General features: G+C 44.1%; 1 protein-coding gene across 1 annotated transcript; it reads left to right on the plus strand.

Annotated features, from left to right (window-relative positions):
* The first annotated feature begins 11,232 nt into the window (after window positions 1-11,232).
* DAZL (deleted in azoospermia like) lies at window positions 11,233-47,558 on the plus strand. Its single transcript, XM_073329526.1, has 11 exons — window positions 11,233-11,275; window positions 22,673-22,816; window positions 23,178-23,269; window positions 24,213-24,264; window positions 24,988-25,054; window positions 25,491-25,627; window positions 28,473-28,550; window positions 36,329-36,379; window positions 45,355-45,462; window positions 46,435-46,533; window positions 47,505-47,558. Exons 1-11 carry the CDS (start codon window positions 11,273-11,275, stop codon window positions 47,556-47,558), a joined length of 885 nt encoding a protein of 294 aa, XP_073185627.1. The 5' UTR covers window positions 11,233-11,272.
* The last annotated feature ends 20,808 nt before the right edge of the window (window positions 47,559-68,366 follow it).

Consider the following 68,366-nt stretch of genomic DNA (forward strand, 5'->3'; position numbering starts at 1 on the left):
GAGGTCTAATCCTACTCCCATAAAGTTAAAATAATCTTATTACCAGTGGTACAAGATTAGACCCTAGTATTGTACATTGTTTAAAAGTTAGTGAAAAAAATGAAATACTGTAGATATAGAGAATGCAATTTTCTAAAACTTATAGCTTGAATTTTTAAAAACTAAATTTCCTCAGACATGTCAAAGGCACTTTATACACTGAGAACACTCAGACCTGAACTGAACAGACGAGAGAATAGACAATCCAGGGCAAACTTCAAGTTTTGGACGAGGCCACTTAAATTTTCAGCCTATCTTGCTGTGGCACCATACACACAGACACACAGTTGTAAGCAAGGAACAAAGCTCGGACCTTTTAAGCACAAGCCTTTACTATTTAAGATAAAAGAGGGTTTCTTAAGTTATGAGGAAAATAGGCAGCTATAGTCGGAGGCGTCAGAGATTGACATGATGACACGTACTACTTGAGCACAAAAGATATACATCTGAAAAGTTGAGTAGATGATGGAAAACAAAGTCTAAAGAGAAATTTACCAAATGTTTAAAACATTACCTTTGGGCTGTAAGCTTGAGAAAATTTCAGCCCAGAGAGTAAGTATTTTTGGAATGTGATTAGCATCTGAAATAATGGGAAGGCCTTCTCAACCAGAAGTACAATGTCAGTAGCACAGCACTATACCAGAACTGCGGTTAGGTACTCTCCCCAAAGCAGGCAACCAAATGAACTTGCATACACTGGGCACTAAGGATTGGACAGAAATCACATTTTGAAAACTACAGGATTTATTTCAGTGTTAAGAGTGCAAAAAATCATGCAAAATCAGAAAATAATATAATATAATTTTTACTCCCTTGTAACTTGATGATGATGGTGATGAAGATCCATGTAGGGTTTTTATACTTCAGGGTTTCAATTCAAATGGAAGTCAAGTATCGGAGGGGTAGCCGTGTTAGTCTGGATCTGTAAAAGTGGCAAAGAGTCCTGGGGCACCTTATAGACTAGCAGACGTATTGGAGCATAAGCTTTCGTGGGTGAATACCCACTTCATCAGATGTATGTGGAAATTCAAATGGAAATTTTACAGCTGTGAAAATATTGGTTTATAATGAAGAGGCTGACTCATGACAAAAGCAGAGTAAAAGGGGCAGCTACAGCATAATCAGTGATTATTTATTTATTTAGCAAAACCCTGTCTGTAATTGCCTGATCAGCAGCACTATCATCATAGCATTATATGTGCATTATGAGCAAGATTTTCAGCTCATTTTAAGGCTAGGCCACAAGTGTAGCAGACTATCTAAGGACAGTGATGGATGGAATTACTATGAAAATGCTGGCTCTGTAGGCAAATATCTAGGATACTCTTAGAAATGAAAGCAATAAAGAACAAAAAATTCCCTTTAAATCATGTATCAATTTTTATTTTAAAATTTTTTATACATGGAGTGGTCCATATGCCTTTCCCTTTCCTTCTTCCCCACACTGAGAAGGACTTTCCTATCTCTGACTTATATGATTATTATACAGTGATTCTGGTGCTTTGGTAGGGAGTGCACAAGATCAAAGTGAAGTAATGTCAGGATCAAGAATGATTAGTACTAGCAGTCCACTCGCTATAGCTTTGCCCTCTGGACTTGAACACTAAACTCAAGTGTGAGTATTTGCCTATTCTAATAAATTAATTTTAGGCATTTCTAGAACACTCACACTATAGTATCTAAGTCTTCTTGTAGTATCTAAGTCTTAATGTAGTATCTAAGTCTTCTTGATTTCTGCATTTGAAACTCTTTTTACAAGACAGATGTGTGTGAACAACAGGCTTCTCCGCCAAACGTTGCTATCTTAAATTAGCTAGCTGTAGAAAATTGAATGCCACTGAGGTTAAGAGAGATGTGTAGATTTTTAGATTCCCTCTGGGTGTGCCTTCCTGAGAGGTAGATAGGCCAGATACATGGGCAGATACATAATGAAATGGTAGGAGGGGAGGTTAATAAAGGCAGTGATTCCAGTATTGCCAGCTTGCACAATTTTATCATGAGTCTAGTGATCTGGGAGAAGGTTTTTTACCTGTCTTAGGAAAACAGGATGAAAGGCTGCCAACTCATATTTTTCCCTTATTCCACCATCTCCTATTATTGTCAATGGGACTGAAGCCAAATAGCTGCCATTTCCCTACAGTTTATCTGCATATGGAAGTGAGGCTACCCTTAATAAAGTTGGCTGTCATCACTGATTGTTTTCAATGAGATTGAAGCCACATTCACAGGCAAAATGGGAGCAGTGAGAGGTGCATGCAGAGAGTGAGGGCAGCAGGGCACTGAGGGGAGCAGGCAGCAGATTTAGGGGTACAGGAGAGTGGATGAGGGGAGTGAGAGATGGTGGAGATAGAATGGCAGCTCTTCTGGCCTGGGGGTAGTCAGAAAGGGGGAGTTTCCCCTCCTAACAGTCAGGGGCAGGGAGCAGCGTGGTCAACTCTTGCAAGTTGCAGGATTTTCTTGCCTCCAAGAGGAGCTGTCCCGATGATGTGAGAAGCTCCTCTGATCCTGCAATTTTCAGGGATTGGCATGTGGGCAGCGTTCTGTGTGAGAGCCTTGTGGTGGGCACATGGACCTGCTCTGACACTGAGCCCTGCCTTCATGTCTGGCCTTAGAGCAGAGAGAAGAGCCCAGGGCAGCGAAAGGCAGGCAAGGGGGAATCGTGGCAGCCAGAGAGGGCATCTGGGGAAGTGGTGCTGGTGGGACCTGGGCAGAGGAGAGGCGCCAGAAGAGCAGGAGGCAGGGGAACTGGGAAGTGGTATCATTGGGATTCCCCCAGGAAAGCGGGAGATGAGGGGGGGAATTGTGGAAATGGTGCCACTGGGCTCAAAGAGAGAAGCCCTGGGCAGAGGGAGGCAGAGAAGTGTTGCTGTTGGATCAAGACTGTAATAGGAAATTGATGGCAATTTCCGTATATCGGGGTGAGGAGACAGTAAGTGAAGTCTACATCTGAGCAGCCAGGAAAAGGTGTGCTTTTGTGTGCGCGTTAAAGGTTGACTTTTCAACCTGAACTTATTGGCAGAGGAATAGAAGGCTGTTAAAAAGTCCAGTAAGAAACACGATTTAATTTAAAACAACAAAAACCCCTCATGAATTTTTCAGGCATTCTCAAGATTTTTGATCTCTGAGCACGTCTGACTCATGATTTTTGATCTCTTCAGATTGGCAATACTGTATTTCCAACTTCCATGATTTTATCATGAGTCTTATAATTGTTTTTCTTGAAGCCTTAGCTTCTGGAATCATATGAATACATGAGAATGTCAGCTTTTATTTTAAAAATAGTAAATTTCCAGCCTATATGGTTGTGGAGAAAAGACTGAAAATGTGAACCAAGTGTACACTAAAGGCTCAAAAACCAGAAGGCAAATAAAAAAACTCATAAACCGTATTACTTTAAAAAAAACTCAATAGTGTTAAAGCCAATTTTCAGAATGGAGGGAGGTAAATAGAAGTGTCCCCCAGGGGTCTGTACTGTAACCAGTACTATTCAACATATTCATAAATGATTTGGAAAAAGGGGTAAATAGTGAGGTGGCAAAATTTGCAGATGATCAAACCTACTCAAGATAGTTAAGTCTAAAGCAGACTGCAAAGAGTTACAAAGGGAGCTTGCAAAACTGGGTAACTGGGCAACAAAATGGCAGATGAAATTCAAAGCTGATAAATGAAAGTAATGTACATTGGAAAACATAATCCCAATTATACATATAAAATGATGGCATCTAAATTAGCTGTTACTACTCACAAAAGAGATCTTAGAGTCATTGTGGATCAGTGGTGGGTGCAGCCTGTCAGGGTAATCCGCTGGAGGGCCGTGAGACAGTTTGTTTACATTGACCATCCGCAAGCACGGCTTCCCGCAGCTCCCAGTGGCTGCAGTTCACCGTTCCCTGCAGGAAGTGGCATGGACTGCAGGCACATGCTGGCTGCTGCTTCCCACAGCTTTCATCGGCCGCGAATGGCAAACCACGGCCACTGGGAGCTACAGGCGGCCATGCCTGTGGACGGTCAATGTAAACAAACTGTCTCGTGGCCCGCCAGCAGATTACCCTGATGGGCTGCGTGTGGCCCATGGGCCGCAGGTTGCCCACCATTGTTGTGGATAGTTCTCTGAAATATCCACTCAATGTGCAGCAGTAGGCAAAAAAGCTAACAGAGTGTTGGGAATCATTATGAAAGGTATATATAATACAATGGAAAATATCATATTGCCTCTCTATAAATCCATGGTACGCCCACATCTTGAATACTGTGTGCAGATCTGGTCGCCCTATTTCAAAAAAAGAGATAGTGGAATTGGAAAAGGTACAGAAAAGGGCAACAAAAATTATTACGGGTATTGAACAGCTTCCATATAAGAAGAGATTAATAAGACTGAGACTTTTCAGCTTGGAAAAGAGATGACTAAAGGAGGGTATGAGAAAGGTATATATTAATCATGACTGGTGTGGAGAAGGTAAATAAGGAAGTGTTATTTACTCCTTCTGATAACACAAGAACTAGGGTCACCAAATGAAATTAATAGGCAGCAGGTTTAAAACAAACAAATGGAAGTATTTCTTCACACAGAGCACAGTCAACCCGTGGAACTCTTTGCCAGAGGTTGTTGTGAAGGCCGGAGTTCAAAAAAGAACTAGATAAGTTCATGGAGGATAGGTCCATCAATGGCTATTAGCCAGGATGGACAGGGATGCATAACCATGCTCTGAAGTGTCCCTAGCTACTGTTTGCCAGAAACTGGGAAAAGGCGATAGGGGATGGATCACTTGATAATTACCTGTTCTGTTCATTCCCTCTGAAGCACCTGACATTGGCCACTGTCGGAAGATACTGGGCTAGATGGACCCTTAATAGAACCCTGAAAATCTGCTGAGATCCGTGGACCATTTTTGCAGATAGTGGATCAGATGCAGATACAACCATGCAGGGCTCTACTTTCCGGCGGTTCCTGGCCCGTGACTTCTGGCTCGGGCGGCCTGGGGGGCGCAGCACACTCGGGGCTGGCAGCTAGAAGTTGGGGCTGGGTGGCAGGTCGGAGTTGGGGCTGTCCAGTACCTGCTCGCCATGCCACTTCCTGTCCAGCAGCTCAGGCCCCTCAGGCAGCACCAGCATCCCCTTCATGGACCATTGGGCATGCGGATTGGAGGCCCCGGCACCCCACCCCTCCATCCCACTGTGATGCAATTCGCACTGTTGCTGCCGTGTGCTGTTGCTCGCAAGCCCCCAGGAGCAGCATGTGATGCAACGTCCCTTCCCCCCAGCCTCGCCCCCTCCATGCCATCCCTTCTCCTCAAAACTCCCCCCTGTTTTGCCCCTTACCCCCAGTTCCCACCCTCGCACAGCCTCTTCCCTGCAAGGCCCCGCCCCCCACTCGCTCCCTTCTCTCCGCCCACGCCACACACACACATTGCTAGCCCTTTTGGACGGCTTGCTGCTGCAGGTGCAGATGCCGGTAAAGATGGCTAGCAGATCATGGGTCGGATTGCGAGTTGATACTAGTGGATGCGGATCGGATGCAGATCCACATTTTTGTATCCATGCAGGGCTCTAACCGTTAGTCTGACCCATTATGGCCATTCTTATGTTCAATCTCATTTTTTAAGGCCTGACTCATGATTTTTAAATTTTTGGTGTTGGCAGTCTGGTTTCTAACCCCATGATGGTGGAGGAGAACTTAAAAACATGAACCCTAAATGCTCTAATACCAGAAGACAAAGAAAAAGAATCTAAAATATGTTATTTTAAAAATCTCATTATTTTTAGGCAAATGTTTGGGGCCTTATTTACGATTTTTTAATGCTTGGAGATGGCAATGCTGTAAAAGTATGAGATAGAAGACTACTGGTAAAGTGCTGAAAGTTATTTCCTTGACCCAGTCAGCTGGCATGAGCCAGAGCCCTAAGACAGTAATACCCTTCTCACGTGACAGGGGTCATTATCCATTGACTAGAACTACAGAAGGAATCCTGCACCCCTGGTTGCAGAGTAGCTGTGAACCTTATCCACAGATTCTGCTTATAAGTGCCAAGTTTTGTGCCACTCTGTGTGTGACATTTTACACAAAACATTGAATTAGCTGATTTATATATAACCACAAACTTCAGCTGATGGTCAGTGTGCCCTCCCCCAAGTAGGGTAGGACACAGAGATGAATAAAATTTGGGAGCTGAACCTGGGATTGGCAGGCGCTGGGTAGATGGGTAGGTACTGGAGGGTATTAGGGTATCTGGGTTCAGTGGCTGCTGGCTTTCTGGGGTCAATGATGATACTTCCTGATGAGGATGCTGGGAACAAAGCTAGGGCCAGTACTAGGCCCCTTACTGTTTCTGCTGCTGCCACATGCCCCATTTGTTCTTGCTGAAACTAATGACATTTCCTTTCAGCAGCTTCCTTTCATGCTTGGACCCAGCACAGGGAGCAGTGACACTGCCTGTTCAGTAGGTACCATAGTGGCCCCTGGTCACTGGCATCAAATATCACAGGCTATTTTTGTAGTCCAACTGAATGTGTGTTATTTCAGATGCGCTGCAGGAATGTGCGACAGGCTGTCAAATGTGTGTCACACAGGATGTGTGGCACTTTGCAGCCCTCAGCCCTGTGGATTCTTATGTGACCCTCTGGCCAAGACAGAGAAGGAAGAAGGTCTGAACAGTGTCAGATCCCTATTGCTTGCCCCTTACTGTCCCTGTGTGATTCCCCACTTAAGGACCCTGAAAAACTCAGCTTTGTGCAAGGAGTGTACCACCTTTGAGCAGTCCTCCTGGATCCCAAATCTAGCTTCCTCCCCACTTTGTTGAGTGGAACTGGACTCCACCACTGTCTGTTGAGTCTCTGCACCTGTAAAGCTAGTGATGTGTTAGAGCTCAGAAACTATGGAACTGGCTTCTGTAGCTATGCCAACAACAATATTAATTTTGTATCAGTGTGTGTGCTTGGATTTACCTTCCAAAGGAGAGTACACCCATGAGAATAACTCTCTCCTTGTGTGAGATCTCTTGGCCAATAAGTCTTAAGTCATCAATTACATGTAAAATCATGTTAAACTTAAAAATAATCATTCCATAAACAAGTAACAAATATATTAATTAATCATTATTGCAGCAGTCATTGACTCAACCTCAAACTGCCCTGTATCCAGACCAGACTAGTGCTGACTATTGAGATATCCTGGAAATGTATTGAACAATAACCTGCACTACATGTGCCTTTCTATGTTATAACTTCTTAAAAGATAAAAAGGGTTACAAAAAGAACTGGATAATTGGGTAGTATTCTTTGCAAGGTGTTCACTAAGTGTATTGGAATCAGATTCAAAAGAAATTAGTGACAAGGTACAAAACAAATGAGAGCTTTTAAGCAGGGGTTGCTGGTCACAAATATAAAAATGGCTAATAAATTTCATTTCGAAGTGAATAGGAAAAAAGTTCTTGAACTTGGAACTCATAATCTGGGATCTCTTGAAGTCTGATCCCACATGAAGCCAGACAGTGAAGAAAGAGGAATAAATTTGCTTTTGAATAGAATAAAAAACATTATCTTAAATGAATCATTGCCATGTCTTTGAATTCTGATTTTCACCTTAATCAGAGGTGAAGAAACACTTATACATGCATAAAAAGTATCAGCAAAAACAATACACATTCCTTCAATGCTTGAAAGGAAAACTTTGCAGCAGACTTAGTGGGTCAAGTAGAAATATGTGCCTGAATACACACACATACTTTAGTCATAGTTTCCTGGCAGTGTGGACATAAAATTTGGAACTTGTAATTTTTATAAACGTCATCAGGGGTTGCCTGGTCTCACAATATGCTTCTGTTGTTAGCCCTTTTTTTTTTTTTACATGGCATTTGGAGTCTGAATGTAAACTCAGTAGGCTGCCTGCAGACTTCATTTCCTTCTATGCCAATAAGTAATTCTTAACTTTTTACAATGAAGTAGGTTATACCATACAGGCAGGTCAAAAACTTGGTAAATGGCAAAAATCATTGAATCAATCTATTCAGGAATGAGGAAAAATACTCAGATTGGAAAAAGAAATGGAATCTAGTTTCTTATAAAGGAGTCTGATTGGTGTCATTATAGAAATATATTGCAGACAAATGCAGTATATTCCATTTAAAAAAAGACTGAAAGTAAAAAAAATCTAGTTTGCTTTGCAGTATCCCATCCAGTCATATATATGTACAACAACAAACACAAAGTTATTTGATACATCTGAGGAGGCACCTGATTTTCTATATCACATCAAGGAATCTTATGTGCCTAATATATATATATATAAACATTACCCCCCCCCCTCATAATTTCAGCTGAACACATCAAAAGGATGCTGTATATTGATCTTTTAACTGGGCTCTAACAAGAAAAATTGTTAATATTCAAGGAAAGAGAGCAAGGAAAAAGACATGGATACTCTCAGAAAAGCTAGCTAAACTACAGCTTGCGGATATTTGGAGAGAAATGCATAAGAGAAATTACTCTGAGATGCATCTCTTACTCTAGAATTGATTTAATTTGCACTGATAGAAGTAATCTTCACACGGTACAACAAAGTGAGATAAATTATATCATTATTTCAGATTATGCCTCTGTGTGGGCTTTAATGAGCAGTTCATTGGGACCAAAACAGATAAAGCACTGGGTTTTTATGATAATTTATTGCAAAATGATAACACAGTTAAATAGCACAGGGCAGACATCAAAGAGTCTATGTGTAACTGCACATCTGTGAGTCCACCTTCACAGAATAATTTCCTGTCTGTGGCAATAAAAATAAGTGGCATGAAGGTAAACTGCAGTATATTTTAAATTACTTAGAAATAAATTTGGGAATTTATGGGGATAAACAGTTTAAACAAGTTTTACTCAGTGGGAATGATCAAGAATTTTTACAACTATAAAAGAAAAAAAAAGAAAAGAAAAAAGGAGCAGCACAGAGTAAGAAATAAAGATCAGAAAATATCCAGATCTTGATGGGTTTTCACTTATATAAATTTTTAGGGGAAAAAATCCTCATTATTAAGAAGGGTTTTGTTGAAACTCTGAAAATTGTCCCTAAATTGAGACAAATTTATACCGGTAGGTTTAAAACATAGAGTAAACCTTTTATCCACTACATACATCCTTTTATCCAATGTCAAATATAGATTTAAAAATCCTTGCAAATAAATTAGTAATGAGAACCATTGGAAAGTTGATTAGTTGGGAACAAACAGGATTCAAAGCTACCAAGCAGTCTCTGCACACAGTCTGACGGGAACATTAGGATCTGATCCTTCAAAAAGATCCTCATGCACAGACCTTTGTGCCGTCATGGATCTCTTTGTAGAAGTAGGTCCTTAAACCGTTGGCCGCTGCCTGGTCATAAGTACCAAAGCCTTTTACTTCTTTCCTTTGATAAAAGGTGTTTGACTGAGGCCTGGTCTACACTACAGCATTAGGTCAACGTAAGGCAGCTTAGAAAGCCAGCTCCCAGAGTCCTGGCTCCCTGCTACCAGTGGGCTGCTGCCCAGGCTCTTGGCTCTCTGCTCTGACCCAGGCTGCTGCCCAGGCTCTCAGCTCCCCGCTGGGAGCCCAGCTGCTGTCCCTGGGCTCTCCAGTTCCCACTGGGAACAGGGCAGCCGCACCACACTTCTTGGCTCCCTGCTGCGAACAAGGCAGCTGCACTGGGCTTCTTGACTCTCCACTGGGAGCACGGCAGCAGCACAGATTCCAGGTACAGATCTCCCTGCCAGGAGCCTGGCTGCCCTTCCCCCGCAACCCCTGCAAGGGTCTCAGCTCCCTGCTCCACACTGAGAGCACAAGTGTGCCCGGCGGGGAGCTCTACACTTGGAGCCTGGTCAGCTGCCATGCTCCGGGGGGGGGGGGGGGGGGCTTAAAAGCCCGGGGAGTGGTGGGGAGGGGGGAAGGGCAGCCCAGCTCCCAGCAGGGAGCCAAGAAGCCCAGTGTGGCTATCCCATTCCCGGTGGCGAGAGGAGCCGAAGGGAGGATGCAGCCCAGCTCCTGGCAGGCAGCTGTGAGCCCTGGCTCTCAGTCCCCCCGCCCCCCTTATGTTACTGGAAGTGCTCCTGGTGAGGATGCGTACCACTGACAGAAGAAGGGCGGTATGGACATGAATGTCTGCACTGGTATTTTTAGCCCTGCAGCCTGAGCCCTGTGCGAGTGAATCAGTTGACCCAGGCTGTGAGATTCGGTGCAGCAGGTTTTTCTTGGCAGTGTGGATGTCTACACTGTCCAATTAAAAACTTTTGGCTGGCCTATGCTAGCTGATTTGGGCTCATGGGGCTCAGGTTTAAGGGGCCGTTTATTTGGCACATGGCTCTAGGACCCGCTGTGGTGGGAGGGTCCCAGAGTTTGAGTCTGCGCCCAGACATCTACACCTCAATTAAACATCCCCTTAGTCCAAGCCAGTGTAGACATACCCTTAGAGACTAGCACAGATACCAAACATTGGTCCCCATCCAGGTGTCACTGAAGTCAATAAAAGAACTCCCATTGGCTTTGATTGGAACAAGTGCCTCACATTAAACAGATGCTTAGACACAGGGTGTGTAGAGAAGCCTCAAAAGAAAGGATGAAAGTCCCAAGAGGCACAAACATCCTCAGAAGTACATGTAGTAAGGCAATAAGAATTCTCTTATGGAAATAATCTATATTACAAAACCCTTCAGTTTGAAGGTGATTGTTAAAATGAGGAAATCAAACTGAAACCTCTTCTCCAGGGCCATGTCTTAAGTGAGGACCGATTAAATGAAGTAAGATTCTCAAAGAATGGGTGCCTCATTAAAATTAACACATCCTGAGCAAAGTCCTCCCATTTGATGAAAAGAGATCATGCTACACTGCAAAATGTTACCCTTTTCACTGGCGGGCAGGGGGAAGCTACAGGACACACAGTAAAATACCTTTCCCGACTCCAGAGGGGTGAGAGCAAAATCCACCCCAATCCTGTACCACATTAAAGGCAGGGTGGGAACACCTAGAAGAAGCCAGTCTTCGAGCAAAGACGGCCTCCCTCCCTCCGTCTAGTGACCAGCAGTACCCCGCTGGGTGTGGCCTCTCCCCGCCCCCTTCCCCTCACTGACTATTTAGAGAGGCGGCTGGCCCAGCGGGAGGAGCGGCTGTTTTTAGGGGGGTAGGCGGGAGGGAGGGAGGGAGTTGGTGGGGTTAGTGTTTAGCTTCCCCCTCTGTTTTTAGCGGGGAACGGGCACTGTCCCGCGCGTGGGGAACGATGGTGAGTGAGGCTGGCGGCGGGGCACGTGCTCGGGGGGGGTTAGCGATGTGGTTTGGGGGCAGAAAGGCCGTGCTCTAGGTCCCCGGGGGGACGAAGCCGTGGATCGCGGGGGGCGGATGTGGCTGGAGCGGTGAGGCAGGGGTCCAAAGCCGCTGCCCAGTCGTGGGTTAGGGTCGCTGGGAACGGGGTGCAGGGCTGGCTGGCCTGCCTATGGGGAAGGGCTCACCACGGCCTAGGGCTCAATGGGACGGAGGCTGGGGGGGGGACGGGACTGAGGTCCATGTGGGGTGGAAGAGGCGGGGCTGGAGGGCGAGCGGTCGCCGCGGGGTGCAATGGGCCGGCTCTGCTAAGGGCAGGCGGGAGGAAGCCGCGGCCGCTGAGACTGGTCTTCAGGCGGTCGAGGGCGGCGAGAAGACTGGGCCATGCCCCGCAACCGCCGCCATTTTGTTGCAGCCTGGCTTGCGACGCCTGGCCTGTTCCGCTCGCTCCCCCCTCCCCGGACCCGCGCCGCGCACGCTTACTGCGCCACATGGCGCCTGCAGCTCGCCGCCGCCGGGGACTCACACGGGGCGGGTTCTGTCCCGGTCGGTCTCCTGCTGGGGTGGGGCCGGTCCCGGGCATTTCCACCCTCAGGGCAGACTAGAGTGTGACTCCGGTGGAGCCCCGGCCCGTTCCCTCGGGGTACTGCCGGACGGAGCAGCAGCCCCCAAGCTTGGGGGAGTTGGGCTTCTTCCCCTTGTGCCTCGCCTCGCCTTGTGGGGCTGGGTTTAGCCGCTCTGTGGCGACGTTTCCCTGCTCTGATGCCCCTTGGGGTGGAGGCTTCAGCGCGAGGTTACTGATGGCTCAGATCAGCCTGTCTGTAGGAAGCCTTTTCAGGAGAGGCGTCAAACCTCCTCTTCCCTCCTGCCTCTCTCCTGGGCTGTAAGGTGTAGTGCCCCATATGAGGTCAGATCTTGCAGACTGTTTGAAACCCATGCTTTCTTTGGCCTCATGGCAGGTTCTCTACTAGCAGTAGTAGGTGCAGGCACTGCCTGGAAATGTTAACTTCCACTGGCTTCTATGGAGACTTGCCCAGGTTATACATAACAAAGCAATTCTAATTTATGTACATTAGACGGTTACATATTTCAGCTGAACTAAAGTTGGTTTGAATATTTTCAAAAGCAATTTCATATCATGAGCTTGCTACTAACTGCTCTTAAAAAAGAAAAAAACCAACAACACCCAACAACTGCAGTTCTCAGATGTGCATGTTGAAAGTACACCTCTACCCCAACATAACATGACCCGATATAACACAAATTCAGATATAATGTGGGAAAGCAGCACTCTGGGGGGGGGGGTGGGACTGCACGTTCCGGTGGATCAAAGCAAGTTTGATATAACGCGGTTTCACCTATAACGCAGTAAGATTTTTTTTTTTTGGCTCCTGAGGACAGCGTTATATCGGGGTAGAGGTGTACTAGTAACTAAAGCATGCATTTGTTTTCTGTCAAACTTTTAAAAGTCAAAGTGTACCTTCTTCCTTTTGAGAGTAATTAGTTCACTTCATGTGAGTTCTCTTACTTTCAGGGTGTACTCAACATATTTGGCTCCCACATACAGTTAACTATTTACTAGATAAGAATATGGAGAATTTTTTTCAAGAAAATACTTGATGCTCTTTGCACATCTTTCAGTAAATTATACTATTGTCTGTTTGGGGGGTGGGTGTGGGCGTGTTCTGCATTAAGCTTGATGTGATGCAAACAATAAGACTAAACTGGTAAAACAATTTGAAGATACTAGAAATCAAGAATGTCAGTTGAAAGGTAGCAGTTGTATTGTAGCTCTCGGCATGTGCTGTGCTCTGTACAAATATATAAAAACTGCCTTTCCTGCAGGTGTGCATGGATAGATCTTATAAATTGGCTTTAAAATATTTCAAATGGTGACACTAATTCAGTTGACCTTTTGTATTCTCAAAGCTGGTTGTTTATTAATATTTAAATTTTTTGTGAAATAGCAAATTTTTTTTAGTGACTTGCTTTTCATATTCACATTCTTCCATTTATAGCAGCGCATGACACTGCTATATTTCATAGCTATTATAATGAGGTCCTAAACACACACAATCCAAAAGCCACTTCCTGTCATATTAGCGACTTGATTGTATAACAACTTTCAGTCTGTACGTGTTCTGTTAAGTATTAGTTTTACAAATCTAAGCCAGTGGTCCCCAAGGGGTGGGGGTGTGGTGGAGCAAGGGCCAGCCTCCAGTGGAGGATGGAGAGGGAGCACCCCCCACTATGCTTCCTGCAGCTCTGGCCCCAGCCATAGCTCAGCTGTGGCCCCAACTGCAGTTCTGCTCCACTCACAGGCCAGCTTTGTCTTCAGCCCAAGCTCCTGTGCTGAGCCAACCGCAATAATGGAGCGGGGCCATGGGCAGATTCCATTACTGATAAGGGGTGCGTGTGGTATGACAGGAAATGTTTGGGCACCACTGATCTAAGGTACACTTTCTCCCCATTCCCCTCATGTAAGAGATCTTGTGTTACCAGACTCAATTTATCAGTTAAATTAAATTGAAAAGCAAAGCAGTTAACACTGGAACAGCGGCCTTTTTCACCTTGGGTGTTTGTTCCAAAGCTATTTGCTAGAGAATGTTTGCATGCTTCCAGCCTCTTTATAAGAATAGGTAAAAATAGAGGTTGAATTAATTATAAATAATTGTATTGGTCTGCATCAGTGGTGCTCAAACTTTTCCAGTCGTGCTCCACTCCCTTTATCAATGATGGAATCTGTCTGTGCCCTCCCTTCAATTACTGCACAGCCAAGTTTCAGAGTAACAGCCGTGTTAGTCTGTATTCACAAAAAGAAAAGGAGGACTTGTGGCACCTTAGAGACTAACCAATTTATTTGAGCATAAGCTTTCGTGAGCTACAGCTCACTTCATCGGATGCATACTGTGGCAAGTTTAGTAGCTCATGAAAGCTTGTGCTCAAATAAATTGGTTAGTCTCTAAGGTGCCACAAGTACTCCTTTTCTTTTTTGCATAGCCGAGGCTTCCTCAGCAGCAGAGCTTGGGTTGAAGGCAGAGGTGGGAGTGGAACTGGGGATGAGGGGAAGAGCTGAGCCTACAGGCAGAGGAGGAGTTAGGGTGGAACTGCTCTGGGAGCAGAGGAGGAGTGAGGGTGGAGCTGGGTCTGGAGGTGGAGCAGGACTGGGGGATGACAGGGTTGGAGGTGCAGCTGGTCTGGGAGCAGTGTGGGGCTGGAAACATGGTGATTCCCTCTGTGCCGTGTGCCCCATCGGAATGTTCCTCCATTCCTCCTAGGGGACATGCCCCCACATTTTGAGAACAACTGACGTACATAAAACAGAGCTACAGCTAGGAGTAAGACCCAAGTCCTGAAAAAGTTGACTAGGATATCTGCTAGTTTGCAAAAAGCATGTACAGTGCGTGGCTAATAGCTCCATCTGCTGCTTGATGTGTAAACTATACTATCACTGTTATAGGGAGCCACGTTCCTTTTCCCTTTCAGGTAATATGCTGTCATGATCACTTCAACTCCTGTATGTAGAAGTGCTGCACATGTGGGTGCAATACCAGGAGTGTGAGTAGACATTACATCTCTTTATATTCTGAGCAGGGTGTGGAAGGGGTGGAGAAAGGTAGGACAAACTTCCTGTGTAGGAGAGAAAAAAGGCACAGGCATATTGCTCTGGGGTGGGCTAATTGAAGCTCTAGTGAGGATCCAACAGAACTGTTGGTTAAGTTTGTTGAGGTTTGTTCTTTCTTCTGCATTGCTTTTCATAAATATCAACTCTGCTTTATTATAAATATTGTAGGGTATAACAGAGGCCCTGCCTATGCAGAGGCAGAATAGGACCTAGTGCTGCAGCAACAATACCTAAATTCTTTGGCAACTCTAATTTATGATTGTCATGAAATGTCCTACATTCCCATCTGCCATCTTTCTGTATACACATCTGAGGCTCATCGATTTTTATGTCAGTTAGTACTTTCAACTATTGCTCTTTTTTTTGTTTTGAAGATTTCCCCTGCCCCCCCCCCCCCCCAAACTTTTCTAGGCAACCTAGCTGCACTCCCTAACTTTTGGTCCCTGTGATGTTGGCCAGCCAGCCTGGATCAAAACCTCTTCCTATTCCCCTGTATAATAGAGAAGGGTGGAGCTTGCAGTCATCTGCTGAAGCTGGCTACTCCTAACTGTGATCATGCTCTGTAGGAAGCTCAGCTTGACATCTTACACTCTTGGTTTGCTTGGCTTCCTGGCTGCAAGTTAGATTCCTGTTCTAGTTCCCCAACTTCCTACTACCTGACTCTTGACAGTACAGAGAGAGCATACACTGTAATCTGTTTAACTTCCCATTGTCATGAAATCTGGAGAATAAGAGACAGTTGCAAGAAGAAAACTTACTGCAGCCATGCATCTGACATAATAGCAAATGGTGTGACATAAATGTTGAATTCCTTGGCATTTTGGAATCTGATTTCAGAGGCCCCAGGTTGAGATGAATGAGGCAGGTTACCCCACTACACTTAGACAGCCTGCAACAATAGCTCTGTTAACTAAAGCAGTAATATGAGTATAGTCAGTTAACTGTCTTGAGGTTTTATTTCTAACTACAAGAGTAAGAAAGACTTGAACTTCAGCTCTCATTTTAGAGTGTAATTCTCCAGCAAGATGTAAATTCAGTGGCTATGGAACACACAGGACTCTTGAGGATCAGCCAGCATATATGGTAAAAGACTGTAGAATCTTTGCCTTTTGGGAGCTTAAAATGGTAACTTCTTGCTTTTTCCTCATCTAGCACTTAAGGCAAAACCCTTTTGCTAATGCCTTGTTATCTAAATCATAGTGGCTGGAATAAGGGCCAACAGTTTACATGCTTGCATTTCAATAGATTCCCGTTTGGGATGGGGACAGCGAACAGTTTAGGCCAATTGTCAGGAGGAAAGATTGCCCATCTTGGACAATTTGAACTGGAATATGGCTGAAATGCACTATGACATTAGACCTTGAAAGGTGACATACCAAGGGGGGGAAAAGGCATGTACCCATTCTTTGCTGCTTTATTTTGTAAGAAGACTTTTCTTAAACTTGTCTCAACACTAAAAAATTTATTTGGTCTATTCAGGAACTCATGGATAATTGGAGAACTAGGACAATTACAGGAGTAACAGCTGAGCAGTTAGGAAGTTAAAAGATTTTTAATTGGATTGTTTAAGTCTGTGCTATTAACCTCTTTAATCCCAGTGCCTGATAAACATCTGGGAGAGAGGATATGTCTAGATCCAGAACTCTGAACCTTAAGGTGCAAGAAACTCAAAATTCACACTTGAGTCTTCCAGCAAAACCAGGAAAAGTCATAGGAACATGCTCCTGACACAAAGCTTAAACTTCCTGAAATAAACTAAGGTTGCCTTTTTTGCATCAGAAGCAAAAAGGGCACAAAATGTAACTTTATCTTCCCTGGCAGGTCATTTTGTAGCTGGATTTAAGAAATTGTTAGCAATGAAACTTGTTTAATTTCTCTCTCCTTCAAGATCCAGTTGACAAATCAAAAACCTGTCAGTGGCTCCAAACTAGTTTGTCTAAACAAGTGGAAAAGTGTCTAAAGTATAGCAATATAAGTCACTGGAAGATGTATGTAATAGGCTGTTAGTAGACAACTGATTCATTGAGAGGCAAGCGGCTAAAAATGCCTCCAGCCACGTGAGAAGTACCCCAATCTCCATTGAATTCATGTATAATGGCTGTTGTAGTTTTCTGTATTTTTTCTGAATACAGTAAAACAGACTTCACAGAAGAACAATGAAAGTAAAAAAGCAAGGAAAGATGTAAACATCTGTTCTAAGTCAAATTACACTTTGTAAAGTTACCTTGAACTAAATGGATTACATTTTTTAGCCTTATGGTTCAAGTTAACCTTCTGAATGTAAAGTGATGTAGTGTAGGCCTTCCTGAGATCAAAGAAAAATGGCTCCAGTGCCTCTGCTGCTGCTCATGGTATTGTCAGGCAGCAGTAACAATGTGGGATTTAGTAGACTCTGGGTACTTTAAGTGTTGCGGTTCAGAATCTTGTAGGAACTAGCAAAAATGGCAGTTGTCATTTTCACTGTGCTTACAAAGCCAGGAGCTGTGGCAGATACTGGACACACTCAAAAGGCTGTGGAAGAACAGTGTAACAGACTCGTTTGCAACAGTGAGGAGGCTCTGAAGCTTGGTAGGAAAGAGGAAGAGAAGGTTCCTCTTGGCAGCTGCAATGATAGCTTCATTCCCTTGATAGTATCCCCCGCTGTCAAGCATGTATTCAGGTATAGATCTTGTATGCCTAGAAAGTCAAACTTACTTTTTCAGACCCAGCATGGAGATTCTCTTTTAGAGTAAAGGCCTCTTCTCTGATCACTCCCTGCCACTTCAGATTAGCAGCTCAGGTATTTTATTTGGTTTCAGCTGCTTCCTTATCTTCAAAACACAGTCAAGAGACAACAAGACCACCCCCCCCCAATTGTGTACTTGCTAGCAGAAAGTGGGCAAACACCATCTGAGAGGGGACCAATAACTGGAAATAATTATACTGTTTTTCTTCTCAGCCACTGGCATCTTCTGGTTTGAGTCCTGATTTGGTTAGAGGCTGGCTTAAACAGATTTTGAGTCACCCAGATCCCGTAAAAAACCAAGTCCACTGACAACTAGGTGTTATCTTCTGTATCCCGATGGCAATACAGTCTAAATCTCGGTATTGCCCCAGATGTATTGTCTACACAGGCATCAGGAAGATTGACAGAACAGAACCTTGTGATACCTTTTATATAGGAGAGAGTTGTCATGGCAGGCTGGTGTTTTCCTTCACACTCTGGATCCTGTTGAAGATCTCTGATATAACTTCGGTGCTACATTAATTGAGTATTACTTTGATCCTGTTCCTTCAAATGTTTGGAGCTCATCTTCCAGAGAAATGGAACAAAATAAAGGAAGTAACGTAACATATTATTTACTACATCACTGAGGCTTCATTTACCTTTTTGCTGCTTTTCCCATAGATGCTTGGCATACTTTTCTTTCCCTACTGTCTTTTTCCCCCTCAGTTGAAGATAACTCCTTTTGACAATCCAGAAAAGTATTTTTTTTGTAGTCTCATTTCAGTCCTGTTTCTGTAGCTGTGTAGTTTGAGGTGGGACATAAATCACAGCAGGAGAACCATAAGGGATGTCTATCCCCTCTCTCCAATTATAGCAGAAGGCTGTTATGGAGGGACAAATGGCTTGAAAGAAAAACACAGAAGAATAAAAGGGGGGGGGGGGAGAAGGAAGATCTACCTACACCAGCACCCTTGTCTATAAATCAGATAGATGTGTACCTTGAAGAATCAAGGAAGTTTCTCTTATGAAAAGAGATGAAAGAGGAGTGCCCAGTCCTTTGTGTGTAATACCACTGAGGAGAAATACTTCATCATATACAGTAGCACTTCATTCCTGTGCATATGAAATTAATGGCAGGGATACCTGCAGGAAACAAGCTGGGGTTGCTGGTTTCTACTTTTGCATTTGGTAGCTACCCTGGCTTAAACTATACTAGAAATATATCTAAACTGATGATGAGTTTCCATACAACTACCTCATGTCTGCTAGGTATCCCAAATATGAAAAGTTATCCTTTTAAAGAATGCAAAAGTAATTGCATTTAGTAGTTGTATCTGGATGTTTAAAGGATTGCTGTAGCCTAAAAGGGTTTGGGGGAGCTTTGCAAGTAGAGTAGAAAAACTAACAAAACCCGATCGCTGATTTCCACTAAATTTGACTACCATTCCGTGAGTTTGCTTCGAGAAACTTGAGCTAGTTAATAGCCAGGCACAAAAAGATGAGGATCCTTTGAGATCCTATAGGTATATCCAGTGAAATAGCTAGTCTTGCTGTAGCAGTCTTATGTATATAACATTCTATAAAAGTTGTCTTAGTTCATGCACAAAGATTGCATTCTAATCAGTTTTCTTGATATAGCAATATTTGTTTCTTGGGATGCAAAAATCTGAGTAAAAATGCCATGGGACAAATGTCCTCTCAATCTACAAATGCTTACTTTTATTGAAAATGTTTGAGACCGCATTCATGGGACCATTAGACAGATACACTGACTTTTTTCCAGATGACACTCTACAACTTGGTTCTCGCACTAATTCTTGCTGTGTTTCTACCTATTTCTAACAAATATTCTGTTTTGTACAAAAGGCTCAACCAGTCAAGACTTATTCCTTTTTGAGGGCCTGGAAGTTGTGCTGCTGCTCTCTCAGATCTTAAATTTACCCCTTTGGGGGGCGGGGGGTGAGGCTTATAGGAATAATTAAAGATATTTGCCCAGCAAGTGACTGGTCATTGCATCATTAAGGATTCAGTGTTGAGGATACTGCTTTCTTCCTTGACTCTTGTTGACTGAGGTGAGGAGCCAGAGATGGATGAAGATTTGGAACTCAAATGGCAGAGTCTGAGGGGTGGAGCCTGGATCTAACTAGGCAGGGAGGTTGGGGTGAAGAAGCAGAGAGCACTGGGTTGGGGGTAAAGGGGGAAGCAGGATCTAAAGCAGCAAGAGACTGCTTCCCTCCAGAACCTGGAGTGGAACCTAAGACTCACGTCTGTGGTCTGCTTTTGACAAATGTCTGAAACCCATTGGCAAAGTGTGTGTCAAGTCCCCCTCTAGCGTTGGTCCACATTGAGAATGACATCCTCTACAGTTACCAGTTTCTCCAGTATCTCAAGTGGCAGAGATCTGTCTGGATCTAAAGGTTCCAGTCCTGTAGATGACTCCTGTGGGAGTAAGAGCCACCTGATGGAATTTCTGCTTTTCAGTTAGCTTTATGTTCTCTTTTAATAAAGAACAACCCAGGAAATCACTTGCACACAACTGCACTAAAAGAATATTAAGTTTGAAAAGTGAAACACTCAAAAGTTAGGAAATGCCAGAATTAAGATTGGCTGTACAAACTTAATTTGTGTGCCTTGTGTGTCTGTATTGTGACTGTCCTTGATTACATGATCATTTACTGCTCCTCCCCTCACCCCACCCCTGCACTCCTCCCTCATTCAGTGCGCAGGCTGGACCTGCTCTGAGAATGAATCGGGATTGTGAATGGAAGAAGGCAGTAGGACCCCCTCCCTCATTTGTTGTAGATATTGAGGGTGCATGTACCTACTGCAGATACTGGGATGACTTGCCCAAAACTAAAGGCCCATTTCCTCCTCTGAGGGGACAAAAAGGGGTGGGGGGGGGAAGGAGTGAAGGTCACAGAGCTGAAATAGTGTGTGTGCACTGCTTGTGGATAGTGAGACAGTCTGGTCTAGGCCTGCCCAAAGCTAAAGACCTGCCCTCTCAGCTGAGGGAGATGAGCCATTGGACCTAGGCTGCATGTGAGTAATGGGGATAACAAGTGAAAAAACAGGGAAGGGCGTGAAGGTCAAAGGGCCAAAACTGTGTTCCTGTGGTTCTGGGAGATGGTAGACCTAACCATGCCCAAAACTAAAGACCCTCCCCATCGATTGAAGGAAGAGGCAGGCCAGTGAACCCAGACCACAAGCTGCAGGGAACAAGAAATGATGGGAGTGAAGGTCAGTGGGCTAAAACTATGTAGTAAATGAAGCAGGGGATTGGATGAAGGAAAAAGATGGTCTCATAGTTCAGGCAATTGAAAGCTACCTTGGGCAACGATTCTAACCCTGCCTTTGCCACATGGGTGTTCTTTGTCATGCTAGGCAAGTTACTTAAACCACATGTTAAAAATTTGGTCACTAACTACACGCAAATTTTTTTGTGTGCTCAGCTTGCACCTGTGGGGTCTAATTTGCAAAAGTGCTGGTCACTAAACTGTAGCTGAAGTCCGTGGTGGCTGTGCTTTGAACATATGGTGCTATGTATTCAATTTTATTTGAAAAATCAGGCCCTAGGCACCCAAACTTAGTGGATGCTTTTGACCTTCATTGTGATTCCATTTTCTCTGTGGCTAAAATGAGGATAATTAGATCTGACTAAATAATTTAGTGTAGCGGGAGAACGTAAATAATCCATTAGTTTTGGTTTAAAACTAACAAAAATATTGAGTTGAATCAACACTTCTTTAGGAGAAAATCAGGGTTTTTTTTAGTTGAAACTATTCAAAAAATTGGAGTTAAATTGGCAAATAGTTTTAGTATTCTAAAATGCATTTTTGATGAATTTGCTATTTGTTGAAAATCTTTGTGCAGCTCTTATAATACCATCTCACCTCATGTGGGTGTTGTGAATATAAATTAGATTCACATTTGTGAAGCTCTCTGATACGACAGTGTTGCGTGCCATAGAAAAGCCCATGAGGAAACTAATAATTCATTCTTCAGAGCGTGTGGTTTGAATGGTGTGCAGTAAAAACAAGGGGCCACTCATGGCTATATGCTCTTTGAACAAAATACTGGATAGCTGCTCATTCACTGAGTACCATCCATTCTGTGTGCTAAGTGAAACTGGGGTCCTGTGGAAAAAATAGTATATGATCATGTAATTAAAGACTGTATCATAATGTATAAACATAAATGCATGCAATTAAGGCTGCCTAGGCAGCCTTAATTCTACTATTTAACTTCTGAGTGCTTGACGTAAGATTGTTCTTTTGAATGTTTCTTTCTGTTTAATCGGGGGGGGGGACATGGTGGCCTGTGTGTATACCCTATTACAAATGTAAATGATTTGTAAAAGTCACTTAATCTCAAACTATTCAGACTGTTTAAGACAAAGTTGCAGATCTTGATAGACCTCTGATTTGATATAACTTTAAATTGCGACAGAGTACAAAATCTCTCCTTCAAAGGGATCACAATAATTTGATCATATTAAGAGCTAGTTGTAGTGGCTATAACGGTTTTTTTAAAGATAAATTTCTTCCATGGGTTTTGTTCTGGGATTGCTCATATGAGTGCCGCATTTAATTACTTGTTTAAGGATTTGGGGGGGGGGGGGATTGGATAATGTGGAATTCTGGAACTCTGCAAGCAGATCTGGCAGTCTTCTATGTCTACTAACTCTGTCTTAAATCCCAATTGATAGATATAGAAGTGCATTTTTCAAAAGTTTCATTGTAGAATTAGTCGTATAGGTTTAAAGTGACCCCATGGAGCTTTGAGGAAAAGCAGCTTTAACTATACATATTTAATTATTCTAAATGCAGCTTAGTGCTAGGTAAAAAGAGTAAATACTGAAAAACCAGTCCATGAAGTGGAATTAATTCAGAACATATGTTTTTGGAAAATTATTTGTGGTATTTCTGTTGTAAATAGGGTAAACTGGAAATGGAAAGTATTTTATCCATGGGAACATTTTGAAGTTTTAGTATCCTAAAATGTAGTATATAAATTTATCGAATTTGCAGTCTGCAGCAAATCCAGAGTCCCAATGTGCAAGCATCTCCAGGGAGGAGAACACCCAGTTGTCGTCAACAACCAGTCAAGGATATGTTTTACCAGAAGGAAAAATCATGCCGAACACAGTCTTCGTTGGTGGAATTGATATAAGGGTATTTAAATGTCTTGTCTTTCACATATATTCTGTATATATATAGTGATTGGACTGTTCTTTTTGGGAGTGCAGAGCAGAAAACAGACTTTTACTTTTTGCAGGAATTACCTGATCCCATGGCATCTACCAGTTTTATGGTATTGCACTGCTATGTGAGATCTGAGTTCAGTTCCAGTTTTATCCCTTAGCTAGGTGAGCAGCACTGAATTGTGCAGTAACAGTGGGTGGGTTTGAAAGTGGCTCCTGCTTCTGTAAATCCACTTCAAACAGTTAACTCCTTTTTGCAAACTTGTGCTCAAGGCTTTCTTGTGGTGGCCAGTGATTTTTTTTTTTAAGCTAAACAAATTCTGTTCCTTTAGATGGATGAAACAGAAATTAGAAGCTTCTTTGCCCGATATGGTACAGTGAAAGAAGTGAAGATAATCACTGATAGAACTGGTGTTTCCAAAGGGTAAGTAGAACATGAATGATTTGTCTTGGATCATTAAAGCCTTTTCTAACCTAGTGAAGTTGGTAACTATAAATCACCAGAGGAAGCAGCAACACATGGAGAGTTGGACTAACCCACCCTACAACATGCTATTAAAATGCTTGAGCCCTGTATGCATCACTACTTCCAGAAGTGGTGAATTACAACTAACCAGTTGGCTCATATAGACTCAGTTTAAGTATAGCTGATTTTGTAAAGAATAATATGGTATGCTTTAGCTGACTTAATAAATCTTGTTTTTTCAGGGGGCATATAATTGGTGGAAGCAAAACTTAAAACTTGCCTTGGCTGCCAAATGCAGCCAGCTTTTGATGGGATGAAATTCTTCTGGGTGAACAGTAATGTAAGCAGCTGGGCTAAAAAGATAAGAATCATGGATACACTTTCTAGGTGTGAGCTTTTGGAGCTGGAAAGAACTCTCCTGTCACTCCTCTATACCTGGTGCCCCAGCCTTCCCCCTGCAAGTTGTGATCCACTCTGGGTAGCTGGAAGTCTTGGTTATTGGTAATGTGCTAAACAGAAGACTAATTTTGATTTGAAAATTACTGTTTTGTCCATGCTTAATGTAATAAAATCTTGTTGCTCTAAGTCTCGCATCAACTCTGTGATGGGACCAAATACTATCCCAGTTTCCCAAATTGTGGAAACCAAGACAGAGGTGAAGTGAATTGCACCAGTCGCACCCAGTCTGAAATGAGAATCAAATCACTACCTGGATGCTAGTTGGCACCTTGTAATATATACACCTTTGCATCAGTTTTTGGTTCACAGAATCCAGTGGAATGATACTTACTTGGGCTTGACTATCTTTTGGCATACAGTAACCCAATTTATGCTATTGAGTCTTGTTCAAAACAGGCTTGTAGGTTGTGCAGTAGTCACACTGAACTTTTTTCCTTTGCAGATATGGATTTGTATCCTTTTTGGACAATGTGGATGTTCAGAAAATAGTGGAAGTAAGTTACTTGGCTATTTGAGGATGCTCATATTCATATCTGTATTCTGTAATGAAGAATGCAGTGTGGTGGTTGGTTTATGGAGGTAATAACAAGGAAATTGAGTTGTCTAAAGGTTATATGAGCATCTGGAATAGATTAAGTGATTAGGAAGAGGCAAAGATTAAGACTGTTCAAAACAATCTTTCTAAAATGCCCCGTGCTGTTGAAGTAGGCTTTTTTTACGCAACGTATTTCGCCAGAAATAAGACTAAAACATTTAGTTTTATTGCTTGGAGGTGTCCATTCAAAGTCCATTCCTTCCACTCCTAGCTGCCATTCAAAGCACACTTGGGTAGTTAAGGGCAAGATGCACTGACCAAGTTATGTAAAAATTGCACTATTAACTGATAGAAAAGACCAAGAGTACAACAGAATTGTAGTATGACAGCTGTGGAAAAAAGGCTCTAGCAGTATGCTTGAGCATGTAGAGCGCAAAGCAGGTTAAACACCCTGGGCTTTCGGGTGTGTAGGGCACTCTACTCGTCTAGGTGGTGCCTCACTGTCCACACTACCATTTATATCCATGCTAGCTGTGCATGCAGTCTCTGTACTCTAAAGGTACATCTACATTTACAGCAGCACGTAGATTGACTTAAATAGTTATTGACCTGTCGTTGAATCTGAAAGTATAGTAAGTGGTGAGTGATTTTTGTTGGTTTGTTTTTTTTTTTCCTCCCCCAGTCACAAATAAACTTCCATGGTAAAAAACTGAAACTGGGCCCAGCAATCAGAAAACAACAGAATTTATGTAAGTAGATCTAGACTGGAACCTTAACTTGTAAAGCAGCATCCTTTCATAAGGAGGAACATGTAAGATATTAAAGTCATTTGTTTATCTGTGATATTTACAATCTTGTATTATTAGTATGAAAAGTGTTACAACTAAAGTAAAATCTAAGTAATTATCTCAGTATTGACTGTTAACTTTTTTTACTCGGTTTTGACAAAGAAAGCCAACTGTGATAAATTTTGTACTATCATAATGCCCCAGCATGTAAACTGCAAACACTGCTGAACTGATCTATTATCCTGCACTACTTTTTAATTTAAAATAATAATAATTAATTATTAATGGAAACATACATATCTGAACTCCTACAAACCTTGATTTTTTTTTAGGCCTAAACTACTGATAAAATTACAAAAAAATGTTTTGGATCATCTTTCCTTTGTCTCTAAACTAGGTGCTTACCATGTGCAACCCAGACATCTGGGTTTTAATCCTCCTGTGCCACAGTTTCATAGCGTGTGGAGTAATCAAAACGCAGAAACATACATGCCTCCTCCAGCTATGATGAGTCCAGTAACTCAGTATGTTCAGGTAAGTTTATTTCTTTATGGTCTGATCTTGGATCATAACTGCTTTCTTCAAAGCACTAGAATGTAACACTTCTGAGAGCCACACTTGCATGGCCTCTGAAATATGTACTAGAGGAACTTTAATTTTTGACATTCATACCCCTAAAAATGAAAATCTAGTTGTAACAATAGCAAATAAACCAAGTGTGGACAGAATTGTCTTCTAAAGCAGGCAGAACTGTCAACTTAGAAGTACCACCTCAATATGTCTTTCAAATTAGTCTTCTACTGTATAGAATCTTGATACGTGCAGCCAGTTACTAACCCACTATACCACAAAGTACCTCTGCAATGTGTAAGCTCACTTTGTATTTAGGGAGATTGTTGATTTCTAAATGAAGCTAAACCATAAGAATGGTCATACTGGGTCAGACGAAAGGTCCATCTAGCCCAGTATTCTGTCTTCTGTTCATTTCCTCTGAAGCACCTGGCACTGGGCAGTCAGAACAGGTAATCATGAAGTGGTCCATCCCCGGTTACCCATTTTCCCATCTTCTGGCAAAGCAGAAATCTTCAGCCTGGTAATGCTACAGAATGGAGCAAGAAAAGGGAATGGGGGGAAATAACCTAGCTTATAAGAGATGTTGAGTAGTCTGGAGGTTGCTCCCAAAGCGCACAATTCTTTACATAACACTTGAGCAGAGAAACTTATTTAAAAGATCTTTTTGATTTTGCTTGAGAGTAAGTTAAAGGACTAGTGTACAGCGTCCCTTTTATTAACGGGGTATGGAACAGCAAAGCTGGCTCTGTCAACGCTTTCTCCAGGGAAAACTGTTTGCTTGCTTCGGATTGGTACAGTACCCTTGTATAAAACACAAATATTGCACTCACTTCTGTAAGACATACCATTATTGTGGGCATGATCAATATCCCCATTTAAGTGATATCTTTATACATCTAATGAGGGGAAATGGAATACATGCTCATACATATCTATGCAGTAGTCTCCTAAGCTGTCGTCATGCTTTGTTCCCTTCCAGCACCACATTGGGAGGATCCCCTAATAGCTTTTCTTCTGAACTCCCCCAAACCCCATTGCCTACTAACTATGACCAAATCCTGATATTTATTGTAAACTTGCTTGGATTTGGCTACTTCTTTTTTCTTAAGAAGGCATGCATCCCATGGTGAGTTAAGAAAATAACTTACTAAAAGTAAAATACTTGGTAAATGTGCTCTGGCCCTAAAATTTGAAGGATGAAAAATTTGGGGGGTGGGAATGATTCTAATTCCTCATGTGCTGAAATAGTGTAAGTAGACACCGGAAGGGCTTTACCATTTAGCATCAAACGAGCTGTAACAAACCAAAAATAAACTGTCTGTAAAATCTTACCTCAATTTTCCAGTTGCAAGTCCTCTTTAAACAACTCCAGACCAGGGGTTCTCAAACTTCATTGCACCATGACCCCCTTCTGACAACAAAAATTACTTCATGATCCCAGGAATGGGGACTGAAGCCTGAGCCCCAGGTGGGGGGTCAAAGATGAAGACCAAGCCCCACTGCCTTGGGCAGTGGGCCTTAATCTGAGCTCTGCCACCCAGGGCTGAAGCCCTTGGGCTTTGGTCCCAGAAAGCGGGGCTCAGGCTCTGGCTTTGGCTTCAGCTTCAGCCCCAGCAAGTCTAACACCAGCCCTGGTGACCCTATTAAAACAGGGTTGCGATCTGCTTTGGGCTCCTGACCCACAGTATGAGAACTGCTGTTCGAGATGAACCTTTAGTTTAAGGAAAGTAGGGGGAGGATTTTAAGAAATCAAGTAGTGTAACACTTTTTGGGGACAGTAAATATTTGATTCCAGCTCAACTGCTTGAAACCTTGCATGTCCTGAGAGAACAATCTACTTCAGACTTCTGTTGATGTTCAACTATTGGAAGTGAATTGTTTACTTTGCCTAAACTCAGAATCTGGTTAAAATAAAAAAATCATTGTTAGAAGCAACTACTTCCATTCCTATACAAATGTTTACTGCACAGAAGGCTAAAGTGAGCTAAATTTACACGCCAGCTTGCTGCAAATTCAGTATTTTATAGATAAGCCCTAAAGAATGTTCTGTTAGTCAGTGTATGTTAAAAGCCCCATTTGAGGCTCAGTGAGACTGACTGACTTACTCTGTTGCAAGCCAAGGTGTGGGTCTACAGTGGGGAAGTCCTGCATTGGAGTACTTTCCATTCAGTGAAAGCAGCAGAGTGCAGCTTGGTGGGATATGATAAAACAGTGGTTACACAGGATGTTACTGTACAGCAGATTGGTGTGCTATAAATTCACACCATGGCTTGCCACTCTGTAAGTAGCTGTGTAGACAAGTCTTTAAGCTCCCTTTTGAAAATTGGACACACCCTAAGTGTCTAAGACCTCACTGTGGTCAGAGGTATAACTACTGGCTTTCATACACATACCCGTGTAAGCTGTCGTCAAGCTTCTGTGCTAAAAAAGCATGTAGCTATGACTACGTGGGCTAGCCACCCTGAGCATACCTGACTCCCTGCAATTGTAGTTGGGCAGCTAGCCTATGCCGCTGCCCATGTATCTGTGGCTACATTGCTGTTCTTAAAAAGAAAAGGAGTACTTGTGGCACCTTAGAGACTAACAAATTTTTAGTCTCTAAGGTGCCACCAGTACTCCTTTTCTTTTTGCAAATACAGACTAACACGGCTGCTATTCTGATAGTTACACTAAAAATAGCAATCTCAATCAGCTGGTGCTGGTAGGTTTACCAGAGCTGGAAATTCTACACTGGCTGCAGTGTAGATGTACTTTACCTAATCGCTTTAACCTATGAAATGCAAAACTTCCCCCCCCTCTCCCGCAGGCATACCCTTATGGGTCGCAAGCTGTACTGATACAACAGCAAGTTCCTGTAGGCTACCAGCCTGCCTACAACTATCAGGTATGTATTTTTTAAAATGGCTTAATTGGTTTAAAAAAAAATCGTGAATCAGAATATCTAAACATTCTGATGTCTAAATATTGGACCTCAATTTGTTGGTCCCTCCCCCCACCAAAAAAATCTTTCTCCAGTTGACTTGATAAATTCTTTGTTTTAGGGTTGTTGATTAATCAGTTAACTCACATGATTAACTAAAAATCACAATTAACTTTTTAAAAACGTGATTAATTGCCGTTATAATAGCACTGTTAATAGACTACCAATTGAATGTATTTTTGTATGGTTTTCCTACATTTTTCAAATATATTGATTTCAGTTATAACGCAGAATACAAAGTGTACAGTGCTCACTCTATATTTTTCATTACAAACATTTGCACCGTAAAGAATTGAAAAATACTTTTTTCTTTTGCTTATCACCTCATACAAGTACTGCAGTGTAATCTCTGTTGTGAAAGTGCAATTTACAAATGTAGATTTTATTTATTTTGTTTGTTACATAACTGCACTCAAACAAAACAATCTAAAACTGTAGAGCCTACAAGTCCACTCATTCCTTATCTTGTGTGTCTTTTTGGAATTGGCTGAACAAGTTTGTTTACATGTACAGGAGATAATGCTGCCTGCTTCTTGTTTACAATGTCACCTGAAAGTGAGAGCAGGTGTTTGCAAGGCACTTTTGCAGCTGGTGTTGCAATTATTTACATGCCAGATATGCTAAACATTCATATGCCCCTTCATCCCTTGGAAACCATTCCAGAGGACGTGCTTCTGTGCTGCTGATGCTCATTTAAAAAATAATGCATTAATTACATTTGTGACTGAACTCCATGGGGGAGAATTGTATGTCTCCTGCTCTGTTTTATCCACATTCTGCCATCTATTTAATGTTATAGCAGTCTCAGATGATGACCCAGCACATCTTCATTTTAAGAACACTTTCACTGCAGACTTGAAAAAATGCAAAGAAGCTACCAATTTGAGATTTCTAAAGATAGCTGCAGCACACAACCCAAGGTTTAAGAATCTGAAGTGCCATCCAAAATCTGAGGGGCAAGGTGTGGAGCATGCTTTCAGAAGTCTTAACAGAGCAACACTCTGATGTGGAAACTTCAGGACCCAAACCACCACCAAACATAAAATCCACCTTCTACTGATGGCATCTGACTCGGATGATGAAAATGAACATGCGTCAGTCCACGCTGCTTTGGATCATTATCAAGCAGAATCCATCATCAGCATGGATGCATGTCCTTTAGAATGGTGGTTGAAGCATGAAGGGACATACAAATCTTTAGTGCATCTGGCATGTAAATATCTTGTAAATATCGATGCCATGCAAACAGCCATTCTCACTTTCAGATGTTGTAAACAAGAAGCGGGCAGCATTGTGTCCTGCAGATGTAAACAAACTTGTTTGAGCAATTGGCTCAACAAGAAGTAGGACTGACTGGACGTGTAGACTCTATGTTTTACATTGTTTTATTTTTGAGTGCAGTTATTTTTTAACATAATTCTACATTTGTAAGTTCAACTTCCATTATGAGGAGATTGCACTACAGTACTTGGGTGAATTGAAAAATACTATATTTTTTACAGTGCAAATATTTGTAATATAAAGTGAGCACTGTACACTTTGTATTCTGTTGTAATTGAAATCAATAGATTTGAAAATGTAGAATACATCCAAAAATATTTAAATGGTATTCTGTTAACAGCACAATTAATCGTGATTTTTGTAAATGCTTGACAGCCCTACTTTGTTTAAAAATAGATGAATACTGGCAACAATTTAGACATTCTGGACACTTACTCCTGGGTTGCATGGCTGTTTAGAAATTGTTTGCCAGCAAACAATAGACAACTGATCATGTTGCTAAATGTTCTGATGGGAGAGGGCAGGAATTCTCCAAACCATTATCTGGCTTAACCAGGAGCTCTTCAGTGATCTGAAACTCAAGAGTCCTACAAAAAGTGGAAACTAGGTCAAATATCAAAGGATGAACATAAACAACACAAATATGTAGAGACAAAAAAGAACATGGAAGATGGTGGAGCTGGAGGTAGGAGCTGCTGAAGTGAACGCTCGTTCCCCAGCTCCCCACCCGGCTCCCTGGGCTCCACTGCACCGCGCTGCCTGCTGAAGGGGCCTGCACAGACTCCAGCTAAGGTCTGCTGTTTCAGTTGTAAGGTTGTTGGGGGCAGGTACTCTTTCATACTCTGGTCACTCGATCTGACCTAAAAGTCACAATATTACAACAAAAAGACTTCAAAAACAGACCCCAACAAGAGACTGCTGAATTGGAAGTAATTTGCAAACTGGACACAATTAACTTAGGCTTGAATAGAGACTGGGAGTGGATGAGTCCATTACACAAAGTAAAACTATTTCTCCATGTTTATTCCCCCCCTTCCCCCCCCCACTCTTCCTCAGATGTTCTGCTGGAAATGGCCCACCTTGATTATCACTACAAAAGGTTCCCCCCCCCCCCCCTCAGGCTTCTTCTCAGCAGCTCTCCTGCTGGTAATAGCTCATCTTAAGTGATCACTCTCCTTACAGTGTGTATGATAACACCCATTTTTCATGTTCTGTGTGTGTATCAATCTCCTCACTGTATTTTCCACTGAATGCATCCAATGAAGTGAGCTGTAGCTCACAAAAGCTTATGCTCAAATAAATTGGTTAGTGTCTAAGGTGCCACAAGTACTCCTGTTCCCAGAAAGAAAAGTCAGTGGTTCACGATCAAGCTGAAAGGGCATATCGAGTGGGATCCTGTAGGCATCTGTTCTGGGTCCAGTCCTGGTCAATATCTTAATGACTTAGATAATTACGGAGAGTACAGTTAAAGTTTGTGGATAATATCAAGCTTGGAGGGGTTGCAAGTGCTCTGGAGCATAGGATTAAATTCACAATCAGTTGCATACTTACAAAATGGGAAATGACTGCCTAGGAAGAAGTACTGGGGATCATAGTGGATCACAACCTAAATGAGTCATCAGTTTAAAAAAAAAAACATTATTCTGGGATATATTAGCAGGAGTGTTGTAAGATGTGAGAAGTAATTCTTCTGCTCTATTCTGCGCGGATTAGACCTCAACTGGACTACTGTGTCCAGTTCTGAGCAGTACATTTCAGGAAAGAGGTGGACAAATGAGTGGAAGTCTAGACAAGAGCAACAAAAATGATTTAAAAGTCTAGAAAACATGACCTATGAGGGAAGATTGGAGGCGGGGGAGTGGGTTTGTTTAGTCTAGAAAATGATTATGTCCCCCCACCCCCAGGCTTCTTCTCAAGTACATAAGTTTGTTACAAGAAGGTTTTTATTAAAAAAAAAAAATTACTTTTTGGATAGGACAAGAAACAATGGGCTTAAATTGTAGTGAAGGTGGTTTAGGTTGGACAGTAGGAAAAACTTCCTAACTGTCAGGGTCCGTAAGCACTGGAATAAACTGCCTAGGGGGGCTGTGGAATATCTATCATTGAAGATTTTTAAGAGCAGGTTAGATACGCATACTTGTCAGGGATGGTTTAGTTAATACTTGTTCTGCCATGAGTGCAGGGAACTGGATTAGGAGACCTCTTGGTCCCTTCCCATCCTGTGAGTCTATGATGCAAGCAGTTTGGTGAGGAAGCTTCAGTAACTGCTTGGGAATAAGTAAACATTCTGCACAGCAATGTGGATAAAAATGTCTCTTTTTTTTTAAAAAAACTGATTTAAATGCATATTTTTTAATTTAAAAAAAGGCCTAAACTTATTGTAATCCTATTTAAATAAAAATGTCCAAGCATACATACATGCTGCTGAAATGTCAGACTACTGAACAGCTAAGTCACTGGCTAAACAACTGGAACCGGTTGTTTGGTTTAGCACTTAAATAATTCAGATATCTGCCGCTAATTCTTTCTTTAGTTTTAAATGTTCAGACAAGATTTGATAAGCTTTTATTATGTATCAGCACATCTAATGTAACTTTTGTAGCTATTTTTTTTATATTTATTGAACTCCAGTTGCCACACAAATGCAGTTTTACACACTGCATGAGTAAAAATTAATCCTGTAGTACTTAAAATATTGTTTTCTACCACTGAAAGGAAAAATTGAGAATAAGAATCAGACTTTATTGAGGAAAACTTAAAGTACAAATTCAAAACCAGATTAAAACTGATTGTTTAAATCATGTTCCCTATTTCCTGATTGAAATTGCTTTTGATTTAAATAAAATCATCCTGACCTACAGTAAAGAAGTAGGAAGTGCGACATCGTGGTAAAACTGCTACATACTTAACCAAAATACTAAGGGCTGAATACCTGTTCTCCATAAATACACTGACACATGTTGTTCTTGACGTGCTTAGGTAACACACACTGGGCTACAGGCTTTATCTGTAGGCTTGTTTTTGCACATATAACTGACCTCAAGCACCTCATGCTCCTGCCAAACTGGGGGTGGTATTCTATCTTGCCTATTGCATTATTTTAAAAAGTTTGTAGAGTACTTCAGTTGAACTTGGTACAACTTAAACTGATAAAGTGACTCTCTTAACAACATGAAATCTTCTGCTTGGTGAAGGGATGATATTCTAGTTGTGGGCCTTGGATGCTCTATTCAAGCTAGGCTGTAAATATCTTCACCAAATGCTTTTAAAGGTGACATGCAAAAGAAAAAGAAAAATGGGTTTGAGCCCTCTTTGTATTTTTCAAATATAAAGAATGCCCAAAAGACAATTGAGAAGCCAGGTGATCAAAGTGTGTGTATAATCTTTAAAAAATATTTGGAATGTCAAGTCTGGTTTTCCCTGGGTTTGCTAAAAGATTGGAGATTTCAAATATGTATTCTGAGTTTTTTCACCTCTTAACTGAGAGTCAGGGGTATTCTCTTTTTAAGAGATCTCTTCTAAGAATTTCTCAGCCATTTGAGTTATAGGAAAGTTTTAAAGTCTGATTTTTAAAAAACACCCTCTCTTACTTAGCTTTCAGTCTTAAAATAAATGCTTCCTGTCAAAGAATGCATCTGATACCAGGAAGTGAGCATCCCAGTCCTGAGAGATCTTGAAGTTCAGCTGTGTCTGAGCCACTAATCTGTGGGTGCAATCAAAGATATCTACAGGATGGCCAGAGTTCTGTGTAAAGGCTCTTAATAATCTTGATTAGATTAGTCAAAATGCTGAATTTAATGGTGCAGGCCACTCTAGCTATCCTGAGCTCCATGAATTACTTTGGTCAAGTTGTCAAAACTGATCAGTGATTGGTGGGGCATCCAGTATCACTAGTCACTCAGGCAAAAATTTAGGATGTAGTCTTGTTTTGTAAAGCATTCTTGGTAATTTGGCTACCTTGCAGAGCCTTTCTACCATTTCTGAAAGAAACCACAATGCAGATTCTGATGCAAATACTTGCTTAACAATATATTATGTCAGGGTTGGCCAAACTTACTGAGCCTCTGAGCTGCATACAACAATCTTCAGAAGTTTGAGATCCAGCAGGTACCTGCTGGGGCTTGGGGATTCAGCCGTGCTCCTGCTGGAGCCCCGGCAGGTATGCCCTGCAGGGCTGAAGCCCCAAGACACACACCCCTTCTCTGTAGAAGCTGCTACCTGCAAGGCAAAGGTCCCAAGCTTCCCCCCCCCCTCCCCCGCCCAGTCTGGGAGGTGGAGAATTGGGAAGGGCAGCAAGGGGAGCACCATGACCCACACTTTAACTGTAAAAGATACACCTGGGAGTGTTCTTTGCCAAAAAAAAAAAAAAAAATTCTGTGCACAATATTTTAAAATTCTGCAAATTTTATTTGTCAAAGTAACACTATGGTATCACGCCACTTTCAATTATTTTGCTAATTTGTTTAAAAATACTTATAAGCCACGTATGTCTGTAACCAGATGTGCTCTCTCTCTCCCTCAGGAGTAGAGAGTTAAAGAAACCCCTCTGACACCCCAGTTCCTGTTTCTCTGTCCAGTCCCCCCTTCCCAAGCCCAGCTGGGAGGCTAGACACCCACAATCTCTTCTCCTCCCTAGAAGGCAGCTGCTGTGTGTCCCCCCTCCCCTCCAGCTCCAATATCTGCACCCCTCCCCCCAGAGGCCAGCAGCGGGGCCCCCAGCCCAGATTCCTGAACCCCCTCCCCTGCCAGAGGCTAGCTATGGTCCCCCTAGCCCAGACATTCCCCACCTCCAGAGCCCAGGGATCCAGAGGGAGAAACAGCTTGATGCTCTATCCCAGGCTTGCATGGAATTTCCTGTGTGCCACCCTCTCCTTCCCTCAGGGCATGCTGGGGACTGCAGCTGCCAGGAACGCTCTAACATCCTCTCCATCTCCCCAGCAGTGTCTTCTATATGTGAGCGTGGCTCTGCTGGGCCCAGTGGCTCCTAGTGGGGGCTAGCAGCACTTCAGCCCATTTCTGTGGGGGAAAGGAAATTGTGTGCATACATTAATTTCTGCAAAATTCTGCATTGAACAGTGGCACAGAATACCCTTAGGACTAAAAAGAGCCACAGTTTAGCCACTCCTGTAGTATGTCAACAGGCAAGGGAGTACCTACAACTCCTTTGTCGAGAAACTGTTAAGCCTAACATAGTTCTCATGGACCTTGTAGATCTCTCATTTGATCCCTTATCCAAGGCACTCTACCACTTCACCATTAAAGCAGTCTTCCTGATCGCTATCCCCTCAGCCAGAAGCATAGGTGAAAGCCAAACACTAATGGTATATCTTTCTTAGATGGTATTCCAAAGTGTGGTGCTGAGATCATAGCCTAAATTCCTTACAAGGTGCTGTCTAACTTTAATTTAAACCAAGCCCTCAATCTCCCAGTTTTCTTCTCCAAACCCTATTCAGACATAGAGAAGCCAAATTGCACACCCTGTGTTCAAAGCCTTTCTTTATTGCCTAGCTAGCACAAACCCCTTCAGCTTGCCTAAGGGAGACTCCTGTACAGGAAATCTGCAGAATAGCTACAAGGAGTGCCGTTTCTATAATTACAAAATATGCCCTACATTTGGCATCTAGGTCAGATGCCAAAATTTGGAGAACAGTTTTGCAATCTGTAGTTAGATATAAATAGAACTCCTTGAACCTTCCCTCCCCCCACTTCCTTTGGAACCTGCTAGAACTCATATCCACATGGACAAAGACTGAGAGCACATTTCCTTATCGTTAAGGCTAAGATTTTTGTTATGCATATTTTTAGTAAAAGTCACGCGGGTCACGGGCAATAAAGAAAAATTCACGGAAGGCAATGCTTATCCTGATTTTTACTAAAAATATGTGTGACAAAATGGGGAGCTGTGGGGTCTGGCTGGGAGGTCCTGGGGGTACCCCGCAGTTTCCAGCCACCACAGGTGGTGGGAAGACCCTGCAGCTCCCAGATGCTGTGGACTGAACTCATGCAGATCTCTGGAAGTTAAGGACTCTGACTTCCGTGACCTTCATGACAAACTCGCAACTTTACTTTATAGTTACAGTGGTTCAAGATGTCTAGTCTGTGTAGCGCCCATGACCTATCCTCTATCCCTGTGCTTTTGGAGTCCATATCTGCTGGGATTCTAAATTAGTGAGGGAAGTGAGAAGCAGTAAGGGCTGCACTGCCGTACAGTTCTTCAGCTGGGGCATGCATGAGGAGACAATGCTGAGGGTCAATTTAAGGATTTAGAATGAATGAATTAGAGTGTATGAGCACCACAATTGTAACTCTCACACTTACAATAACTGCAGTTCTTGGAGGTAAGTAATTGTTCTTTGCACAAGACAAGATAAAGGATAATTCTTATTTATTAAATCTTTAAGGTCCCACCACAGTGGCCTCCTGGGGAGCAAAGGAATTATGTTATACCTCCGGTAAGGTGATTAAAACTTAGTGCATGAAATTTCAACCTTCTTGTTTGAGTCATGCTCTGCTATCTTAACACTCGTAATCAAAATCAAACTTTTATTGGTGTAAAATTGCTCTGCAAAGAGTAGTTTCAGAGTAGCAGCCATGTTAGTCTGTATCCACAAAAAGAAAAGGAGTACTTGTGGCACCTTAGAGACCAACAAATTTATTTGAGCATAAGCTTTCGTGAGCATCCGATGCAGTGAGCTGTAGCTCACAGAAGCTTATGCTCAAATAAATTTGTTAGTCTCTAAGGTGCCACAAGTACTCCTTTTCTTTCTGCAAAGAGTAGACATCTCTGGATTAAATGCTGACAGTGGTACTCATGACTGATATTGCTGATTAAGTCTTGGTTTAGGGTTTCGTACTTGCATGGAAGCTCTCTTAAGGAAGGGTTTCTTGGGAGAACAAAAACAAGTTTCATTTCTTCTTTCTTCATATTCTCCCAATTGAGCCCCTGGGAGAGTTCTAAGGTTCTAAAATAACATAGTTTGAACTACTTCTTTTTCATGGAAACTTAGAGGGGATAAAATCATAGTCTTCACTTTTTTCTCCAAGAGCTGTACAACGAGGGCTTTACTGCTGCTTATTGATTGTTCCAATTTTTTTGAAAGGCTCTCTGATAGTGTATAATAAAGCAGACGCTTGTAGTATTTCTGAAAGTGTCTACAAGTTGCTGAATCTGGTTCCTTCCAAACCCTACTGAAGCAAGATAGACTATAGTATGTCTGCCAAATTGAATGAACTGGCAACAGTGATTGGAAACCATCAGCTCCAACTCCCAAAGAAAGGTAACTTTCCGTGGTTTTGCAGAAGTGACAAAACATGTAATTCTTACTCTTATTTTCCCTTTAGAGACTTGTAAGAATTTTATTCTACTTGTATAAAACCTAAAACTCGAATCACTGTCCACATTTAATCCAGATGTCCTTTTTTTTCCATTGGAGGGTCTGACATCACTTTAGGGATAATTTATTTTAGTGCAATGAATTATTTGGCCATGATCTGAAATTGTGCTGTTTGAGTATATGGATAGGATATGTGTACAGTGGAATTGGACACCGGCGGCTGGCCTGTACTAGCTGACTTGAGCTTGTGAGACTTGGGCTAAAGGGCTGTTTAATTGCAGTTGTAGGTACTGGGGCTTGGGCTGGAGCCTGGAGATCGCAGGGCTTGGGTCTGAGCTTGAACGTCTACACCACAATTAAACACATAAGCTCCCTGAGCCAAAGTCAGCTGGCATGGGCCAGTTGCAGGTGTCTTAGACTAGATCTACACTGGAATTATCTCAAAGTTGCTAAACTTCTTTTTTTCTTACTGTGAATGGTATCTCTTCAATGCCATTTCTCACAGTCCCCCTATAGGATGGGTGGGGGATTGGAAATAATGTTCATTGCTTTCCCACTCTGATGTTTTGAGTCTCAGGGATGGACTTCTCTTTCACAAACTATTGCAGGTGTCACCACCCATGCCCATGTTGAACAATTACTCAGTTCAAGTCATAGATAAGAAATGGACTTATATTGTCCTATTTTTGAGTGGGTAGGGGTAGATCATGTGTACCAAGCTTTCTTGGTAGCATACTCTTACATCTAACATAGAGGGAGAAATCCCTGTGCTCAACACATTCTTTGCAGGGAAAGTCTGTAGATACATTCCAGTGTGTCTTCCATTTACTGGAGCTCACCAGAAACAGACTTATCACTGACCACTCACAGCAATCTGGAAGTGGCCATATCCCTGAATCTCCAGCCAGTTTAAGCTACATAACCGTTAATGTTTAAAGGAATTCATTCCAACAGGCTGCTAAACATTCTCCTAAAAGCAACTTCTAGTTCCATTCCAATTACTAGCTGGCAGACAAATAGTGTGCATTAAAGACAGGTGCTGTAGAGTGAGCTGTCTTTCAGAATTATAGTGCTTATACTGGGTTGTATGGATCAGCAGAATTTTTTCTCTAGAAGAAACACAGCTGCTGCTTCGAGTGATTGCTCATGTGTATTCCACAATAGATGTGTGTGCTCGCCACATGCATTGATGTGGGAAGCTTTTCCCCTAACAGTACCTGTAGGGGAATGCCCCAGCGACCCCTGGAGTGGTGCCTCCATGGCACGGTATAAGGGGCGCTGTGCACTCCCCCCCCCCCCCCCTCAAGTTCCTTCTTGCTGCCAGTGAAGGTGCTTCGGAACTGCTCTGCTCCAGCTTTGCTTTAGCTCGTCCCCAGAGCTCTTGTTCATTCAGTGTATGGTACCTGTAGTTAGTAGTTTAGTTAGTGCGCCTGGGCCAGGGCATGCCCTGTGCCCTGGGTTTTAAGTCATGCGACACTTGTAGGCAACCAATGCCAGTGAGTGATCTGCCCACAGACTGCTTACATTGTTTGGGTGAAACCCATCTCTGTGATCGCTGCAAGATTTGCAAGTCGTTTAAGCCTTGGACCGAGAGAGAGAGACATTAGGCTCTGGGCCATCCTGATGGAGTCGGCGTTGACCCCAGCTCCGGCATGCCTCTCCGAGTCGGTACGGAGTACCATGGTGTTGGTACTCGGCGACCCACCAGCGCCATCTACCAGTCGGCGCTTGTCCCCATCCGCAGTGCACGCCAAGATGGCGAAGAGGCCTTCTCTGCTGCGGCACTGGAGCAAGACTGTGGGAGAGGCTAGACCCATGTTGGGCAGTCCTCTGTCCCCATCAGCCTGTAGGCCTCCAACTCAGGTCCAGCCTGGCCCATTTGGAGCAGGCTTCCCCGGATGTTGGGATGCCCTCCATGCCAGAGGCCCTGCAAGCGGCTCGGGACATTATGTCCATGCCAGTACCAGGAGCACCGCCAATGTTGGCCCCGTGGTCCAGAGGCAAGCTGCCACTGGGATCTCCGCAGTCACCTCCAACTTGGTACGATCTTGGTTGAGGGAATGTTCCTGACGCCGTTCGCCACTCAGCGACCGTCGGTGCGTAGTCTATGCAGGTTGTCATCGACCACCCACCCCTCCCTTCCCCCCCCCCTCCCCCCGGTTGTCTGGCTGGGTTCCATCTGACAGAGACTCCAGGCACCGCTCCACCTCGAGGAGCGGATACCGACAGGACTGAGGCAGATAACACTAAATGTCTTCGTTTTAGAAGGGCTATCATAGCCAGTTGCGACACAAACATTGACACCATTCTTGTTCGTCTCGCTCCAGGACCCCACTGCTCCCGTAGTCTTGGTTGTCAATTGTCATCACCTCACCATCGCGGATCAGCCCGCCAGAGCCGACTGCAGAGGAGCTGCTACCCGCGGTATCGTTCCTCTACATCAGGGTCATGGTCTCATGGTCAGCACCACTCCCGGCCCGCTGCTCCTCCTGGTCCAGGGACAGCGGCAGGTTGTACGTCAGCCTGACCTCCCTTCGTAGTCGCCCGTCGGTGGGTCAGGCTGAACAGCCTGCTCCGCTGGTGCTACAGCAGGTGCAATGTCACCGAGCCCCGTGGCCGGCACAGTGGTACCAGTGGGCACCGTGGCCCCTGACGCAACCCCCGGTGGGGGCTTGCTCGGTAGCCCGAGCCTTGGATCGGCCTCCCTCTCCCAGCATCCTAGGAAGGAGTCGGTGGGACATGCATCTTCAGCACTGGGCCCAGAGAGCGACCAGGGGGTGGATCTCCGGTGCCAGTGGACATGCAAAGGACCGTCCCTGTCTCCTCGCCCTCGCCAGTGAGGCAATTATAGCCCTTCCTCCCTCTGTCCCGCAGGAGGACTCTAAAGCCCACCAGGAGCTATTGAAAAGGGTGGCATCAAACCTCCAGGCAGAGGAGGTGGAGGAGTCCTGAGACTCCCTTTTTAACATCCTGTCTGCCTCGGTACCAGACAGGGTGGCCTTGCCACTCCATGAAGGGGTGGTGAAAATTTCAAATTCACATTTGCCAAATGTCTTACGGCAAACCCCTGCCTCATTGGCCCCCCTCTCTGAGAGCAGAACGCAAGTAATTTGTGCCCACCAAAGGACATGAATACCTTTACACCCATCCTGCTCCTAACTCCCTGGTGGTTGAGTTGGTCAACCACAGGGAACGGCAGGGCCAGCCAGTCCCTACTCAGAAAAATAAAGATTCAAGGAGGCTGGATTGATCTGGGAGAAAAATTTATTTGTCCTCGAGCTTCCAGTTACGGGTGGCAAACCATCAGGCTCTCCTGGGTCGTATGAGTTCAATCTATGGGGCTCTCTGCCCTAGTTCAAGGACTCCCTCCAGGAGCATGACAGGAAGGAGTTCAGAGCTCTAGTGTAGGAGGGTACAGCAGCTGCCAGGTTAACCCTGCAGGCAGCGTTGGATGTGGCAGACACAGCCGCGCAATCTATGGCCTCTGTGGTGTCCATGAAAAGAGCGTCGTGGCTCCTGCTGTCCAGAGACGTGCAGAGCAATTTGTGCAGTTTGACAGCAAGGCTCTGTTTGTGAAACAGATGGACATAAAACTGCATGGCCTGAAGGAATCCCACACTACACTTAAGTCTCTATGTTCTGGCTCCGGCTAGAGCTAAGTTTAAGCCGCAGTAGGCTCTCACCCAGGCTACCCACTCTAAATATGAGACCCCTTATAAAAAGTTGCAGGACTATAAGAAACGGCCGCAGAGACAGTCTGTCTGCCCCCCAGCCTGGGTCATCCAAAGGCAAACAGGCAGGGAAACAACAGTTTTGATGGGATGCCCGGGGGAGACCTACCAGTTCTCATCAGGGATCCACACTCAATAAAGACAGGTTTCAGAGTAACAGCCGTGTTAGTCTGTATTCGCAAAAAGAAAAGGAGTACTTGTGGCACCTTAGAGACTAACCAATTTATTTGAGCATAAACTTTCGTGAGCTACAAGTGAGCTGTTGCTCACGAAAGTTTATGCTCAAATAAATTGGTTAGTCTCTAAGGTGCCACAAGTACTCCTTTTCTTTTCACACTCAATAAAGCTTCCCTTCTCCAGTCGGTTGTGTGCTTTTCTCCTGGACTGGTTGCGGCTAACCTCGGACCAATGGGTCCTCAGCACCATCTCTCGGGGCTACACCCTCCAGTTTACCTTGACCCCTCTGACGAGGCTCTGCTCGAGCAGGAGGTGGGATGACTCCTTAGCCTAGGAGCAGTGGAAGTGGTGTCAGCAGAGTTCAGATGCAAAGGGGACTACTCCCACTATTTCCTTATCCCGAAGGCCAAAGGGGGGCTCAGGCCCATCCTGGACCTGCGAGGCCTAACCAATACATGGTGAAGCTCAAGTTCCGCATGGTCTCCCTGGCCTCCATCATTCCCTCCCTGGATCCTGGGGACTGGTACGCTGCCCTTAATCTGCAGGATGTGTACTTCCATGTCCATATATTCGAGGGGCACAGACGTTTGTTCCATTTCACAGTGGGGCAGGAATACTACCAATTTACAGTCCTCCCGTTTTGGCCTGTCCACTGCCCCCAGGGTATTTACAAAGTGTATGTCTGTGGTGGTGGCCTACCTCAGGCACTGCGGGGTCCAGATCTTCCCCTATCTGGATGACTGGTTGGTCAAGGGCAGCTCCCGGTCTCAGGTGCAGGACCACATGGTGCTCATTCTGTCCATGTGCACCACTCTGGGTCTGTTGGTAAATGACACCAAGTCCACATTTAGGTCCTGGACGCCATGTTGTCCAGAGCCTCCCTCCCACCGGACAGGTTCAGGACCCTGAAGGGGCTCTTCAATACAGTCACAACAGTGACAACCACCAGAGCGTGTTTCCAGCCCTTGGGTCTCATGTTGGCGTGCGCATGTGATTCATCATGGTCAGACTGAGGATGAGGCCCCTCCAGCTCTCGTTGGCCTCTGTGTTCTCCCAGGCCAGAGACAGGATTGACAAGGTCCTCACTGACAACACGGCCTTGATGTTTTACATCAATAGACAGGGCCCGATCCTTTGCCTTCTGCCTGGAAGCCCTCAGGCTGTGGGATTTCTGTATAGCCACAACATTTTCCTACAGGCCTACCACCTACCAGGCGCCTGGAACTCGCGGGTGGATTGCTTGAGCAGGGACTTATCCTCTCAGAACGAGTGGTCTCTTCACCCTGAGGTGGTGCCCAGACTTTTCCAAGAGTGGGGAACTCCCCAGGTGGACCTGTTTGCAATTTGGCAGAACCGTCACTGTCCCTGGTTCTGCTCCGGGGAGGGGGCTGGGATGGTGCGCTATCTCCGATGCCTTCCTCCTGTCCTTGTCAGGCCAGTTTCTCTATGCCTTTCCCGCTGATCAGCAAGGTCCTGGAAAAGATAAAGACAGGGCCCGGGTCCTCCTGATTTCCCCGGTGTGGCCCAGCATTGGTACAGGACCCTCACGACCCTGGCAGTCGCCCCACCATGGCCATTACCGTCCCACCCGGACATCCTTTCCCAGGACCAGGGCCGCCTCCTTCACCCCAACCTAGCACCACTCCACCTCGTGGCGTGGCTGCCTCAGGGGATAGGCCAGGAGAAAAGGACATGGTTGGAAGGGGTTCAGCATGTCCTCTTGGAAAGCAGGCAACCCTCCACGCGCCGAGCCTACTTGGCAAAGTGGTCTCGGTTTTCCCAGTGGGTGACTGACTGGGGCGTTTTCCCCCATGACTGCCCTGATACAGCTCATCTTGGACTAACTCCTTCACCTTAGAGCCCAGGGCTTGGCGCCCTCATCTGTCAAGGTGCATTTGGCAGCCATATCTGCCTTCCACCTGCCGGTGCAGGGACACATGGTATTCTCCCATGCTATGACTGGCCGATTCCTTAAGAGATTGGTCGTCTCTTCCCGTACGTTAGGCCCCCATCCCGCAGTGGGACCTGAACTTGGTGCTGGCCCAGCTCATGGGCCCCCTCTTTGAGCCATGCTTCTGGTTGCACCTCTCATGGAAGGTGGCCTTCCTGGTGGCGATCACGGGTCTTGGAACTCAGGGCCCTGACCTTGGAGCCCCCGTACATGGTGTTCCATAAGGATAAGGTCCAGTTCTGCCCACATTTTTCGTTCTTCCCAAAGGTGGTCTCCGCTTACCACATGAGTCAGGACATTTTCCTGCTGGTCCTCTGCCCCAGGAGTCCAGCGAGGAACGCCATCTCCAAACACTAGATGTGAGATGGGCTCTGGCTTTTTTATCTGGAGCAGAATAAGCCATTCAGGAAGTCTTCGCAGCTGTTCATTGCCTCGGCCGAACGCATGAGTGGTCCACCGATCTCCACTCAGTAGCTCTCCAAGTGGATCACCTTGTGCATCCATACCTGTTATGACCTGGCGGGAATCCCTCCGCTGTCAATTGTGAGGGCACACTACACTAGGGCACAGGCCTTGTCGGGTGTCTTTTTAGCCCATGTCCCCTTTCAGGACATTTGCAGGACTGCTACATGGTCTTCAGTTCACACGTTCATCTCGTATTATGCAATTGTTTCCCAGACCAGGGAAGATGCTGGGTTCGCAGGGCTGTGCTCCGTCCCGAGAATTTGTGAACTCCTACCCACCTCCAACAGATATAGCTTGGAATCGCCTATTGTGGAATACACATGAGCAATCACTCAAAGAAGAAACGACAGTTACCTTTTCTGCATCTGGTGTTCTTCGAGCTGTGTTGCTCATGTTTATTCCACATCCTGCCCTCCTTCCTCTCTGTTGGAGTTGTCTGGCAAGAAGGAACTGAGGGTGGGAGGGGGGCGCGTAGCGCCCCTTATACCGTGCTATGGAGGTGCCGCTCCAGGGGTTGCTAGGGGCGCTCCGCTATGGGTACAGCTAGGGGAAAAACTTCCAACACCGGTGCATGTGGCAAGCACGCACACCTATTGTGGAATAGACATATGAGCAACACATCTCGAAGAACACCATTTATGGAAAGGGTAAAGTGTCTTTTTTTTGAATGAGACATTTTGCTGGTATGTATGCATGTAGTAAGCACCATACAGCTTCATGGTATAGTGCTTCATAGTGGCAATGTATTAAGCATTTTATAGTGTGGAACAGGAAAAGTGAAGCCTTTAATTGTAGTAGTCTGAACACAGAGTGAACAAGTAGGGAGAACAGACCTTTTTAGGAAGAAAATTTATCACAGATTTGTGTGTAGGGGGCTTTTCTCAGAAGGGCAGTGGCCACAAGGGTGTTATATGAGTAGTCAGCCAAGCTCCCTTCCTTGATTACAGCAGTTTTTCTTGGCTGAAGCTTCAGATACCAGCAAGTTTCTTGTAATGCTTAGTTATAACTTTCTCACAGAATAGCTTTAGACTGAGTTCTTATCTCCCATTTGGGTGGTCATATAGGGTAGAAGATACTGTCGTGTCATTTTTGCCTTGATATACCAGTTGAACCATGAAATGATTACTACTTTTGTGCAATACCTCTAATGGAATGGCCTTGTACTCCTAAATCTTTCACTGGGAGACTACTGGAACCTCAGTGGTCTCAAGGATTTTTGGGCCTCTGTTTGTTAGTGTCTTGAGCACTACCCACCTGTCAGTACCTTGGATCCCCCAGAACTTCCCGTGCCAGATTCTTTCTGGTGGCAATCAGAAACGATTTACATGTGCTCCCTTCCAGGTCTTGGCCCGGTCTCTGCAGTCTATTGGCTTCAGCTGTGAACACCTTTTTTTCCCTTCTTCTCCACCCAAATTAGATAAAATTCCCTATTAAAATAACCCTTTTTGAGAGGGAGAGCTGGGTCTAACTTCCAGCATAATACCATGAAATGTGTCCTGGTGGACCAGTCATTCAGCTTATCTGGAAGGAGCAATAGATACTCCTGTGACATTTTTCGATTTATTTTTTTTTAAAGTGTCAACACTTTTACTTTTTCTTTAATATTTTTTTTCATTATTACTGTGCCTTAGCGGTAGTTGAGGACCAAGGACCCAGCTGCTGTTTTTCCAAACTGCTCCAACTCAAATTGTAGTAGACCTACAACCATCCACCTTGGGATGGGGAGCATCTATACTTTCATTCCTTAACTGCAACACTTAATTATACAGGCTTATACTTCAGTAAACTACCACTGCAGTGAAGTAGAGCCAGAAGTTATCCAAGCAGAATGTTCTGTTCCAGAGCCTGCACAATCATCTGGAAACAGTCCACAAAAGGCAAGTGTTCACTCTGAAGATGTATACTCTTAATGTAACCCTATAACCTATTTCTAGGAACTTGTGTAGAAGGAAGATGTAATAGATAGGGCACAGTCCTGGGATCCTGGAAAACTGGGTTCAGTTTCTGCATAGTCTTAGACTTTGAGAGACTTGTCCAAAGTCACAGTCTACCCAGTGCCTCAGTTTCCCCTCAGTAAGAGGGGGGTAAATACTTCCTCAAACAGACAGTGTGAGGTTGTTGGGTACTATGATAGACAAATGTATAAATCAGCATTAATTCAGCAAGCAACTTTGTTTAACCATTTGGCTTGACTTACAGTGGGAATCACATGAAACAAGGTACAACTTGTTTTTTTAATTGTTAAAGTGAATTTTATTTTGCTTCTAACATTTGTAGAGACAAACATTGGGGAGTATCACACTTGTCTTTCATGTTGAAGACTCATAGTTTAGGAAAGGGCATCATGTCCCCTTCTTGTTGTAGATTCTTAACTTTTGGGACTGAAATTTAACTTGGTATTCAATAGACATCACTTACTCATATTGCCAATTAATAATAAATTCTGGCTTGAGATATGGAGATGGAACGCTTTTTTGGTCAGTGGCATTTCAGGTATGGACAAGGTTACTAGAGGAAACAAGTTAACTGAAATCTGTCCTTCAGATAATGCTGTAAAACCGCAGCCTAGTAACTTTCTTTCACAAAGAACAGAAAAGCTTCATATAACTCCGAGGGAAAGAACAAAATTGTTGTGTAATATATTGATATAGTGTGAATATAAACTAGTTTTTTAGCATTCAGATACTATAAAAAATAAGTGTTTGATAAATATTGACACTTGCCAGTAATCCTGAATGTTTACACTTCAAAGTTTTTAGCATCTGATTTATAGACATGATGGTAGCAATGAACTAGATAATAAAATCAGTATTGTTGTAGATGCATGTTACTGAAAACATGTATTTCAGAAGTCTGTGGACCGAAGCATACAGACAGTGGTATCCTGTCTGTTTAATCCCGAGAACCGTCTAAGAAACACTCTTGTATCCCAAGAGGACTATTTCAAGGTACGGAGTAAAAGCAAACTTTAAAGATTTGACATATAGTTTTTCTTCCACCACTAAATACTATGGTGACAAGTAACTCAAATGCTGATAGACTTGTTCCATTTTTGCAACTGTAGGCTGCTCTGGACCATAGCTGTGTCTGGCTCTGACACTTACGGTGATTGTTTGCTTGCTTTTCTGTAGAGATTTTCGATATAAATATTGCAGTATCATTTGGAAGGTCTTGAATCTTAATACTACTGCCCAAGACAACCTTTGTGGAATCACTGATGTCCTTGATTTGTGGGTTTTAGATTTAACAGTGCAGTATCACAAACCTGCACAAAAACTGCTTGCAATTCAAACTGGCAATATTGGCATTAGCCTTTTCTTCCACATTTTCCTTCAGTGAGAAATAGATGAACCTTGGGTCTGTTGGTACTGAACAAGCAGCAGTTTACTCCCTCATCCAGAGGATGACTTGGGTTCTATAAAGTATGCTCTTCAGATCTGTCATAACTGTATTCTGACATGCAAAATCAGTAAGAGTTGCCACTGCAGCCCTTCCAACTGTGAAATGGAGAATGGTGGCTTGTTCTTAGACCTCTCGGGTCTAAGGCCTAAAGTTTCCAATCACTCTCAGGGTTGCTTTTGTTTTGCTTTGCTTTGCTTTAGGTCACAAATGTGTGTTTGGGCTAAATACAACTTGTGATCACACTGGTATCTTCTGATTAAACTCTCCATTAGGATTTTTTAAGGCTGTCTTTCTGAATCTTTGAATAGTTTTTCAGTTTCTACTGTTTTTGCGGAATAGACACTCCTACTCTATTATCTGAAGTAAAAAGCTTTACGTAGAACGTGGGATTTTGAAGGAGCAAAATTTTAAAATCTGTTTCTGCTTTATGTAACTTACTTTATTCTATTGTAATATCTAGCAATATTGTTACCTTTCCGTGAATTAAAACTATTTTTTTCTTTCCCTCCCTCCACAGGAGAAAAGGGTACATCACTTCAGAAGAAGTAGGGCAGTGCTTAAAAGTGTTTAACCAATGACACTTGAAGACTTACAGTGCCTGTATTCCATTGATTTGGGGTGTTACTGTTCAGTATAGCAATATGTGCTGTACAATTATGTAATCTTATAGAAAAAGTTACTTCAAGTTGAAGTTGTTCATATTTGCATGTTATCTGTTCCTAGATTGTTTTGTTTCTAGTATTTTAAGGATATGATAGACTAGAAAGTTTCAGTATTACATTACTTGGGTTTTGTGCATGTCCTTTCACTTGATGCTAGAATATGTTAAAGTTTTTTAAGGAATTTGTATGGAAAGATTACTCTTGGTTTAATTTGTAAATGTGTGAATTTTCTTCTGGGGTTTAAGGTACAGTTTGCATGTTGCACTTGTTTTCTCTTAAAACACAGCTTAAATGTCTGACAAGTTTAGCTCATTCAAAAGTTGAACTAGAAATTTGCCCAAGAGGTAGTTTTTAAATTGCGTTCTTAATCAGTGGAACAGAAGACCTCAAGTTGTAACTCAGTTGAAGCCCTTCAAGTCTGTACCCGGTGTTATATTGCTGGTTCTCTACAAATAATCCAATCAATGGGGATTACATTTATTAGTTACAGTTTATGCACCTGGAGTCTGAGCATCACTATCAGTTTGATTGGAAAAAGTAATTAAGCGAATTCTAAAATTCCTAGATCTAATTTAAGAAAAACCCAAGAACATAACAAGCTACATTAACTACTCAGTGGGTTACACTTTTTTACTGAGCAAATTTTAACAATGCCTGTATCTTAAAATTGTGGGAAAATATTGACATTAAAATATCCTTATGTTATGTCACACAAACTGTTAATCAAAGAATTTTGTAAGGAAATATGTTTTATAATAATTATGTAGATTTTAGAAAAACAAATTTGTTAGTCTCTAAGGTACCACAAGTACTCCTTTTCTTTTGCGAATACGGACTAACATGGCTGCTACTCTGAAACCTGTAGATTTTAGAGTTTCGTATTTGAAAAACTTAAACAATAAATTTTCTTTTTTGTTTGAGTTGGCTTCCTGCTGGAGATGCTAATTACAGTATTGCAGCTGTTGACACAGGTGTTAAATTTTGTCATTCTAGATTTCGCTGTATTCTCCCAGCAGCCATTTGTTGCAGTACTTGTGCTACATTCAACATTACACTGTTACATAGATTTGTAGTAACTGGATAAAATGTAACTAAAACCAGCAACTAAAGATCAAGGTAAAGAGTTTGTCTAATGAATTAGTTTGAGACTGTAGTACAGTCCTTGCTTTTAGACCAAAGTTAAGCCTCTTCAAAGATGGTGCACTGATCCCTTAAAAATGGACTAACTAAGGTGAGCTGGCAAATTCCAAAGTAATATTGGCTCCGAAAAATAAACCGTATCCAATGTTGCCCAGGGTTGTCTGAACACAAAACTATGGTAACTTCTATTTTTCCCCCCTCTCCAAGTGGTTTCAGGAATAAATCAGTGGGGACATAACTCCTCCATTTGATAAATGATTGATACAAACGTCAGTGCTTTCACACAGCTCCCCCCCTCCCAATCCATTTTGAGTCTACAGCACACATCTAAAATAGCAATAGTCTAGAGCAACCCAGATATAGTTACCCGAAGTCTGAGATAGTGTCGAGCAGTCAGCAGCAGGTTTTTGGTGGCCAGCCTTCCTCTTATCCGTTGGGGAGTGGGATGTCACCCTCTGAGCTCATAAAAAAACTTCTCCAGCTTACACACTCTGACTTACGTTTTAATATGTGCTTTGTTTTGAGCAACCTATCTCATAGTAACCCCTTGCAAACTAACAATTTTCCTACTATCCGCAAAACCACTCTGGTCATAACATCAGCAAAAACTCAATCAGGAACACCTAGATCCATGGTTAACTATCCACACTTCCTCCTGTTCTCATGGTTCTTCCAATTCTATTTCTGTATCAGCAAAACTGAAGCTGCAGCTATTTCATATGTTTATGCAGAGCTGTTATTCACATTGGTGATCTCACTTCTAGTTAATGATGGCTAAGTACACCAAAATGGCTGTGGTTTTGTCAAGTCACTTTCTCTCATAACACCAGCTATTAGTTGCCACAGCTGAGTATGAAGTGGGGAGGGAAGTGATGTTCTGGGGCCTTAGGCGCTCCAAGATGTGACTGTGTACAAAAGTGTATAGGCACTGCTTTGAAGTGTGACTCAAGTATATGTTAGTAAACATCCAGAAGAAAGCATCTCTGGGTATCAAATACAGGCTTTTCAGGGAGAGGTTTTGAATTATCTTCAGGTACCAAGTTGTGCCAGTATTTAAAAAGGGTAAATGGGATGCCCAGGTAACTATAAACCAGTTAGCTTGACATCATTCCCAAGCAAGATAATGGGAAGATTGACATGGGACACATCCACTAAAGAATTGAAAGGATGGTAACATAATGGCAATCAACATAGTTGTGTGGAAAATAGGTTTTGTCAAACTCGATATTGTTTTTAATTGAGATTACAAGATAGAACTAGCTACATTGAGATTATATACTTAAATTCTTTATGATTTAGTCTTAGTATTACACAACATACTAATTTTTTTGTATAGTTCTAACTTTTCAATGTAGCCCATATTACATGGATTAAAAACTGATGGATCTCAAAGTAATTGTAATGGGTTATTAGACTATATGGGCGTGTTTCTAGTGTGGTCTCTTAGAGATCTGTTTTTGGCCCAGTGCTATTTAATATCTCATCCAAGATCTGGAAGAAAACAATCATTGCTGTTAAAATTGAAGATGAACATTTTCAGTGATAAACAACAGAGGACAGGTCAGCTATAGAGGCCACTCTGGATCATTTGGTCAGGAGGGCTTAATTGAATGTGTGCAGTACTACACCTGGATGCAAGGTCACATACAATATGGGAGATGGTATCCTTGAGTACAGTAGCAGTGAAAATAATTTGGGGATAATGGTAGATAAACAGCTGAACACAAGCTCCCATTGTGTGCTATGGCCAAGAGGGCTTATACCTCTATGGATCATGTAAGCTGGGAAGAACAAGTAGGAGAATGGAGGTGGTATTACACTGCATTTGGCATTAGTGAGACTATATAATTGAAATGCTGTGTCCAGTCTTGATGTTAGCATGTCCAAAACTATTTTGAAAATTGGAAAGGTTTTGTGATGCAAGAATGACTTGAGGTCTGGAAAACAAAGCCAATAAGTCAGAGACTTAAGAAGTTCAGTCTATTTTATTCAAAAGAAGGTTGAGGTTGACTTGATCTATCTACAAGTACCTGCATGAGGAAGAGATTTCTGGGAGTAGATAGTTCTTTAATCCAATGGAAAAAGGTGAAATGAGATCCAATGGCTGGAAGCTGAAACTAGACAAACTTGGGTTAGTAGTGTATGCATTTTTAACAGGATAATGAATTGTTGGAACAACTTACCTAGGTATATGGTGGATTCTCCATCATTTGAGCTCTTTAAGATGGGATATCTTTTTAAAAGGTCCCAGGCCACAACCAAAATGTAAAATTATATGTTTTGTTGCATGGTGACCTATAAATGACACTATGGCTGACAACTAATAAAACCTGTTTAGGGTGTTTCCTCATTATGAATAAAAAACTTGGAACAGATTAGTAGGTTGGCTTCGTTGGCAGAATTGCTGAGGGGCTACTCTCTCTCCTGCTTCAGAACTTGTGTGGAGATATTTTATAGGCTTATGAATAGCATGAGACAGAGCTGACACCATTCCATGCCTTCTGGTGTGTCGCAAAAGATTTGCCTTTCTTACTCTTGAAAAGATAAAATCTGATCACTAATTTGTAATTTACTCTAGTTCTCATCAGTAGTAAGTTACAAACCATATGCTTCTGAGCAATTTTACAGTAATTGAACGTGATTCCCCTGTACTTAACTGGGAATTCTCTACTTTCTGTATTTTGGGATTCTTTGTTCCCTGCCGCTGTCTTAAGCAACTAAACACTGTGCCCTTACCTTTGTGACTCAAAATCATAGATTTTTGTTAAACTTTTCCTTTTTTCCCCCCAAAGGTAATTGTTTTTTCATTAATGCAAATTTCATTTAGCTTAACATTTCTGGTTGCAACTATAAGAAACTACTTACAAAATGAGATTAAAAACCAAAGTAGCAAAACCTCCAAAAGTATAAAAAGAAGATATCTACATAGAGTACATAGTGTTTATTTGATAGTCTTACCAGTAATACCATCTGGTGAGTGTTGATTGTTCTGGATATGAATTGTCCTTACAATCATGCTGTGAAGATTTTTTGTGGTGAAATGCATAGTCCAGGCCTTACGAGTGTCATTTATTTTCTCTTCCATGCGATAGCATTGTGCTGCGTCCCTGAGCTATTTCTTATCCATAGAAAATTTTGGGGGGATTGTTTTGTTTTTTTTTTATTCCCATCTGGGAATTGTACATTTTGTAGCATACACCAATAAAAGTAACAAGTAATAACATATACTTTTTAATGTTCTTTGGAAGACACAATAACCATAACACGGGAACAGTAGGTAAATCTCTATTGTACATTGCATTCAGGAAGTTTAAAACCTCTGTTTAGTATGGCTGTAGTTGAGGGCATTACCGGAATATACACACAGTAGAGCGTCTTGCAGATTTGCACCAAATATATAATCTGAGTGGATTGTTAATGTGCAACACTCAGTCTTGTGTGTTTAATCTCATTGATGTTTACAGGGTCAAACATTTTTAGCAATGAAGGAAATAGTATAATTTCCCAATACAACCTTGAATGGAAAATTAAGCTATTTTTTTGGTAGCATCCAAAATGTGCTAGGGACTTCAGAAATGGATGAGAAGACAGACCCTTCCCCAAAGAGTACTTAGACAAGAGAGGTAAATATACCATCATAATGTTAGAGCTTGTGTTAAGTACACCATATCAAGTTTTTATTGTTACTTTTTCTCTTGGTTCCATGGCCGGGTGCCCCCAACCAACCTGCTACACTGCTGTGGCCCCCATGCCTTCCTTTCACAGGCCCCACCATGTGAGACAGATTTACTCTGTATCAGACAGAAGGGCACTATCTGTCTACATTAGAATCCTACTCTGTGTCTGATATATACATGACGTCGACACTAAAAGGAAAAAAGTATTTCCATTTCAGGTATTTGTATGTTTAAAAACAAAGATTTTGCTAAATTCCTTGTGACGTTTTACGTGAGAGGGATCTAATACTTGAAGATGTAACTTGTAAAGATATGTTTCTTTAATTGTGTTTCACATCACAGGGCTTGCTTTCTTATGTATGACTTAAAGCAACAGATGGTCTGTCTTCCAAATCTGCTAATTAAAAGGTATACAAGCTGCAGCTATTCACAGGTATATCTTGGTGGACCTAATATTTCAAGGCAAGCACAGCATATTGCATGTTGCTAAATATGGGGTGTTTTTTCCCCGTGTCTTCAATTGGAGATGAATGCTCTTCAGTCTTAACCTTGATGGCTTGATGTATCAAGTGTTGCTCCTTTTGGAGGGAGGTCTCTGAGCAGATATTTGGGTTTCAGAGGCACTTAAAAAGGCAAGCTTAATTCATCTTGCTGTGTTGGGGTCATTTTTATTTAATGATTCTGAACTCCAGTGGGAATATTTGAAAATATAATCTGAATCCAGTGAGACTACTGAAAATTGGAGAAGGCTCACAAGGCAGGTGTAGGCTGCAATTTAAGACCAGACTCAGAGTTGATCCCAACTCCCTTTTGTCTACACACAACTCTCTCTGATTCTGTCTTGGACCTAAATTGCTAGGACCCTACGGGGCTGAAGTGTTCAAGCCTTAGTCAAACTGGGACCTGGGGTTTAAATTCAGTTGCTTTGCAGTGCAGACACACTTTCCCCTGCAGCTGAGGTTCTGGGACTCTGCCAAAAGTATCCCAGAATCCCATGAGCCAACTTCCTTTGTCCTCTTGATTCCAAGAATCTCTAATTGACCCCAGGGAAATGGAAGCATCTCCCTGTGGTGTAGAGCAACAGGTCTGAGAGTCAGTGTTCAATCCTTCCGTTGTCTTCTGAACACTGAGCTGCAAACACTCATCAAAGAGCCTTCTGTTTAGTCTCCATTGCAAACACAAGAAGTCTTTTGCAAAGGGTGCTGTTCCAGGGTCAGGGGAGCATAGCCAGACTTTGGTAAATTTCTGGTGCAGGGCCAGCAAATCAGTGGACTTAAGCAAAAGTACCAGGAATGACTATACATACTAGCAAATAGGGAAGAAGCTGGCAGTGTTGCAAATTTACTAGACCAGTGACCACTGCAGGCAGTGGAATAAGTGGCTCAAGACTGAGTACTGGAAAACCAGGGATGAGAACTGCAAAGTGGCTATATCATGACCATTCTATGACCTCTTGTTGGGTAGTGGGCCAAGCATGGAGCCAATGGTGCATGATGACTTGGTCAGCCTGTATGGTGCTCAGCTGGGCCCAGAATCCAACATGGGGCCTGATGGGAGCCAGCAGTAGGTGCCAGGTGAGGATAATGCAGTCACTCTTGCTGAAACCAGTCCCAGAGGAGGCTTTGCAGTACAAGGAGCAGCAGCAGCATATCTTTGGGATGTACGCATAGGAGCTGTTTGAGCCCCCACCCCAAAGAACAGCCCAAGGTAGAACCTGCAGTAGACACAGAAGGGCCAGAAGTGACCCCTGAGTCCAATAAGTTTCTAGCTCTATTTTAATGTTAATATAATAATGGGAGTGTAGGGAGCCAGGGTGGTTTCCCTCCGAACCAGAGGATAAAGAGCCACCCTCTCAGCCTGAGTGGGCGGGGCAGGACCAAGCTTACGCCAATCCCCGGAAGGGGAGGGATGGGACAGGAAGTACAGAGGGCGGGGCCCTTTGCCCAGTGAAGGGAGCACCAGGGAGGGAGACGGACACAGGCTGCTGGCTGCTCCCTTCAGACCCTGCTGCCGACCCAGGGGAGGCCCTGGGCCAGGAGAAACCTGACCTGGAGGAAGGACTGAGGCAACCAGGACTGCCCGCCGCCGAGTACCCGGAAGGCCTGGAGGGGCCAGGTTGTAACCCGGGCCAGCGTGAGCCTGACACGGAGGGGGAGCTGGAGCTGCCAGCAGCGGAAAACCCGGACGAGCTGGAGGGTCCGGAGAGGCCCGCTTGAGAGACCGGGTAGGAAGTAGCCCAGGGGCAGAACTGCACCATGGGGTGGGTGTATTTGGTCAGCGGGGCGCGGATGGTTCCCCGCTGACCCAGCGGCGGGACCCTCTCCTCCCGTCGCTGTCAGGGCCCTGGGCTGGAACGCAGTGGAGTTGGGTGGGCCTGCGTTCCCCTACTCCGGCCAACCCGCCTTGGGTAGCAGAATCCCGAACGCCGCAGCCTCGGGCGGGCGCTCCCCTGCCCGAGGGGCGTGCCGTGGCCTCAGGCCGACACACCTTCTCCGCTAATTCCCCAGTGACTGAAAGGTGTGACTAAGGCCTGCCAGTGGGACAGTAGCTCTCCATCACCGCCTAGAGGCTCGGTGGACCGATTGAAACCTGTCACAGAGAGATTTCTGTACTATGAACCAATGCAAAAGTCGTTAGAAGCCCTGGCTAACAGCATGTACTACATCTGCTCATGATGGATTGTATGCCACCGGCGGCTTGCTCCCCCTCCCCAACTTTGTGGAATTCAAAATGGCAACCAGGAAATGCAAACAGTAAAAATGCCTTGAAAGCCATTTTTTTTTCTTCTAGTAGATGCAGCTGTGTATACCTCTTAAGTGTGGGCACACCCAGTGCACTGGAACCAGTGAACTTTGCCTAGCATTATTTGTAGAGGGACAATGTTTGTGCCTCCTGGCCATAGCTCCTCTCCTGGCTATATGAGGCAGCACTGCCCCCCAAACCGCCCTCAGTTCCTTCTTACCTCCCATGGCTGAAATCAGAGCTCTGTCTGGTTTCTAACCTCACAACCTCTATATTTCTTAGTGACTTTTCTCTACTTGCATATAGTTAGGTTTAGTATAAGTATTTCCTGATGATGCCCTCATAGGGGTTTAAACATTCTGTCATTGTTGGGGGATCTCTCCCCCACCTGATCCCCACACATGGTGCTTGCTGTGTATAGGCAAAGCCCATGACAAGGAGTAGTGTTTGATTTGCAAATTGTTCATGAAACGGACTCAGGTGACAAGGGATCTTTGTCTAAACCAGCACTTGCTCAAATAGGCCATGCGCCCTGCTTTGGATCAGAGGTCACTCTGGGTCCTGGGAGTGCTGCTGCAATAAATCCTGGAACTGCATGCTCTGAAGAGACGAAGAAGTCGCTTCCTGTTGAGTGTATCAAGGAAGAAGTAATGTAAGACAGATTGTGGCCATTCCAGGTTGTGTGCAGACTCATCTGTCTTGTCCAGAAGGACTACAGATTGGCATGGTATGAATACTGGGATGTGAGATGAAGCAGATTCCATCAGCTGCTCTCAGGTACCATGCAGGGAGGTCAGAGACCCCATACTATCAACTCCAATTCTGGCCCCGGGGAGACCAAGGGCAACAAGGGTAATGTGGATACCAGCTGTTTCTGTGCCAGCGGCATATCAGGATGCAATGGACATCTGCTTTTCTGTCCCAACCTCTCTTGGTTCAGGACTTTGTCAGGGCTGCATCATTTACAGCCCTGTTGGTGGGAGGAGGGGCACTGAACCTGTGGGTCAGTTGGCCCCAAACCCCACTGTTTTCCTTCTACAGTCAGTGGAAGTGGGGCTGGTGCTAGACTCAGCGCAAATTGCCTCTTCGGCACCCCTGATGTTGGTGCTGCCAATGTTACTGTGGCGGCACTCACCACCATTGCTTCAGCACTGTTAGTGACCTCTGTACCACTGCTGGGGTTGACACCACTTCCGGCACTGGAAACAATGGGAGTGTACTGGCTGCCACCGTTGGTGCTAGTTTCCTCTCCATTTTGGGCTACCAGTTTAGCAGACCAGTAGCTCACATCCCCAGGGTTGGCTCCACCATTATCCTCTGAAGCCTATCCTCCTCCTGTTCTCCATCACCTGATGCACATCTAGGGTTGTTCCTGGAGCACTGTGGGTATCTGGGTTGGTGCTTGCCCCAGTCAGGATGGGGGCCCCAGCCTGGTACCTACTGGGCACCAATGCCCTATCCATACTAGTGGCCTCCATGGAATCTATGGGATGCTCCTTGGTCACAGATGTCCTACTCCTCATCTCACTGTAAGCAGTGATCCCTGAGCAGGCATGTAGTGGTGACCATCGATCCACCATAGGCCCAGGTACCAGTGAACCTTCCCCTTGTGGAGCCTTCAGCGTCATGGAGCAGGATCCAGCTCTGGCACAGTTAACTGCTTTGTCTTTGTCCCTGGCTAATTCTGCAGTACCTAGTTCTTTCTCCTTTTGGTAGCAGAGGATTTCAAGGTGTACCAGGACCTGTTGTGGTGCATGACCACTTCCTTGAGTATTCAAGCAGAGGTTCTGCAGGAGAAAACCCATAAGTTGTTGGATATCCTGCAGCCATCTGCCTCTGGGAGAGTTGCTCTCCTTATTAACAGTGGGATCCTAGAGCCTATTAAGATTTTTCTGGAGTATGCCAGCTTTGGTACTGTCTACCATGAAGTGAAGGGAGAGATGCTACTTTGTGCCAGGGCAAGGATTTGAAGCTTTTTACTTGCATCTGTCCCCAGATTCCTTGGTCATAACCACAATGAAATAGAGCCCATCAGGACAGATTTAAGTCCATTCCATCTCTGGAGCAAGGAGATTTTTGGTTCTCGGCCCTTGACGTAAAAGATGCCTACTTCCACATTTCAACCTGATCATCTCCCAGGAGATTCCTCTGATTTACCTTTGATCAGGACAGAGTGCTCCCATTCAGCCTCTCATTTGCACCCAGGATATTCTCCAAGAGCCTCTCAGTCATAGCAGCACATTCATGAACATTAGGTATTGTCATTTACCCATACCTGGACGACTACTTTCTCCAGACTCGTTCCTTTAAAGCCACCCTGGAAGCCACCCAGAGATATGCACATATTTGCTCACTGGGTCTACCCCTCAATACCCAGAAATAGACCTTGTCTCCAGTACAATGTCTAGAGTTTATGGGGGCTGAACTCGACAAAGTGCAAGCAAGAGCATTCCTCCAGCTCCATGGATTCCACACCCTGATGAGTCTCATAGACAGACAGTCCAGGCTAACCCACAAACAACGGCCAGGAATTCAGCTTCTTGGACACATGACGGCATGAACACTTGTGACCCCACACCCCAAACATCATATATGAGATGTTTTGGATATGGCTCAGATCTGTCTACTGTCCCACAAGGACAGGCTAAACAAGCCACTGTTAATGCCCTCTAGGGACACTCTCTCACTTGACTGGTGGAAAGAGTCATCCAATGTCCATGCAGGCATCCCATTCACACATCCCAGCAACACTGATTCTAATAACAGATGCCTCTCTGGAGAGCCCACCTAAACCACTGTAAAGTCCAGGGCAGGTGAGTAACTTCCTCTTCTTTGAGTACTATCCCTATGGGTGCTCCATTGTAGGTTACTTCACAGTAGTATCCCCCATGGAAGGCTGCGACTTTGAAGTGGAGTCTGTTATTGATGATAGTACTGTGGATCTGAAGATGGTATCAGAGGTTGAGTCTCGAGTAATCAGGTAGTGTTCCACAAAGGTATGGGTAGAGGCCCAGATTGCTGCCTTGCAGATTTCTGAGATGGGAACATCTTTAACAAGCACGACTGAAGTGGAAACGGATCTTGTGGAATTCATGAGGATTCCTGATAGGGGCAACAGGTTATGTGCATGGTAACAGTGGTTAATGCAACTGGAGGCCCATTTTAGAGTGTCTTTGAGCTGATATTATGGAGCCTCTGGATCTATGATGCTTCCCTTTGGCCTCTTTTCTGCCCCTCAAGTTTTTACCAAACTTATGGTCGTGGTGATTGATGTACCTCCAGAAAGGAATCCACATCTTCTCATACCTGGATGATTGGTTACTGTGGGGAAGTTTTTTTCCCACATTCACATTGTACTGTGTTTGCTTGGCCATCTGGATCTCATCCTAAACACTGGAAAGTCAAATTTGGTTCCCATTCAGAAAATTGAGTTCTTTGGGACTGTAGTAGATTCTGTTTGAGAACACTTTTGTTGACCAACCGTTTTCAGGCAATTTGGCACCATTGGCTCAGTTTGCAGCTTGGGCTCAGACTCTTGGGCCACATGTCTGCTTGCATGCCGGTGCTCCAGTTCGCAAGGTATCAAAACTGATCTGTAGATATCTCCAACGGGACTTCAGTTTTGCCATACAATAGAGTAGTACCCTTTTCTGTTTATGTACTCCTTGAAGAGGGCAAATTAAAGGCACATGAGTCCCATCAGTTGCCCCAGCACAGTTTGGAAACCTCATTCTCTGACATCCATTCACAGATCATGCTCTTTAGTAGTTGAAAACATCCTGGCTTCCAGCAGAAAGGGCTCCACTAGACTGCTAAATGGAAGAGGTTATCTGAGCATTCAAGAATCATTTTGCTTCTTCAGAAGCACTACTGGCTGCCTTCCTGGACTTCTGCCTTGTCTTAAAGGCATTCAGACCTTTTTCCTCAGCTGATTCAGAGTACACCTGGCAGCCATCTCCACCCATCATCCTTTGGCCACACTGTTTTCTCTCATCTGACAGTGCTTCAGTTTCTCAAGGGTCTCTTCCATGTCATTCGACCAGTCAGGGAGACTCTGCCCTTCTGGGACCTTCTCTGAGCCCTTGGTACCAGGTATTTCTGGACACAGAACTTGCTTATATATGCCAGATGTGTTCATCATAAGATCATTTAATGCTCTGCCAGATGTGGCTGGGTTTAGCTTAAATAAGGTATTTTATGTAAGTGCCACCTAGTGGCACACAGTAGAATACAGGTTTCAGAGTAGCAACTGTGTTTGCCCTGGTCTACACTAGGACTTTAGGTCGAATTTAGCAGCATTAAATCAATGTAAACCTGCACCCGTCCACACAATGAAGCCCTTTATTTCGACTTAAAGGGCTCTTAAAATCGAGTTCCTTACTCCACCCCTGACAAGTGGATTAGCGCTTAAATCGACGTTGCCGGCTCGAATTTGGGGTACTGTGGACACAATTCGATGGTATTGGCCTCCGGGAGCTATCCCAGAGTGCTCCATTGTGACCGCTCTGGACAGCACTCTCAACTCAGATGCACTGGCCAGGTAGACAGGAAAAGAACCGCGAACTTTTAAATCTCATTTCCTGTTTGGCCAGCGTGGCAAGCTGCAGGTGACCATGCAGAGCTCATCAGCACAGGTGACCATGATGGAGTCCCAGAATCGCAAAAGAGCTCCAGCATGGACCAAACGGGAGGTACGGGATCTGATCGCTGTTTGGGGAGAGGAATCCGTGCTATCAGAACTCCGTTCCAGTTTTCAAAATGCCAAAACCTTTGTCAAAATCTCCCAGGGCATGAAGGACAGAGGCCATAACAGGGACCCGAAGCAGTGCCGCGTGAAACTGAAGGAGCTGAGGCAAGCCTACCAGAAAACCAGAGAGGCGAACGGCCGCTCCGGGTCAGAGCCCCAAACATGCCGCTTCTATGATGAGCTGCATGCCATTTTAGGGGGTTCAGCCACCAGTACCCCAGCCGTGTTGTTTGACTCCTTCAATGGAGATGGAGGCAATACGGAAGCAGATTTGGGGGACGACGATGATGATGATGATGATTGATGATGAGGTTGTAGATAGCTCACAGCAAGCAAGTGGAGAAACCGGTTTTCCCGACAGCCAGGAACTGTTTCTCACCCTGGACCTGGAGCCAGTACCCCCCAAACCCACCCAAGGCTGCCTCCTGGACCCAGCAGGCGGAGAAGGGACCTCTGGTGAGTGTACCTTTTAAAATACTATACATGGTTTAAAAGCAAGCATGTGAAAGGATTACTTTGCCCTGGCATTCGTGGTTCTCCTAGATGTAGTCCTAAAGCCTTTGCAAAAGGTTTCTGGGGAGGGCAGCCTTATTGTGTCCTTAATGGTAGGACACTTTACCACTCCAGGCCAGTAACACGTACTCGGGAATCGTTGTAGAACAAAGCATTGCAGTGTATGTTTGCTGGCATTCAAACAACATCCGTTCTTTATCTCTCTGTGTTATCCTCAGGAGAGTGAGATATAATTCATGGTCACCTGGTTGAAATAGAGTGCTTTTCTTCAGGGGACAGTCAGAGGAGCCCATTCCTGCTGGGCTGTTTGCCTGTGGCTAAACAGAAATGTTCCCCACTGTTAGCCACAGGGAGGGGGGAGAGTTGAGGGGGTAGCCACGCGGTGGGGGGAGGCAAAATGCGACCTTGTAACGAAAGCACATGCGCTATGTATGTAATGTTAACAGCAAGGATTACCCTGAAAGAGTGTAGCCACTGATTTATAAAATGTGTCTTTTTAAATACCGCTGTCCCTTTTTTTTCTCCACCAGCTGCATGTGTTTCAATGATCACAGGATCTTCTCCTTCCCAAAGGCTAGTGAAGCTTAGAAAGAAAAAAAAAACGCACTCGCGATGAAATGTTCTCCGAGCTCATGCTGTCCTCCCACACTGACAGAGCACAGACGAATGCGTGGAGGCAAATAATGTCAGAGTGCAGGAAAGCACAAAATGACCGGGAGGAGAGGTGGTGGGCTGAAGAGAGTAAGTGGCGGGCTGAAGAGAGGGCTGAAGCTCAAATGTGGCGGCAGCGTGATGAGAGGAGGCAGGATTCAATGCTGAGGCTGTTGGCGGACCAAACCAGTATGCTCCAGTGTATGGTTGAGCTGCAGCAAAGGCAGCTGGAGCACAGACTGCCATTGCAGCCCCTGAGTAACCAACCGCCCTCCTCCCCAAGTTCCATAGCCTCCACACCCAGACGCCCAAGAACGCGGTGGGGGGCCCTCTGGCCAACCAGCCATCCCACCACAGAGGATTGCCCAAAAAAAAGAAGGCTGTCATTCAATAAATTTTAAAGTTGTAAACTTTTAAAGTGCTGTGCTTAAAGTGCTGTGTGGCATTTTCCTTCCCTCCTCCACCACCCCTCCTGGGCTACCTTGGTAGTCATTCCCCTATTTGTGTGATGAATGAATAAAGAATGCATGAATGTGAAGCAACAATGACTTTATTGCCTCTGCAAGCGGTGATTGACAGGAGGAGGGGCTGGTGGTTAGCTTACAGGGAAGTAGAGTGAACCAAGGGGCTGGGGGTTTCATCAAGGAGAAACAAACAGAACTTCCACACTGTAGCCTGGCCAGTCATGAAACTGGTTTTCAAAGCTTCTCTGATGCGTATCGTGCCCTCCTGTGCTCTTCTAACCGCCCTGGTGTCTGGCTGCGCGTAATCAGCAGCCAGGCGATTTGCCTCAACCTCCCACCCTGCCATAAACGTCTCCCCCTTACTCTCACAGATATTGTGGAGCACACAGCAAGCAGTAATAACAGTGGGAATATTGGTTTCGCTGAGGTCTAAGCAAGTCAGTAAACTGCGCCAGCGCGCCTTTAAACGTCCAAATGCACATTCTACCACCATTCTGCACTTGCTCAGCCTGTAGTTGAACAGCTCCTGACTACTGTCCAGGCTGCCTGTGTACGGCTTCATGAGCCATGGCATTAAGGGTTAGGCTGGGTCCCCAAGGATACATATAGGCATTTCAACATCCCCAACAGTTATTTTCTGGTCTAGGAATAAAGTCCCTTCCTGCAGCTTTTGAAACAGACCAGAGTTCCTGAAGATGCGAGCGTCATGTACCTTTCCCGGCCATCCCACGTTGATGTTGGTGAAACGTCCCTTGTGATCCACCAGAGCTTGCAGCACTATCGAAAAGTACCCCTTGCGGTTTATGTACTCGGCGGCTTGGTGCTCCGGTGCCAAGATAGGGATATGGGTTCCGTCTATGGCCCCACCACAGTTAGGGAATCCCATTGCAGCAAAGCCATCCACTATGACCTGCACATTTCCCAGGGTCACTACCCTTGATATCAGCAGATCTTTGATTGCGTGGGCTACTTGCATCACAGCAGCCCCCACAGTAGATTTGCCCACTCCAAATTGATTCCCAACTGACCGGTAGCTGTCTGGCGTTGCAAGCTTCCACAGGGCTATCGCCACTCACTTCTCAACTGTGAGGGCTGCTCTCATCTTGGTATTCATGCGCTTCAGGGCAGGGGAAAGCAAGTTACAAAGTTCCATGGAAGTGCCCTTACGCATGCGAAAGTTTCGCAGCCACTGGGAATCGTCCCAGACCTGCAACACTATGCGGTCCCACCAGTCTGTGCTTGTTTCCCGAGCCCAGAATCGGCGTTCCACAGCATGAACCTGCCCCATTAGCACCATGATGCATGCACTGGCAGGGCCCATGCTTTCAGAGAAATCTGTGTCCATGTCCTGACCACTCACGTGACCGTGCTGACGTCGCCTCCTCGCCCGGTATCGCTTTGCCAGGCTCCGGTGCTGCATATACTGCTGGATAATGTGTGTGGTGTTTAATGTGCTCCTAATTGCCAAAGTGAGCTGAGCGGCCTCCATGCTTGCCTTGGTATGGCGTCTGCACAGAAAAAAGGCGCGGAACGATTGTCTGCCGTTGCTCTGACGGAGGGAGGGGCGACTGATGACACGGCTTACAGGGTTGGCTTCAGGGAGCTAAAATCAACAAAGGGGGTGTCTTTACATCAAGGAGTATTTCAGGCAGGACTTCACGGAGGGTTCCAATAAGAAATGGTGCACCTAAGTTATTGTTCTTATTGGAACAAGGAGGTTAGCCTGGCCTCTGATTGATACATGGCTAGATTTACCTCGCTGCACCTTCTCTGTGGGTGACTGCAGTGTGACCTAGAGGAATGAGTCCCCTAGACAGGGGAGGGGGGGAAGCAAATGAGTACAAAACAAATCTGGTCTATTTCTTGTTTTGATCCACTCCATCTATCTTTTACATCTTTGGCTGGCAGCAGACGGTGCAGAAGGACTACATGCCATCCACATCTCATAGCTGCTCGGCAGAAGATGGTACAGTACGACTGCTAGCCATCCTCATCTCTTGCCTGCCAGGCAGAAGATGGTACAGTACGACTGCTAGCAATCCTCATCTCTTGCCTGCCTGGCAGAAGATGGTACAGTACGACTGCTAGCAATCCGTATCGCCTGCCTGCTCACCATAAGACGGTTCAATAGGACTGACTGCAGGACTAAAGAGAATGACCTGGTCAAGTCACTCCAAATTTAGTCCCTGCGCCCATGTCTGTCCAGGCGCTCCCAGCCGACGTGGCCAGGAGCACCTCGGACATGACTATGACGGCTACCAGTCGTACTGTACCGTCTGCTGCCACAAGGCAAGGGGTTGCTGCTACTGTGAAGCAATGCCGTACCGCGTCTGCCAGCACCCAGGAGTCATAGGGTGACGGTTACCTGAGCGGGCTCCATGCTTGTCATGGTATGGCGTCTGCACAGGTAACTCAGGAAAAAAGGCGCAAAACGATTGTCTGCCCTTGCTTTCACGGAGGGAGGGAGGGAACGGGGGCCTGACGATATGTACCCAGAACCACCCGCGACAATGTTTTAGCCCCATCAGGCATTGGGATCTCAACCCAGAATTCCAATGGGCAGCGGAGACTGCGGGAACTGTGGGATAGCTACCCACAGTGCAACGCTCCGGAAGTCTACTCTAGCCTCGGTACTGTGGAAGCGCTCCGCCGAGTTAATGCACTTAATGCACTTAGAGCATTTTCTGTGAGGACACACACACTCGAATATATAAAACCGATTTCTAAAAAACCGACTTCTATAAATTCGACCTTATTCCGTAGTGTAGACATACCCTTAATCTGTATCCACAAAAAGAAAAGGAGTACTTGTGGCACCTTAGAGACTAACACATTTATTTGAGTATAATACAGTTTAGCATTCTATTACATTTGGCAACCTGTTCTTTGTACTGTTCTATGAAGACTGTGTTCCTAGTGGCCATAACCTCAGCCAGAAAATTAGGAGAGGTTTGGTTCCTTACAACAGGACCACCATATATTGTATTCCACAAGGACAAAGTGTGTTTAAAACCTCACACAAAATTTTTACCCAAAGTAGTTTCTGACTTACATCTTAACCAGCTGATCCACCAACTTGCATTCTTTCCCAAGCCTCACATCACCTGGGGAAAGGCTTAACTCCACATATTGGACATTTATCAGTTATCTTTCCTGCTATCGGAACAGAACAAAACTGTTTTAGGTACTCTCCTAGATTGTTCCCAGCATTTGCCAACAGAATGAAGGGTCAGCCTATCTCTACCCAAAGACTATTAAAATGGGTCTTGGACTATATTGAAAGCCATGCTACACAGAGGCCTATTTAGACTCACTTGAGCTCATTAAGATCCATTGTACCAGAGCTCAAGAAAGAACGGTTACTTACCCTACAATAACTGTAGTTCTTTGAGATATTATCTACATATATTCTATGATCCATGCTCCTTCCCCACTATTGCAGAATCCCTGCCAATTTGGATTCAACATGAATGAAGGAACTGGAGAATGGTTGCAGCCACCCTGTTTTTTTTATGCCCTCTGCTATGGGGCACCAGAGGACATAGCAAGCTTGGCCCCAATGGAAAGTGCTGTTCAGAAAGATTCTAGTCTCATGGGAATGGGGTGCATGTGCATCCAAAGTGGAATATATGTGGACAAAATATCTCAAAGAATCCTGGTTACTGTAGGGTATGTAACCATTTTTTAATCTATACACAAAGTACTTCACCCAACCAGGCATCACATCTTCCACATAGTTTTCTGAGTTGCTGTGAGAGCATATTGCAACCTTGAGGTATTAGAATAATAGTTTCATGACTTCCTTTGGTAGGGGCCATGATGAAATTTAATAATCAGCCAGCAGATGGGGCTTTAAGCTAACAAAAACCTAATATCTGTTATCCTACTAGGACTCTAGGGTGACTGCCTTTCATAATGTGAATCCTGCAGCACAGCGTGCTGCAAATCTTGAGCTAGTCTGACTCATTTTATTAAAAGTAAGAAATATCAGTTTAGCTATGTGAAGTAAGTTGTCTTTCATTACCGTTCCTAGGGTACAAATGACTACACCACAATAAGAAAAGGAGTACTTGTGGCACCTTAGAGACTAACCAATTTATTTGAGCATGAGCTTTCGTGAGCTACAGCTCACTTCATCGGATGCATACTGTGGAAACGGCAGAAGACATTATATACACAGAGACCATGAAACAATACCTCCTCCCACCCCACTCTCCTGCTGGTAATAGCTTATCTAAAGTGATCATCAAGTTGGGCCATTTCCAGCACAAATCCAGGTTTTCTCACCCTCCGCCCCGCACACACAAACTCACTCTCCTGCTGGTAATAGCCCATCCAAAGTGACCACTCTCTTTAAAATGTGTATGATAATCAAGGTGGGCCATTTCCAGCACAAATCCAGGTTTTCTCACCCTCCGCCCCGCACACACAAACTCACTCTCCTGCTGGTAATAGCTCATCCAAAGCGACCGCTCTCCCTACAATGTGCATGATAATCAAGGTGGGCCATTTCCAGCACAAATCCAAGTTTAACCAGAACGTCGGGGGGGGGGGGTGTGTAGAAAAAAACAAGGGGAAATAGGCTACCTTGCATAATGACTTAGCCACTCCCAGTCTCTATTTAAGCCTAAATTAATAGTATCCAATTTGCAAATGAATTCCAATTCAGCAGTTTCTCGCTGGAGTCTGGATTTGAAGTTTTTTTGTTGTAAGATATTGTAATTCACCACAATAGTTATCTTTAGCAATGTAAGCTGAAAGGCATTGTTTCCTCCTTTACCAGGTGGAGTTAGGATTTAAATGGATTAGAATGTTGTTCGACTCTTCAGAATTTTTGCCAATTCCTCTGTTCCGTTCATATGAGCAGGTAGGAGTCTGACACTGACATTTGCCCACTCATTTAAAATACAATCAGTTGTTGCTAAGTGTGCCAGATATAGGGCCTAATATTGAGAAGTGCTAAGTCTTTGCAACTAAAGCCAATGGGAGCTGCAGATGTGCAGCATCTTGCAAGATCAGTCCCCTGTGCCCTGACTTGATTGTTTGGGGGATTTCCCAGCTGAGGATCAGGGACTTTTCAGTGTTTCAGCTTCCATGGCTGATTCTACAGTAGAAAATTTCTTCTGAAATGTTCTCATTCTGGAATTAACATTGTCCAATGACAAAGTCCATTTCTTAGAAAAATTATTATGTAGTTATTTGTAAATAACTTTGACCATGTAAGCTTCAAAAAAAATTCTTAAGGTTCATTTATATACAAATGTATACCTTGCTGATTATGAATTTAAATGTGCACCATTCACAGTAAGCAAAAATACAGCCGTCTTGCTAATCCACACGTCTGATACCACACAAGATATCAGCAGTTTCTTTCCATTTCTTAGTAAATACTTAATGCCAGTGTTTCTTCCTTGTCCTCGAGAGCCAGCCAGTGTGGCTGCCATGTGTGGTAGAGGAGTGTGAATTCTGAATGCTCCCGCAGCGCGCTCTCCCACAAGCAGATCCTTAGCTAGAGCTGGCCAGAGGATGACAATTCCATTTCACAGCAACTTTTGCGGTGTTGGAATTTGCAATTCACATTGGAACAAAAACCTTTCAAACATCTTTGCAAAAAACAGAATTGTGTCAAAATATCGATTTTTGTTTGAAATCTGAGCTTTTGATGGGGGAAGAGGCATGTGCGTGTCTCTGTCCATCGACCCCCATCTGGGTGGCTAGAGCACTTGTGGGAGACCCAGGTTTGAGTCTCTGTTCTAAATCCAGGCAGAACAGGGAGTTGAACTTGTCTCCCACATCTCAGGCCAGTGTCCTAATCATAGGCATGTCTCTCTCTTCTTCCCATCCTTCATCTCTCTCCCTCCACCCCCACATTTGTTGAAATTTGTCAAAACGGATGTTTCCTTTTGGCTTGACAATTCTTTTTGTCAGAAATGTTCCATCCAGCTCTGTCTTTAACCTTGTGGAGTGCACTCTGTGTGCAGGGGAAAGAATGACCCCAAACGCTTTTGTGTACATAGCGGAAATCTGAATAGACAGTAGGGCTACTACCTAGCCCTATAATTTTGCCTGTATTATCCAAGTGCATTTTAGGCACTTCACAGACATAACAGTTCAGTTATGGCAACAGGGACTGAAATTCTCACAAGCTTAAAAACAGATCAAACAAAATCAATTACAGTGCTAAGGGCAAACTTCTTCCCAAGTCCTATATCCTTTTAAGGAGGAGCCAAAAATATAGCCCATGGCACTCATCATGTTAGGGGAACAGACATTCTAGAGATTTGTAGCAGGAGAGACACTTAGACGAGCTGTACCATTTGTGTCCCCAGCCCCACAGAGCAAAGGTAGAGTGCAGAAGTGTGAACAGTAACTTACAGTAGAAACCCATCCGTTAAGGGCTTTGGAAGTCAAAACTAAAATATTCAATACATTCATATGCCAAAAAGCAGCCAAATGCAGAAAGTAAAGCTGCAGCTATGTAGAATCCATTTTTGCCATTTCCAGAAGAGTGGAAATGTACAATATGTCTGTTCCAAAACTAAGTAAAAGTACACAGCTTCATCTCAAATCTGTAGATTGCTTCTAATTCTATTGAAAATATTTCCTTTTTTTCTTTACATTTCTAAAACATACAGAAAATCTGTTCTGTATTGTTGTTCCATGTGCCTTCAGATAGAAATTAATCACTTTAAAAACTGAGGTCACAGCCATCCTGAACTATTTTACTACAGAGAATATACAGTATTTCTATCCGTCTTGGGATTTATACTGCTTCCTATTACT

The sequence above is a fragment of the Lepidochelys kempii genome, chromosome 2 (genome assembly GCF_965140265.1).
Source record: "Lepidochelys kempii isolate rLepKem1 chromosome 2, rLepKem1.hap2, whole genome shotgun sequence".
Lineage (NCBI taxonomy): Eukaryota > Metazoa > Chordata > Testudines > Cheloniidae > Lepidochelys > Lepidochelys kempii.

Bases quoted from the DNA above. Each gene is read 5' to 3' on its own strand.
- DAZL (XM_073329526.1), top strand. The intron at 22,817-23,177 runs GTATTTAAATGT...CTGTTCCTTTAG, and splicing joins TTGGTGGAATTGATATAAGG to ATGGATGAAACAGAAATTAG. The intron at 45,463-46,434 runs GCAAGTGTTCAC...CATGTATTTCAG, and splicing joins CTGGAAACAGTCCACAAAAG to AAGTCTGTGGACCGAAGCAT.